Genomic DNA, 61188 nt, shown 5'->3' with positions numbered 1-61188 from the left:
ATAACAAACTATAACCTGCATTCAGTACATCTGAAGGTCCAGGGATCGAAAAAAAATTTGCTTTAATTAAATTTGCATGCCTTTATTTTTTTTTATCTTATTTATTAGTATTTGCGTGAAAAAGCATGATCTTTATATGATAGTCGGTTAAAGAGATCGATCATTAGATCTCATGTTTTCCCTGTTATTTTATGATGTAAAATTGCAAATGATATAACTATCCACAAGAGATCAATAGAAAGACTTTAGTTCATCGTACGGACTTCAACAATGAGAAAAAAAAACATCCTGCATACGTCAGCTAAAAAGTCCCCGAAATATATTTTGCCGGCTTTAGTTAGAATTGCTTGCTCGGCAGGCAGGATTTTTTTATTAGTTGTTAGTGGTTTTGTTTATTTGGATGTCAGTAACTGCTATTACTCTCAAACCTGTACTTGGTACCTTTTTGTTGTTGGGATATACAAGTTTCCGGTCACGTCCACTCTGTGTATAGTATTTCTATTTGCATTCATCTGAATGAGTTTCGCCTTTTTGAACAGCATTATTTTTATAGTTCGTTCTTATATTGTACTATGACATCACTGTCCTAGGTTAGGGGAGGGTTGGGATCCCACTAACATGTTTTACCCCGCCACATTCTGTATGTATGTGTCTGTCCCAAGCCGGTCAAGAGCCTGTAATTCAGTGGTTGTCGTTTGCATATGTAGTATAACGTAATCAGAGATCAATATTTTAATTAGATTGATAGAGTATTATAAAGTTATATATAACACAATATACAATTGTATTTAAATAATAATGAAAAAGCATATTAATTTGCACAATTGATGAAAAATGTGTAACATTTTGTTTTAAAAGATGCAAGTGTATTACTCATTTTTATTTCATTTGGTAAACTGTTCCATATTTGAAAACCTGAATATGTAAATGTTTTCTTTAAAAAATTCATACTCTCACTTTCCAACGACAGTATACATTTTCCCAATCTTCATCCCGGAAGGCCCTTTTAATGTGCATGCATGGTTTTTTATCATCCTTTCTAATCCATTCTCTATATAGAAAAAAGAAGATGTGGTATGATTGCCAAAGAGATAACCCTCAACCAGTGGCCAAGTGTTATAGAAGTGAAAAACCCTAAACGACCACCCTACGGCCTTCAACAATGAGCAAACCCATGCATACAGACGTCATGTTTGCATGTTACTGTAACGTTACACTATATAGTTATAATAAAATTGAGAATGGAAATGGGGAATGTGTCAAAGAGACAACATAACGCTGAATCTGCATAACAATTTTCAATTTACACGTTCTTTGCATGTTAAAAACCCTTTCAACAACTTTTTGAGGGGTCCGTAATTGACCTGTTGCAAGGGAAAATGTCTGCCCCTATCCGATATACTCTCACTTTCCAACCACAGTATACATGTTCCCAATCTTCATCCCGGAAGGCCCTTTTAACAGATTCTAGTTATTATTTTCATTGATAATCTGTTCTCGTCCTGAAAATGCTTGAAATACAATGTATGTATCATTGGACATTAAGAAATCAACAATCAATCAATCATTTTCATATTTTGCACATCAACACAATGTTAATCATTTCCATGCAACCGACGGTTTATTAGTTTACCGTTAACCAAACGCTAAATAAGGAACGAGGAACCTACACAGAAGACTGCGATGTGGGCTGTCAGTTTAAAAGTGTTATGTTTACTGTAAAATTTGATCGAGGTCATTGATCAGTAAATTACAGAACTTGAAAAAAACCAATGCAAGCTCCACCTATCAGTTTTTACGGTTTTATTTATACTTTACGTTAAAACAAAACATCAATGAAATACGGACTACTTTTCACTCTGATTTAGTTTCTGATTGTTTGATCTGGAATGATTGAAGTTATATTGACGACTAAAAAATGCTATAACTGTTATACAACTATATAAGTCCATTTATATATATATATAAAAAAAAATATAACTATTTTCAAACAAAAAAAATATTTTGACACTGGTCATTAACTTATGCGTATGTGCACATATCATAACACTCAATACATGTTTTCCGATAAATCTGTTGATGTATCAAAAAAATTAAATCATTAACCGAACTTAAATGCAGACGCCGACGCCGAAATCTAGGTTCGCTATATATCTTTTATCGCGATATAAATGTCGCAGGTTCGACAATAAAATCATGTAGTTTATTATTTATAACTTTATTTAGTCTTTGGTGTATGCATGTTTGTTTAATAAATTGTTATTGGCTTTGTCTATGTATGCAGATACTCGTATGTAAAGATTACATACAAGATTACATATACAAGGAGTTAAAATAGAGAATGGAAATGGGGAATGTGCCAAAGAGACAACAACCCGACCATAGAAAAAAACAACAGCAGAAGGTCACCAACAGGTCTTCAATGTAGCGAGAAATTCCCGCACCCGGAGGCGTCCTTCAACTGGCCCCTAAACAAATATATACTAGTTCAGTGATAATGAACGCCATACTAATTTCCAAATGTACACAAGAAACTAAAATTAAAATAATACAAGACTAACAAAGGCCAGAGGCTCCTGACTTGGGACAGGGGCAAAAATGCGGCGGGGTTAAACATGTTTGTGAGATCTCAACCCTCCCCCTATACCTCTAGCCAATGTAGAAAAGTAAACGCATAACAATACGCACATTAAAATTCAGTTCAAGAGAAGTCCGAGTCTGATGTCAGAAGATGTAACCAAAGAAAATAAACAAAATGACAATAATACATAAATAACAACAGACTACTAGCAGTTAACATGCCAGCTCCAGACTTCAATTAAACTGACTGAAAGATTATGATTTCATCATATTTGCAATCATTCAATCAATCAATCTAACATAGTTGCAATCAATCAATCAATCTAACATAGTTACAATCAATCAATCAATCAATCAATCAATCAATCAATCAATCAATCAATCAATCAATCAATCAATCAATCAATCAATCAATCAATCAATCAATCAATCAATCAATCAATCAATCAATCTAACATAGTTGCAATCAATAAATCAATCAATCAATCAATCTAACATATAGTTGCATTCACTCAATTAATCTAACATAGTTGCATTCACTCAATCAATCTAGCATAGTTGCAATCAATCAATCAATCTAACATAGTTGCATTCACTCAATCAATCTAACATTTGCAATCAATTAATTAATCAATCACTCATTCAGTGAAGCAAAAAATCAATCAAACAGTTGAAATCGATCAATCAATCAATCCAACAACTGCAATCAATTAATTAATCAATCAAAAACAGTTGCAATCAATTTATCCAACATCTGCAATCAATTAGCAATTAACAAAAAAAAAAAAAAAAGAAAGAAAGAAAGGAAGAATAAAAAGAGCAACGTCACAGAAGTATTATACACATTTTTAAAAAGGCATAACCCTGAAATAAAAACCAGAACACAAAAAAATAAAGAAATACAAATAAGAAAACAGAGAGACATTAAAAAAACATTAAACACAAAAGAAAAAAATTACTATTGAATAATAAAAGACATCTAGAGATCTGTACACATTTATAAATCTACTTTTTTTTAAAGTTCCTTTAAAAATCGAAAAAGCTAACTTTTTTATTTTTGTATTTTTTTTAAGTTCCTTTAAAAATCGAAAAAGCTAACTTGTGTTTTTTGTTTTTGTTTTTTTTTATTTTAACACTCAATGTCATTATAATCAGCTCTTAGTTTTCGCTATAATATTCTCCATCTCACAGAGGAGTGTAGTGTATAATAACAACATCTGACAGTGGCGTAGCCAGGGTTAAAATGATGTGGATGCGAAACTGTAAATATTTTTAGAACCTTTTATGCACTTTTTTTCCAGACGTTTTTCCTGTATACATGTGTACTCCCCCTACAATCCGACCATGGCTAGATTTTTGTTTAATTTCAAAATACCCATCAATATATAAGTTTCTAACAGAATTTTGTTGTTTTCTCGTAACTACCATCATTAGAAACAGTAATATGTGATGTTAAAGTTTCACATCCAATTGAAATACGAAATCTCAAAATGGACCCATTACAAATGCCTTTTTGTATATGGAATTTCGAAATATAGGCTCTGAAGTGATACCCCTTCGCCGGAATTTGAGCCTCCACATGGGATTTTTTTTTTACTTGTCTTAACGCGTTGCAGGGGACAGAAATGCCGGTCGTCCGTCATGTGTTGCCAGATTTTTGTGAAATTCATATCATCAGCAATGTCTTTGAACCTCGCGAAAATAAGTCCTGATCAAATAATTTAACCAACTATGTCCCCTTTCAGTTTGAAATATAAATCATAATTGATATACCATTGCATTTGGCCTGAAGCTTTTATATCTCTTTAGATATTAAATAAAAAAAAAATTTTTTTTTTAAATGCTTTTTTTAAGTAACTGCCCTTGTATATTAGAATAGATAAATATGTGCACTACGGGGACTTTTGAACTCTTTTTTTTTTGAAAATAAAATTAACATTGTATCAAGTTTGAAACGGGTATTTATTAGCCCAGAAATGATCACACTCCATAATAAATATTAGTCGTATTTAATGTCACAGGAAACGATGCGTTCGTTGTTAACTAGTAACGTTGCTTTGTCATCGCTCCGCTTGGTTCAATCTCAGACCAAACATGTTTTCAGGTCTACGTATTATCATCCTCTGCGCTTGCCGTTGCCGACGACGCGCTAAGACGTAGACTTTTTACGAAAAAGTTGACAGTACTTTTCTGCAATTTATCCATCTTGTTTACATAAACTATAAATGATCTTAAAGGAAAGACCACGTATACTGCTTTGGAAATGATTGGACGATGTTCACATATCCTCACCCTTACATTCAGACACAACATATGCAATTATATATATTTATCGGTCGTCCAACTGTCTATATCAATCTGCTCAGCTCTTAATAAAACTCCATATCACGGCTTTGTGACGTCAAATACGTTGACCTGGCCTTAATAACTTTGACCCGGACATATCAGCGACGTCATAATGTTTGAATCGACGTTGATAAGTTTTACCCGAACTTATCAAGTCAACTTCCAGGTTGCTAGTGAAACTAACACAATACTTCCAAAAGACGCAAATACAGCCCGATAAATCGATTATCAGGTTATCGGCATATTAATATTGTAAAATATCAGCTGCTCCACATAATATGAAGGCTTTTTGATCTCGTTCGCTGCGCTTACTCGACAAAAAGCTTCATATTATGTCTCGCAGCTGATATTTTACGATATCAACATGCAGACAACCTGATAATCGGTACATATTTTTATTTTTAAAATTTTTTTTTGTCAAAATGATGTGGATGCTTGAGCATCTGAGCATACATGCAAGCTACGCCACTGTTTGATTTTCATGATTTTCATGAGCGAATTGTTTAACATTGCTTTGCGCCATTAGTCCGAGATCACGCAGTGTCGACCTTGTCAGTGATGAGGATCTTATAGATTCGTGCCCTAGACTCGTCCCAATAATTAGAAATTGATAATTATTATTTGTTAAATGTTAATAATGACGCTTTTGGTTAAAATATCCTTGTAGTTCAGTGTGTATTTTAAAATATAATATGTGATGTATGAATAAAATAATATACTTCCTTTTATTCACCTTACAGCAAATATTAGTATAATTTAATTGTTCCAAGGTACGGAAAACTTGGTCCGAATTGTCCTCTTTCACGAGTATGCGCATTTCTAACATTCTAAAACTGCAGGAATGTGAGAGTTTAATGTTTTATGAGATATCATCGATGATGTAGCAGTTTAAAACATGTATATATATTTTAATGGGTTAAAATTACAAAAACATTTATACACATTAAATAATTCACTTAAATCCACACTGGAAGCTTCAGATTATGATCTGTCACGATCGGAACACTAAAAATGGCCGATGATGTCTTGGATTCATGTAAACAATGTCTTGACATATCCATTTATCTTTTCTGAAACAAGGTTGTTGACAAACATACACAACAGATCAGAATTAATGATATTTGGTATGGTTGTTTATAAGACTTATTTACATGTAAACACTGTAAACAACTGTTTGCCCATCATACTTTATATTAATCAGATAATCCCTTGTAAGTTGTATTGTAAATTGTGGCTTTCTGGGTTCGTGGTTAAGTGTTTAAGACCAATAACTACAGTTCCAGTTAGATTCTTACTTGGGACAGTGGAAATTTCAGTACGTCACTGTATTCACAGTAATTTCCCCCCTCCCAAACACTTCTCTCGTACCAGGCCAGTGTTAAAACTTCAATACCTGTGGAGTCCGGCGTACCTCAAGGATCTGTCCTGGGACCAAGTTTTTTCCTATTCTATATAAATGACATGCCTCAGGGGATCCAATCATCAACTGTACGACTGTTTGCTGATGACCAATTGCGTATGTCACAATTTCATTCGATGCAGATTCAGAAAACCTTCAAAAGGACCTTGACAAACCAGCTGAATGGGAAACAAAATGGCTCATGAAGTTTCATTATACTCACCATCTCTAAAAAGTGAACACCAGCTAAATACAGTAACACACTACATGGCCTTAACCTTGAACATGTCACAGCAGCAAATACCTGGGATGTACCATTGCCATGATTTCATCAGATCTAAAATGGGGAAAACACATTTGCAACATCTGCTCCAAAGCAAACAATATCATCAGTTTTCTTAAAAGTAACTTAAACATCTACAACAAGTCTTTAAAAGAAAAAGCATATGTGTCCTCGTCAGACCAACATTGGAATATGCTAGTTCAGTATGGGACCTGTACCAACAAAATGATATTTATAGATTGGAAATGGTACAAAGAAGGGCAGCAAGGTATGTTTCTAACAGATACCACAACACTTCATCTGTTAGTGACATGTTTGAATATCTAGAATGGACTACACTACAAGAACGAAGAAAACAGAGCAGACTGATAATGATGTATAAGCTTAATAACTACTATGTAAAGATTGATACATCAAATAAACTGATACCAAATGAAAGTCCTTCCAGGAATTACAACGAAAAAGCATTCAGAATTCCATCATACAAAACAACAGTTTGAAAGGAGTCGTTCTATCCTAGAGCAATAAGAGAGTGGAACACCTTGCAAAACTGTAAGGTCTCTGCACTGAGCCCTGAATCTTTCAAGGCTCAGCTCCATCAGTAAATTAAATTGACATGTTCTTATTTGCACTTGTATATATAAATTTCACCTAGTTTTTGTTTTTGTTAAATTTAAAAACAATTTATTCATGCAAGCACTCCATAAATGTGACAGAATAGTCAACCAGTTGACTGTGTCCGCTTACCATGCTTACTGGAAGAAGAAATGGATACTTTGGGGCCTTGGTTAGTCGGTATCAGGTCTGTTCGCGCCCAATACACTATCGTACCCATGATCCTTTCGCAACCTACACGTTTGCACCCAATTTTAAATCAAATTCCAAAAATCATGGTCACTTGATTAACTTGCTTTGATGTAAATACTGCATGTATTTAGCTTGGTATACATGGTATCGGTTAAACATTGAAGATTTTAAATGAAAAGCAAGAAAGTTATTTTTTTTCTAAACACTTTAACAGATTGGCAATTGATCTCACTTTATTTTGAAACAATGTACAAAATGAATAGCACTACACTACCCAAAACATGATTTAGATTTATTCTACCTTAAAAAAGAGATTAATGTTCAGCAAAATAAGATCTACAAATAAGTCAACAAGACCAAAATTGTCAATTGACCCCTTAAGGAGTTATTGCTCTTTATAGTCAATTGTTAACAATTTTCATAAATTTTTGTTAATTTTTGTAAATTTTTAGGAAATATTTCCCACTGTAATTACTGGGCCAAGTTCATTATAGATAGAGATAATTGTAGCAACAAGAATAGTCAGTAAAGAAAGATCTACAAACACAATAAAATCCAATTGATAGGCAATATTTTGTCTTATGAATAAAAATATGTGTGATAGTCTGAATTAGTAAAATAATTAAATACAACATTTATTCTCATGTTAATGAAACCTTTTATAAACACTGAAAATGTATAAAAACTTCATGAACATAGAAAACCCTTTGAAATACATTATTTATGAGGACATCTTTGAAAAAATTCATGACAAAAGTATTAAGGTGGTACCAAAAACCTTCACTAAAATGAATTTGGATTGTTTAATTTTCACATAAAATTTAACAAAGTATTTACTTTGACCCTTTGACAAATGTTTGACAAAATTATAAAAATTTCAAAACATTTGAACCAACCAATTTGTCAGAAAAATTACATAACAGTTTGACAAATACTAATTTTGATCATTGAGAAGCTTAATATTCCTTTAACAACGCAACGTAATCAAAAAGTGTAGCTTATTTTACAGAGTTATCTCCCTGTAGTGTTAGGTACCACCATAAGTCATGTAAGTGGATAACATATGTATATTTTTCTCTTTTAAATTTTCATCTTTTTGTTTTGCAGTAGATGATTTTATCTTAGAAGAAAAATATGTCATTATTTAAAGCTCGAGACTGGTGGTCAACAACTGTCGGGGAAGATGAAGAATTTGATCAAGGTTGTTTGTGTGTTGGCAACTTAGATAACGCTGAAGATGAATTAGGTATGGAATTTGACAATATAGATTTCATTATGAGGTTAATATCACCTTTAAAATTTTAGGTTTTACTGAAAATTAGGAAGACATTCTATGATTACATGTATAACAATATTGGCTGCAATTCAACAATTAGTAAAATTGAAAATGGAAATGGGGTGTGAGACAACAACCCCACCAAAGAGCATATTCAATTAGACAAGGAGAAAGAAGCAATATTTGAAATTTTGACTTTGTGCTTTTGAACTATGTTTATAGATATAAGAAAATGTATGTTTGTTTCCAACTTGATATAGGAAGATGTGGTGTGAGTGCCAATGAGACAACTCTCCATCCAAATAAAAATTTAAAAAAGTAAACCATTATAGGTCAATGTAAGGCCTTCAACACGGAGCCTTGGCTCACACCGAACAAGCTATAAAGGGCCCCAAAATTACTAGTGTAAAACCATTCAAACGGAAAAACCAACAGTCTAATCTATATAAAAAAAACGAGAAACACGTATAAATTACATAAATAAACGACAACTACTGTACATCAGTATGTTTTGAAAGTACTATTACATGTTCATAGGATTGTCAGTTTTCTTATCTAAGGGTAGTGGTTATCTCCTGGCACTCCGGCTTCGTCCACTTATTAGAAGCGCCTGCCACAAAACAGCCTTAAAACACCAACAATTAATCAAAGTCCAGGTATTTTTTTCTTTTTTAATAGTATCTCATGTATTTACTTTTTTTTAATTTTAGATAAAATAATAATTGGTAGTTACCATGGAATACTACGAGTATTCAACCCTCGCCCCACTAAAACAGACGATGGATGGTCAGGATACAGACCAGAGGATGTCATGCTGGAATACTCTTTACAACATCCCATCTTACAGATAGAAGCTGGAAAATTTGCTTCGTAAGTCTATTTTATTATCTCACTTGATAAAAATTGATTGAGGGTAAATGTACACAAGTGCCATTACATGTGTTAAAAAAAGAAACATTGTTCTGCTTCCTTGCATCTATTTTAGAAGTCTTGGAATTTTTTGTAAAATGTTGATTTGAAGAAATTTGAGAGTTTTTCTTGTTTTTTACCCTGCATTTCATGCATACATCTCACTATTGTACATGCATCACAAATATCAAGTTGTTAATAAGTTATAGACATCATGGACATAGACAACGAATTTAAAAAATGCTCCACTCAATAAGATTATAATAGAACACAGGGATGTATAGTAGTGTAGTCAGGGTTTTGTCTATGCAAATTGGTTTTTAAGGGGCACCTTCAGGGGACAGGCCAAAAGAAAGAAGTGAATTACCATAGAACCAGTTTCTAGGTTATAAGACTAACAATGCTTTTTATTTTCTATTTTCCAGGAGCACAGAAAATATACACATAGCTATTTTACATCCCAGAAAGTTAGCAGTATACAATGTTTATGGTAAGAGAGTTTGATACGTTACAGATATTCAGTTTACTGTGTTCTTCCCAAATTTTCAAATAGCACTATTAAAATTTACATAGGACTAATTTTCCAAAAAATATAGCACCATGGTTCCTATACCTGTTTTCTGCTCTTTGATTGAGTAATTGTCTCTTTGATTGAGTAATTGTCTCTTTGACACACTTCACATTTCCATTCTCAAATTTATTGTATTTTACAAATCATTCAATATAACACCAGCATACATACCACAGTGCTGTAAGGCCCAGGGGAGATTACTGGATGAAAAACATTTTCTTAAGTTAAGTTTTTTTTAAATTGATAATGTAAAGTAGATAAGAACTTAAAGACATTATAAAAAAAGAAGATGTGGTATGATTGCCAATGAGACAACTATCCACAAGAGACCAAAATGACACAGTCTATGTTGTCTTTAGATACAAATATTTAAAATCTTTAAATTCTTTTAAGAAACCAAACAAGTACAAGTCGGGGTTATGCATTGTGAGGGGAAAAAAGTCATTTGAAAATAATTATGAGAAATGTATTTGACATGTAATGGTACCTTTGAAAAATAATGATCAATATACTGGTTGATGTAATACAGAGCATATTTTTTTTTATATTAAATCAATTTGTGGTTCATCTGATTTTTAATTTATTTTACCAAAATTCACACAAGGTGTTCACTTATATTTGTTAGATTCCATAGGGTTTCAATCGAAACAATATTTCTCTAATCAACATAATGAAATTTTAAATTGTTAAGTCTTAAAATGTAAAATTTAAAACTTATCTGTCTCAATTATCCCATCTTATTGTACAAATGTAGGTAGAACATTTAGTAGAATTTATGTGTTTTCTAAGGTATTTTTGAATGTTTTTTTTTTTTGTACAGCTTCTGTAGGTTCAGTAGAACATGGTAAACATTACCAGCTAAAGTTGGCCTATGAACACAATTTACAGAGGACAGCATTTAACTTTTGTTTTGGACCTTTTGGTGCAGTAAAGGGTAAGTTGAATATACAGACGAAGACCAATAAATTGGTTTATGGATTCTTTTACATCACATGATTAATTACATATTACTAATTTGGGTCTTTTCCAGAATAAGTTGCCTTAGGGGGGGGGGGGGGATGTGGAGGTTTGGGAAGGCACTTTAGATCTAGATCTCTTGAGTTTTTGTTTTAATATGATAATTTCAGAATTACTCAAGTTTACCTGAAAATAATTGTAGGTATTTATATTCAATAAGTAATATGAAGATTTACAATTTATGATTTCATTTGGTTGGGAAATAATAGTTAAATCCTTTAAGATACTAAGTAAAATACAACAATAAAAAAATAATTATTTCAGTTTGTACAACACTTGTTTTTGAATAAATATTTCCCTTCATTAGAAATAGAAAGTGCTTTATTTCCCCTCCTTCATTAGATAAAAGTGTACAAATTGCAAGAAAGCTGGTAATTGTTATACGTTATCAATGTTAACATTATTTTTTTACAGGAAGAGATTTTATTTGTGTGCAATCTATGGATGGAACGTTGTCATTTTTTGAACAGGAAAGTTTTTCATTTAGTCGTTTCTTACCTGGAGCGTTGTTACCAGGACCAATAAAATACATTCCAAAACTAGATAGCTTTGTCACAGTCTCATCTTCCTGGCAAGTGGAATGTTACAAGTAAGAATTATTTACAGTTTGCAGGGGTGTTTTTGGAGTGGAAATTTTAACCCAATTTAGGAAACTTTTTATGCGAAAATCAATTTATTTGCAAAAATCAATTCTTATGTGAAAAAGTATTGAAGAGGCTAAGTAAATAACTCTGCATGTTTTGGATTTTAATCTCATTGTGAATTTGCTTTTAACCTGACCCTGAGAAATTCTTAGAAATTCATGATTAGTTCAATTTTCTGTTTCACAGTTTAATCATCAAAGTAAAGGAATATAATGGGATTCCAAATTTCTTGAATCCCATTTTAAGGTGGTACCCAACACTTTAAATAAAATTAATTTGGCTCGTTTAATTTTCTTAAAATTTTGACAAAGTATTTACTTTGACCCTTTGACAAAAATATAAAAAATTTAAAAAAATGAACCAAATATTTAATCAGAAAAATTACACTGGTTATATACAGCAGTTTGACAAACACTCATTTGATCATTGAGAAGCTTAATATTCCCTTAAGAACAACACGTCATTTAAACGTTCTGCTGATTTTACAGAGTTATCTCCCTGTAGTGTTAGGTACCACCTTAATTGCCAAAAATTGTATAACCTACCTATTGGACTTATTGTTCATTCTTATTTGTTGATTAATTCATGAAATTTATGGTACTGGATATTTAGCAATCAATTAATAAATGGGTGATTAAAATACACTGTAAAAATCATTATTTGAGGGGTACCAATTTAAGTGTATTTTGGTAATGTAAGTAATTTATGAATAGAAGTGTTTAACAAAGTACACATTTCCTTTAAATTTTAATAATCCTGAATATAATCTAATTGTGTTTTTCAGATATCAAGTACTGGCAACTGCAGTTGATGCAAAAACAAAAGAAGAATCTCAAAATATAAAGTCTGGGAAACGGGTGACAGTAAGTAGTTGATACTAATAGTAACTGAAAAAGGAACATTTGATTTGCTAATTTTTTGCCTATTGATGATAGAGGAAAGTATGGTAGAATTAAGGAAAAGTACAAAAAGCTTAATTATTTTGGAATCACCATGAACTATTGACTTAAACAGATACTTTCTTACTTTTTTTGTGAACCTCTTTGCTTCTAAGCTCGGTTGTTTGAAAAAATCAGATTAGTGGAGATATTTTGTTTAAGTCCCAGCTGATTTCTAGTTTAATGCATTTCTAACTCTTATGAGTCCAACTCTGCTGATTATCATACTCTAGTACTTATCATTTTGTTACATATTTCACAGGTTATGTGATTTTCATTGTTGCTACTATTGAAATATACTCTGGTAATTCAAATTTGTATAAATACTTACAGTTATACCATTAAATATGGCTCCATATTATTTTGCATTTATCATTAATAAATTGTGCAATGTTATATTCATGCTGACAAGTTTTTTGTTCCCTTTTCAGTTTGATTGGTCATGCAATATAGGAGAAGCTGCCTTAGATATAGCTGTGATTAGTTATCCTAATGTCCCACCATCTGTATTGGTACTGGGTGAGTTCTGAATTGATATATGCCGAGTGACTTTTTTTGTATCACAAAATGTAATAAAAAAAATAGATATATATAATGTATTCATCCATGAAACAAATTCTGTACACATAAAAACCCACACAAAATGCAAAGCAAGTGGACAATTATTGCTGTTTTTCATTTCAAAAGTCACAGTGCAGCCTCCAACAAGAAGGGGGGAAATGCACACCTCACTGCAAGGTTAAGACGGCTTCTAACACCGGCTTGAGTGGAATTCTTTGCAAAAATAATTCAGAAAGACTATGTAAGATATAACACCACCAAATGTTTGTTGAAAGTGTGACTTGCCCAAAAAGAGGTATAAAGAGTACTGTCAATTCAGAGGTAATAACATGCTGTTATGAATATATAGACATGGTCGCCTTTTTTCATGACGTCACAATAGGAAAATTCAGAAGAAACAAAGAAAATTTAACATCACAATGAAATTTCGACCAATCATTTGCTGAGAACAAATTTTTCACTAGAGATTAGAAATATTTTTCTCACACTGTTCAGGAAATGTGAAAATAGCATGAAAATTAGAGAAATAATTTTTAAACAACGGGATATCATCAATCAATGCAAATTCAAATTATGTCTTTGAATTACTTTAATGCTTATCATGTTGTATATTTCATAGATGCAAAAAGTATTACAAACCTGCTTATGCATAACGATGTAGAAACTATAAAATGGAATTGAAAAGGCAGTTATAACAATGTAAAAGTGCAGACATAACAGGTAGTCCAAAATTTTAATTAGATGATGATATAAACTTTTTTTTTTGCAGGTGAAAGAAATATATTTTGTGTAGCAGAGAATGGAAAGTTAAGATATATGAAGAAGTTTGATTATGATCCAAGTTGTTTCATTCCACATGGTTCAAGTAAGTCTTAAGAATAACTCACTGTTTCTGTAGTCCATTTGCAGCAAAATACCTTTAGTGTGTAGGTAAAGGTAATATCTTCTGTTAGTTTGCTTGTTAGCTGAACCGTGAAACAATTATTATGTTAACTATAATACTCTCCTTTCGTAGTAGTCTAGCCCTACAGACAGATAGATTGTCAATCTGTCAGAGGAGTCTACTCTGAAGAAGGGCAGAACACCTTACATAATAATGACTTCATGGTTCAGCTAGCTAGCAAACTAACTAAAGGTATTACCTTTACCTACACACTCGAGGGTTTTTCCTGTAAAATGACTTCAGAAAATGCACATTGTATTTCTTGACCTGTACATTTATGTATGTATTTAGCTTTTATGTTTTCGAAAATATTAATGTACATTCAAATTTTGATATATTCTATGAATAGTAAATGTTATGTAAGAAAAGGGTAAAGATTCACAACAAATCCATCACAAAGTGTTCACCAAGACAGGATTTTGAAGGCACCAAATGGCAAAAGGTAACACCTTAGGCATAGATAAAAACAGTCATAAGGTCAACTTCAGTAGTATTGCTAAACAGACCAATTACAAAGAGTCCGGGTTATTTAAAAAAAAAAAATTTTTACAACCATTTGTTTGTTTTTTTCCCCTGTAAAATGTATGGATGCAAATTAAAAAGATACAGTTTTGGATGTCATAATTATAGTAAATGATTTGTATTTCAGTGCAAGAAGGAACGATAAGTTACCTGGTGGGCACACATACCAAGTCTTTAATGGTGTTCCAAGATGTCATGTTAAAATGGTCAGCTAAGCTAGATCATGTGCCGGTACAGATATGTCTCGGATCTTTTTCGTAAGTATTTGTCAAAGAATATTGTCCTGCTCATGCTCATCGACTCCAAACTTAATTGACTAGGATTGTCAGTTTTCCAATCGTAGGTCTGTGATTTTCTCAGGCACTCCATCTACCTCCACCCATACAAAGTGACCACCACGAAATAGTCCAAAAGTGGCTCTTAAAAGTGGCTTTAAAACACCATGAATCAATCAATCAATCGAAGAAAATTGTCAACTTATACAACTGTAGTTATGACCAGGCCAAGAAGCTCTCTATGAAGCAGTGTTATCCATTTTTAGAACAAACTTTTGAGGTGTTTCAACACTCCATTGAAAAATATAAGTATAAATCATGACAAACATATACATAGAAAAATTAATCTTGATGATGATAAAAAGATTAAAAACTCAATCATTCAGTACATTACCTCAAAGTAATCTGTTTAGACAGGCAAAGTAAAAGTAGAAGTATTGATCAGTTTGTAAACGCTATACACTTTGTTTTCATACTTATATAAAGAATATGATTTATATTTTACCCGACCAATTAAAGTGAATATGTTCACATACAGTGTAAAATGTTTTAAAGAATATGATTTTTATTTTGCCCAACCAATTAAAGTGAATATGTTTACATACAGTGTAAAATGTTTTGTTCTATTTCAGTGGACTGAAAGGTGTAATAGTAACTTTAAGTGATAAGGGTCGGTTAGAATGTTCCTACCTGGGAACAGATCCTGCTTTGTTTATTCCGCCCACGACAGAAGCCAGAGAATTGAACTATGATGAATTAGACAGAGAAATGGCTTCACTGCAACAGAGAATTAAAAAATCTGCACACAAATCAGGTATTTTAGTAGATATTTTTATGGCCCCGCCATTAAGTGGTCAGGGACATATAGTTCTACCCTTGTCTGAAATTCCGTAATTCCGTCATTCTGTCATTCCACAATTATACGGAGTTTTTTTCAAAACCTCTTCAGATATTGGGCTGATCTTTGGAATGTAAATTCACAATGATGAGTTACAGATCAAGTTAAGTTTTGTTCCGCTCCACTAATTTTTGCCAAAATTACAGGCTTTGTTGAAAATCCCAGTTATACAGACTTTTTTTCTAAACGCTATCAGATATTGGGATGATTTTTGGCATGTGAGTTAACCAAGATGAGTTACATATCAAGTTTAAGTTTTGTTCTGCTTGGCTAATTTTTAGCTCACCTGGCCCGAAGGGCCAAGTGAGCTTTTCTCATCACTTGGCGTCTGTCGTCGGTCGTCTGTCGTCGTTGTTAACTTTTTACATTTTGAACTTTTTCTAGAGAACCACTGAATGGAATGAAACCAAACATGGCATGAATGTTCCTTATGAGGTGCTGACCAAGTGTTGTTACTTTGTAGCCGATCCATCATCCAAGATGGCCGCCAGCGGGGACTTAGTTTAACATAGGACCCTATGGGAAATGCATACAAATGACCTCTTTTAGAGAACCACTGAATGGAATGAAACAAAACATGGCATGAATGTTCCTTATGAGGTGCTGACCAAGTGTTGTTACTTTGTAGCTGATCCATCATCCAAGATGGCCGTCAGTGGGGGACTTAGTTAAACATACATTTGTAGGACCCTATGGGAAATGCATAAAAATGACTTCTTTTAGAGAACCACTGAATGGAATGAAACCAAACATGGCATGAATGTTCCTTATGAGGTGCTGACCAAGTGTTGTTACTTTGTAGCCGATCCATCATCCAAGATGGCCGCCAGCAGGGGACTTAGTTTAACATAGGACCCTATGGGAAATATATACAAATGTCTTATTTTAGAGAACCACTGAATGGAATGAAACCAAACATGGCATGAATGTTCCTTATGAGGTGCTGACCAAGTGTTGTTACTTGGTAGCCGATCCAACATCCAAGATGGCCGCCAGCAGGGGGACTTGGTTTAACATAGGACCCTATGGGAAATGCATACAAATGACTTCTTTTAGAGAACCACTGAATGGAATGAAATCAAACATAGCATGAATGTTCCTTATGAGGTGCTGACCAAGTGTTGTTACTTTGTTGTCATTGCAACATCCAAGATGGCCGCCAGTGGGGGGACTTAGTTTAACATAGGACCCTATGGGAAATGCATACAAAAGTCTTCTTCTAAAGAACCACTGAATTGAATGAAATCAAACATAGCATGAATGTTCCTTTCTTTATGAGGTACTGGCCAAGTGTTGTTACTTTTATCCAAATTTTATATTTTTTTATATGATTTCAAAAACCCAAGTAGAATCAGGTGAGCGATACAGGCTCTTGAGAGCCTCTAGTTTCTGAAATTACAGGCTTTGGACTTTGATAATTTGGTGAAAGTAACAGTTATACAGCCAACTTTGAAAATTGTTGAAAATGACAGTTATATGGAGATTTTTCTATACGCCTCCAGATTTTGAGCTGATATTTATATGTGAAACTACCATTATCCTTGTGTCAACATGTGTTATTGAAATTGCAGATTTTTCTACTTTTGGAGACCGGGCCATTCGTGTCGCTTTGACACATCTAGTTTACTTTGTTTCTGTGTTTTCACTTTCAGTTTTTTCAATATAATTGATTTTATTCATACATTTTTTTCACCAACTTGGAATTTTAGAATTTTAGCAGTGTATGATATATTTGTGGTGGTTTTTTTTCAAAAGTTAGCACTTGAAATATAGTCTTGAGTTTCTTTTTGTTTATTTATGCCACACACTGAACAAATATTGTAATCAAATTAAAAACTTAAGTAAAACAGAAAAATACACTACTATTACATTGTAGTAGGGTTTTTAACAACTACACATGGAAAAAACACTAAATTATTTAACTGAATATATTTATATACCGTGCTGATATTTCTGTACACTGCTCAGAATATTTAAAAAAATAATCAAATTCAATTATCTCTTTTCAGTGATAACACCTAATTTGAAACAAGAAGATGATTTGACGATATTTGTATCCCCTAACCCAGGATTTGATGAGGTTTCTGTAAGTATTTGGAGTTTACAGATAAAGATTTGATCAATAAAAAACTTAAATGCAAGGTTTTGAAGGGGAGATAAGGCATTGTAAAATCTAGAAAGTTACATTGACTGTGGCGACAAAATCTGCCTAGCATCTAGAGGCACAAACATTTTTGGGAAAATAAAATGGCATTTAAATTTTTCTTCTTATATTTTGATTATAATGTCTTGTTTTTACATCTCGGATAAATATTATTTACAGTGGAATTTTTCATTCTACATTGTAATTCTTCAAATTTATTTGTTTCCAGACTGCTAGTGGAGTAGAATTCCAGGACTCAGATCCTATTCCGTCCATTTCTGTCAGGGTAGGTATAGATAAAAGATTATATAAAATATAGCTTACAAAATCATACAGATTTGATTTACTTGTGATTCAATCTGGTATATTGATGGGTACCAATTATCATGGATTTATGAAAAATTGTATATGGCGATATTTGATTTCCTGGTTTTTACAAGCCTAAAGATAATTATACCCACGCTTTGAAAAAGGGGAGTATACTGTTTTACCTCTGTCTGTCCATCAGTTTGTCCGTCCATCAGTCCAGTCCGTCAGTCCGTCCGTCCCATGCATATTTTTCGTCACATTTTTCTCAGGAACTACAAAACAAGGATTTTTGAAACTTGGTTTCAGGGTTAATATAAGTCTGCTACACTGTGTGATGCGTTTTCAGATACATCACTTGACAACTTCCTGTTTACCGAACACTTGTATGATTTTACACATGATAGCCAAGTTGAAAATGTTCGTTACATTTTTCTCAGGAACTACAATACAAGGATTTCTGAAATTTGGTGTCAGGGTTTATATAAGTCTCCTATACTGTGTGATGTGTTTTCAGATTCATCACTCAACAACTTCCTGTTTAACGAACACATATATATTTTTACACTATTAATAGTATCCACTTGCGGCGGGGGTCTCATCAGTGAGCAGTAGCTTGCAGTTTCACTTGTTTGTATTTCGTTGAACATGTTAATTTGTGGTTACCCAGGAAATCCATGAAATCCAATGAATAAAAATGATTTCTGAATATGTAGATACTGTGCTCACTTTGATTTAGTGCATCCCCAGTAATAACTTCTTAAAAAACAATTGATATGAGTTCCTTTAACTTATAGTAACTTTGAACTTCATAAGCCGACTGTGCACAGTTGATTAACCTTTGTGCTGTAATATTTATTAGTGCTATAACACTCTGATAAAAAACTTCTTTTGTATTGTATACTTCTTTCAGCTTTATTGTGAATTCATTGTTTTTTTTTTTTTTAAATATTAAAAAAAAATATAACTTTTTCAGGTTCAACTGAAATCCAGGATGACATTAGAAAATGTCAAATTGTTAATACATGCAAGCTGGCCCCTGGCTTCTAACCAAACCTCAATAGAAATCCCTAGTGTTGGTAAGAATTAGAATATAAGGATTGAAATGATATCACAAATGTTAACTTTAGAAGATAATTGGACTACTTTAGATATACATTCAGGAATATAAATGGTTTGGGTTATATATGATTTTACTGTTAGCCCAAAATGAGGTCGAATATATATTCTGTTCATCAGTTAAATTTTTGGAACTAAACTAAAATGAAATCTTTTGAAAAATTCATAATGTTGTTTTATAAATAATTTCTTAGTCATTGCAAAATAAGGTGTCTATTTCCACCTACTTGTTTTTTCTTTATAAATGGCAACATTCATCAAACTTTTAATAAGACAATTGCTTTCTGAAATAAGCCAACAAATCTTTTCTTACAAATGTTGAAGGATATTGCAAAGTAGACATTTTAATTTTTGCACACATTTTTCATGAATAAAAGTATTTTCACTGTAGTTATTTATTTTTTCATTTCAGATCCAAGTAAACCATCAGAAAGCTTTGTTTCTTTCTTTATAAAAGGAAAAGCATTGCATCCAGATTTAGTAGCTTCTGTGACAGCTAATTATACTAGTGCTTCAGGTAAATATAGATATAAAAAGAAGATAGCAATACATCTTCTACAAAGTATGTTTACATTTTGAATGAGGGGATTATACAGAGTTCTCCCTAGTATTTTCAAATAGAAAAAGGAGATTTAAAGTAAACACAGTTTCTGTAAGAGTAAAGCATGATGCTTTGAAGGTCAATGAGACAACAATGCCCTACTATACAGCTGTGAAAAAGTATCACAGCAATACAAGTTAAAAATAAAAAATGGTAATACTTTGATTAGGGGGAATAAACAGCATTCTCCCAAATATTTCCAAATCAGACCATGAGATTTCTAATAGCTTTGTTTCTCCCCTAAAATTAAAGCACCATATTTGCAATTAATTTTATTATACAATCAATTCAAGAAGCACTATGGTACCTGAAGCATTCTACTATATAAAGCAGGTGCTGATGGAACTTGAACGTTCATATCTCCATCCTTTTTCTGTAGTATTCTTTTAACATAATCTAATTGTATTTTCCTTCTTAACAGGAGCACCACGGGTAGCTACAGCCACAGTGAAGTTACCACTGAAGTTGGTGGTCAAACCAGTATTACCAGTTAAAACAGCTGAATATAAGATCACCTTGGATACAAATAAACCTCCAACAAACCTCAATGATATATTTCCAGGTATGTAGTAGTCATGGTTGCTTCTATTTAATATTTCATTTGACTGTGGATTCATCAAGATTTTGTCAATCTCCGCATACTAAGCCTGTGGAAAATTTGTAATTTGTTGAACATTTGAATTCATGGTGAACCTATATTTACTAAACCCACGAAAATTGTTATCCAACGAATAATAATGAATCCACTGACAGTATCATAAAATTGAGAATGGAAATGGGGAATGTGCCAAAGAGACAACAACCCGACCATAGAAAAAAACAACAGCAGAAGGTCACCAACAGGTCTTCAATGTAGCGAGAAATTCCCGCACCCGGAGGCATCCTTCAGCTGGCCCCTAAACAAATATATACTAGTTCAGTGATAATGAACGCCATACTAATTTCCAAATTGTACACAAGAAACTAAAATTAAAATAATACAAGACTATCAGATTAGTTTTAAATATTGAAATGGAAACATTCTGAAATTTGAGATTTTATTTGTTTTATTTAGCATCTAAATCATTGTTTACCTATACCCATGAAAATTCATTAAAAGATATTGTAAAAAAAATCTTATGCAAGACTAGAAATTTTAGTGTTGTTCAAAAGAATTATCATGTGTTTGATAAGGTTGTTTAAGTAAGATGAATAGAGTTGAATGGATATTAGTTTACTTGAAAACATAACACATAAGTTAAACAATGAACCTTAATATTTATGTAACAATAAACATAAACCCAATTACAAGCTCTGAAAAATTACTGAAATCACTAGAAAACTTTTGAACTTGAATTATACAAATTGTCATATTTCCTGACTTGCCAGAGACACTTTCCAAGGAATGTTTTGTGGATGACTATTTTATAGCCTTTGAGACAACCAAGTATATTATTTGCTTCCAGTTACAAAAGGTCTTTGATACAAGCTTAAACTTTAAAGATTTATATTTCAGAGCTACTTGGTGAAAATGCTTCAGGCCCAGGGGCTGCATTAGGATTCCAGTATTATGGAGGACCCATTGTCACAGTCCTTGCCTCAAAAACTTCTCGTAAGTATACAAGTGGCTCAAGTTTCCATTGAAATTCAATTATTGAAGGTTAATTTTTGTTTTCTTTCAAGATTGTGGCTACTACTTTCAATGATACTACAGCAGATACTGTGGATTTATTTTTTACCAATTTGTGACTTTCTGTTGATTGAACTTGATTCATTATTCATAAGGTAACAATTTTTGTACGTTTTGCGGTTTAAGGTGAAGAACAAATTTAAATGTGCAAGTACAAATTTTCTCTGTGCTTGTATGTAGGCTAAACAATGAAATCAAATACCAGCAAAATTTTTTTTTTCTTTATTCCATGAAAATAGGTACTATTAAGATTAATGAATCCTCATTTAGATAGTATTATATCCTTTTGTTTTGGAAACATCTGTATTTTCATATCAGCCTTTATACTATCATTCAATATCAAAAAGAAGATGAGGCATGATTGCCTATGATACAACTACACAAAAGAGGGGCGAAAGATATCACAGGGACATTCAAAACACCATGGCTAAAAAAGAAAATGACAAACAAACAAATAATAGTACACAGAACACAACATAGAAAAATAAAATAAAGCAACACAAGCCCGATCAAAAATTGGGGTTGATCTCAAATGACACAGAAATTAGCAACTATAGGTCACTGTACGGCCTTCAACAAGCCCATAACGTATAGTCTGACAGCTATTAAAGGCCTCAAAATAACAAAGTAAAAATAATTCAAAAGAGAAAACTTGCGTTCTTTTTTATATACAAAATAATGAATGAAAACCAAACATATAACACAGCAATAAACAACAACCACTGAATTACAGGTTCTTAATTTGGGACAGACACATACAGAATGTGGCGGGGTTAAACACGTTAGATAGCAACAAAACATGTTTTTCAAATCTCAAAATTTATTTATTTTAGAACGATACAGATTGCAGTGTGATAGGTTTGAAGGCATGTGGCTGATAGTCAAGGAACTCTCTAGTCGTTTAAATAATTATTTTAACAAGGGAAAGGCAGGAAGTTTTGCTATATATTATTCAGGCCAGGTGCCGTTACAGGAATACTTTGATTTAATAGACATACATTTTGAGGTGAGTTTTGTATACCTCTAACAACACATGAGCTGTGTCAGATAAAAAGCTATTATAAATGCATCTGTTAACTTATTATGGGTTGAAAAAAATCGTTATGCATAGTCTATAGCTGTTTCAAAATTGACTTGCTATAAGAATCATATTCTAAGACCCAGATTTTTTTTATATCGTGTTTGAATGATCAAAAACCAATCAAAGTCGTATACATGTACATGTATATGTGTACTTGCATAAGGTAGATTTCTATCCGACGCAGCTCATATGATGACTTGAGCAAAAAAAGCAATTTAAGATAGTAGTAATTTAGACAGGAATATTTAAGAACTGAAATTGTGTGGTATAATTCTTTGATGATCAAATGGTTTATTTAATAATTAAAATATGGATGATAGTGGGAACTATTTCTACCTATTTTAAAATAAATCAAGGATACACACAAACAGTTTTTTTTAGATTGACCGTGACCCAATTTTATGAATTATTGATCAGTATGTAAGTGGAAGCATGACATTGATCTGAAAGATAATTTATTTTTATGCCCCTTTTATGGGCATTATGTTTTCTGGTCTGCGTCCATTAGTCTGACTGTTCGTTTGTTTGTTTGTTCATTCCTTTGCCCATTTGTCTGTCCCGCTTCAGGTTAAAGTTTTTGGTCAAGGTAGTTTTTGATGAAGTTGAAGTCCAATTAACATGAAACTTAGAACTCATGTTCCCTATGATTTGATCTTTCTAATTTAAATGCCAAATTAGGGTTTTTACCCCAAAATCACGGTCCACTGAACATAGAAAATGATAGTGGGGATGGGGCATCTGTGTACTATGGACACATTCTTGTTCATAATCCATTAAGCAGCAAGAAATTTCAAGGTGTCCACTCTTGTGTTGTATTGCTCTATACTGCTATTTCAAGAAATAACTATTTGCTGAAGGTTTTTAAATGATAAAAATCCTTTTAAATTTATTTACTGTTAAATAAAATTTAAAAAAGTGTAATTCTTCCATCAAGTTGAAATGGATTTTTGTTTAGATCACTCAAATTGTAAATCTTCAGACAGTAATAACTATAAACATTATGATAATATTTCTTAAATTTGTTTTTTCACAGTTTATAAAAGTATTTTCTTTTCCACAGTTCCGATTAAATGCAGATCGATGTAAGGAATTGCTGTCTCAGCGATCGGCACAGTTTAGATCAATACAAAGAAGACTTTTAACACGATTTAAGGACAAGACACCAGCTCCACTACAAAATTTGGATACATTATTAGAGGGAACATATAGACAGGTAATAATAATTCTAAAGAAAAAATAGACTAGGCAGCTTTCCTATATTGTCAGAATTGATTATTTCTAGAATACTTTACTGAACATTACAGAGTTGTCTTTCTTTGCTTATATTTTACCCATTTATCCCTATGGGGAAAATAGCTGCAGTTAAGAATTGGTTGATTAAATGTTTATTCATTTGAAACAATTATCAAGAAAACAGAAAACCATATGTATGATGATTTTTAAAGTTTTAAGCAACCAATTATCAATCAATTTAAAGTCATGTCCATTTGAAAAAGCATTTTTGCTTAAAATAAATATTTAAGATAAATAACTCATGTTCAATCTCAGATATTGAAAATGGCTTAACCAAAATAAAACTATTATAGATTTGCATTTTAATTTGTAAAATATTACCATGTATTTCAGATTTTACATTTAGCGGATGCTATAGAAGATAATAAGACTTCACAAGAGATAGCTGCATGTGGTTTAAGTAGTGGGACCCATTTATTTAACTATATAATCAAACTATGGACCAATATGTCTGATGAAGAATATAAAGTTTTGCTCAATACCATAACACCAGTAGTAACAGACAGCCTGGATAATGTAAGTTGTTATATTTCTTGCAGTCAAGTCTATGGAAATTGGGAATGTGTCAAAAAACACCATCCTAACTAATGAGCAGAAAACAGCTGAGGGCCGCCAATGGATCTTCAATACAGTGAGAAAATCCCGCACCCGGAGGCATGCTTCATCTGGCACCTAAACAAAAATGTGTACTAGATCACTGATAATGGACGTCATACTTAACTCTGAAATATATTAATGAACTAAAATTAAAATTCATACAAGACTTAAAAAGACCAGAGGCTCCTAACTTGGGACAGGTGCAAATAAGTGGCTGGTTTACCATGATTTTTGAGATCTCAACCTTCCCCATACCTCTAGCCAATGTAGAAAAAACAGAGACACATCAATATGCACAGTAAAACTCAGTATAAATGTTTTTGATTTAATTTCAAATGAACAGATCAATTGGTTGAAACCAAAGGCTCTAAAATTGTTACTGTAAATTAAGAAACTAATGCGAGGTTTTTATTATTGCGAAAAATGCGACTGAGTTGTAAATGCAATAATTTAAACTTGCATTTTGAAAATTTTTATATGAATTAAACAGGATTTTTCTCAAAATCGTAAAAATTAAAATCGCATATAAGTCTTAAATGATAAAACCGCAATGATAAATGCACGCAATAATTTCTAAATTTACAGTATTTGCTGTGTTTTAATTCAGCATTTAGTTTTAAAGAATAAGGGTATTAAAATGTTGGCTTGGAGTCAGAATAATGGAAGGTATCATATATAGATAAGAAGATGTGGTATGAGGGCCAATGAGACAACACTCCATTGTAAAACAATTCTAATGGTCTAATCTTATATAAATTACGAGAAAAGAGAAACACCTCTGAACCACACCAACAAAGGAAAACCAATGAACAACATGTTCCTGAACAGGTGCACAAAAATGCAGCAAGTTAAAACATTTAACAGGAGCCAACCTTCATCCTAACCTGAACTGAACACACACTAAATTATCAATTGAATGGCTAAACCTTATCAAAAATACATTTAAACAAAAAAAGTCTACCAGTAATATTCATGAGTTTTTAAGACTATTATGCCATTCTGTATTACATGAATATTATTTTAGGGGTGGGTAGAGTCAGTGGACGCTGCAGTGACCCATGTTTTACGGACCACATTGGCTAAGGCTGCTAAAGACCAGACTCTGAATCCACAGCCTCTACAGATGCCAGAGGATACGACTAAGGTGAAGAAACATGTAGCCCTGATGATTGATAAATTAGGGAAGGGTGCACGATTAGTGGAAGGACTACCAACTAATGCTGCTGGTAAGAATTAGATAAGATTCAATCACAAGATCCTGACACACTCTCTGCACACTTAGAAGCCCTTGCAACAACTCTTTGATGGGTCTGTAGGTGGCTTGTTACAATGTAAAATTTCCTCTTGCTATCCAATTTACTCTCATTTTCCAGTTGCTGTCTAAATTTCTCTAATTTTTGTGCTATTTTCACATTTCCTGACCGGTGTGAGAAAAATAATTCTCCTCACTAGTGAAAAATCTGTTCTCGGCAAATGATTAGTCGAAATTTGATTATGACGTCTAAATGTTTTGTTTTCTTCTGAATTTTCCTATTGTGACGTCATGAAAAAAGGCGACAATGCCTGATGACGTCGCATATAAAGAACACAAGTTTCTGAAAAAGAAGGATAAAAATCATTAGAGAAACAGATTCCTACACTAAAACTCGTGTATTACGATATTTCTCCACTCTCGACAGTTAAATTTTAGTTAATTAAAGAGCTCGGCAAGCCTCGCGCTTTAAATAATAAAATTTAACTGTCTCGAGTGGAGAAATATGGTAATACACTTGTTGCAGTGTAGGAATCTATATTTCTACAACTTTTTACCCAGATGGCCTCTATTACAGGATCTACCTTTTGTATTTATTGCTAAATTGTTCTCACCCTGAAAATGCATAAAATATTTGCCATCGGACATAAGCAACCAACAATCGACCAATCAATAATCTCTCATTTGTTTTGTAAATTCTCTCAAATGTTCTCTTGTTATTATTCGCCAAGTCTGTGCAAAACCTTTGCATATCTTTAACAAATACTATGAAAGATATGTCCTTAATCCACAAAACAACTTTAAAATAAATGCAGAACTACTACAATGTACTACTTTTAAAAATTTAATTATAGTTATCAAGGTTGTCTATGGCATAAATGAATATTTTTGTATTTTTGCAGTTAATATAGCGCCATCACCAAGAAAAGAAAAGAAAGTTTCAGCGACCAGTAAAACAGTGATGGAGAACGGACATATAGACAATAGTGATAATACGGAGACTTTGATTGGTAGTCAGTACGGCATGTCTAAACATAAACGGAAAGAACCAGAAATGTTGTCTATGAATGGCGCCTTAGATGATATGCCCATTCTAGGACTTCCTGCTCAAAATAGACCAGAAGTTGATGGTGAGTGTCTTTTTATCCTATCCTTTTATTTCCCATACACAAGAGAATATGAGATAATAGAATTCTGTCTTCTTTTAACAGGCTGTGGTTATAAAGCATGTAATTGGCCGTTTCAGAATCTAAAGAATCATGGGTAATTTGATTGTTCGTACCCCAAAATGAAAATAACGTCACGTCATTGGTTGAATTTCCATTGTTTATAACATTTTTAACCAATCACGACGTTTTGGTGTACACTTTTGAAAATATTACCCAGGATGCATTAGATTCTGACGGCGAATTGATAGTACTGTGGATTCATTTAATTTTGTTTGGTACCAATTTTCGTGGATTGAGAAAAACCTTGCGAAATTGTGGATATTTTATTTCTTGGTTTTGCCAAATTCTGCAACCCTATGGAACATTTGCAATTTGTTTGAAATTTAATATAGTGGTCCACCTGTAACTAGGATATCCTTGAAAATTGGTATCCAACGAATAATAATGAATCCATAGTACATACAGATAAAACAAAACACTTTCTTCTGACTACCTAACTGTTAAATAACAATGTCCTTTGTATTATGACACTGGCTTTTCATTACAGTATTGGGAACAATACAAGCATATGATATAAATGAATGATTCATTTTAAAATATGATATACCATTTCTTAGACTTCTCCTCATCTATATTTTTTCTGTATTGCACACAGTTAGAAACGGGTAAAAAAGAGGTTGTAACCAAGGTCTATTTTTTTTTCTAGAAATGAATGAAAGAAGAAAAAAGAAGCAGATAGAATCAATGGTACCAGATTTAGATGATATGGAGTCAGGGGAACCAGTCATGGATAACTGAGATTTATGTAAGTTGGTACATAGTTTATATGTCAGGGGAACCAGTCATGGATAGCTGATATTTAGGTAAGTTGATACATAGTTTATATGTCAGAGGAACCAGTCATGGATAACTGAGATTTATGTAAGTTGATACATAGTTTAAATGTCAAGGGAACTAGTTATAGACTACTGATGTTTTAAAGCAGTTTGTACATAACAAAATCAGAATCAAGCCCTGTTGGCATTATATTTCATTGATTGCAGAAGGTCCAATTTAGTAAAAAGAAGACTGGCCCCTTTTGATTTTTTTAAAAACTTTCTGGTCACTCCAGAGTTATGGGACCTTAATCATCAGAACATACCACAAGACATCTATCTCAAGATATTTACATGAAACTTGCTCTTTTGAATTATTGTCTTATGTTTCTTGAGATTTAAATGAATTAGTTTAAATAGAATTAAATTCAAAAACAGTAATATGACACTGAAATTTTTCGCTTACATTTATAATTTTAAAATAAGTAATTACTGAAAAAGCTGAAATTTTTTGGAGAATTTAAATTCATTTTTTGGGGAAAGAATATATCCACAAATTTAAAAACCCCATGAAAATTTACTGATATTATTAGTTACATAATGTGCTATTGATCTAATACGGTATATATAAGGTCAGTAAATTCAATATGGGGTGAGAGCGAATTTATGTTCATCTTAATCATCAATTTCTTCTTCTGTTGAAACCTTTCAGATTTTTTTCTCCGTATCGTTTTGTTTTTCTAAAGGGACTCAACACCACTACTAACCGTGTATGAAATAAGCCCTGCCTCCCTTCTTACGGTACCTAATATGGGATATAAAGGGACTTAACACCACTACTAACCGTGTATGAAATAAGCCCCGCCTCCCTTCTTATCTAATGTGGAATATAAAGGGACGTAACACCACTACTAACTGTGTAAGAAATAAGCCACGCCTCCCTACTAACCTAATTTGAAATATACACGGTCTCCACACGGATACTTTTAACCAATCATATTCCTAGAAATGTATAGGAGGTAAGATAGATGATATATAACATGTATGATATTAATTCTGTTTACTGGAAACAACGAAATTAATTACCTATGAAATCTTATAAAGAGACAAAACCATGAAATTTGAACCCCTTGAACATTAATGTTTTTACAATATGTTTTTATCTTTTCAGGTAAAAGTGTTCAAGTGCCAAGTGTAACCGACAAATGTCAAAAGTAGCTGTTGATTCCGTCCATTTAGACGTTTTGTCCCGTCCAAAAGATGTATTTTTGTCATGATGTCAGAATGTGTGATATTTATTATAAAACAGATCTTAGATGTGAAGAATTTTTAAATTATTGTTGAAGCATTTTTAAATGGTTGTGATATTTTGTGTTATAATGTATATTGTTAATTCAGAAACTATTGTGATGTGTTTATTATTACGAAAAATGCGACAGGGTTAGAATCGCAATAATTTAAACTTGCATTTTGAAATTTTTTATACATGTTATATGGATTATTAACAGGATTTTTCTCAATATCGCAAAAATTAACGTCACATTTTAGTGTAAATTGACAAAATCGCAATAATAAATGCCACAATAATTTCTGAATTTACAGTACTTCTTTTCTGTTTATTTTGGAACTGGTATATATTAGTTGTGAATGAATGTTTTGAGTACAATGTAGTATGTTAAACATTGATAGATGAAAGATTATTTCTTTTAAATTATTAGTGCATTTGTTAAGTAAGTTTCATTTCTGATTTAAATTTTCCAATTAATGCAGTACTTCTAGAGATTTCTAAGGAGTAATTTTCGAAAATTTATTGTAATTATAAAAAAAATGTATTTAGGTTGGAATTTTAATTCTTTTCAATTCTTTGTAATAGATATAAAGAAACGTATGACAATATATGTAAAAACTGTATGAAGAATGTTTACCATTGTTTTTTTTATATTGAAACAGTGCTATTAAGTTTGTTATTAAATTATTTATTTTCTAAGAGGTTGCTTTGTGTACAAAATTTGGTTTTGTAAGTGCAGTGGTGTGAATGGAAAAAAGAAGATTAAAAGCTACTGTATTTGAGTGGGAACTATTTTTAATTCAATTGGAAGTTGATAAACAAGATTTTTATGCTATGTTTATCAACAGATCTGATGATTTTGTTAAAATATATCAAATTGTTATACATTCCATTTTTATGTACTTTTACTGCATGCTTGAAAGACATCTTTGTCAATTAGAATTGTTTGAAATGCCTAAAGGACAATTATAGTGAAAAAAATTGTTTCATATATTACATGTTGGGGCAATTTGTAGTTGACTGTATAAAGGTATGGGGATTTTCTCATTGCTGAAGGGCGTACAGTTACAAATAAACAGTTACATTCACTTGACTTGGACTTTGATAGAAAGTATTCTCATTGGCAATCATACCACATCTCCTTCTTGTTATAGAGTATATAGAAACAGAAGATTCACTACAAAATATGTTTTTGAATTTCAATGAATTATTTTTAAAAGGAAAATAAAACTTTTTTTTGTTTTCAGAACAAAATGCTTTAATTATGGATTGATAACACATGTAGAAATAAATGAATGTAATTCATAACAAATACAACATAATGAAAGTTAGATAAACAATATGATAATAAACAAGCTCAGCTGAATATGTTTTTGAGATTCAATCATTTATTCACTTTTTGATCTGCAAAGCGAACTGTTTTTATCTTACTTTGTTAAAACCTCAACTCTGTATTACAGCTATAAAATCATTTATTTCACATTTTTTAATTTCTTTAAATCTCATTTATCATGTGTAGAATTGATTATCATTGTTAAAAGTCTATAAATTAAAAAAAGGAGAACTTTCATTTCTATTTATGTATATACATTATTTTCTTCCTTCACATATTTTTTCATTCTAAATATGTTGAACAGGGAATTTTCATTTCTTTGTGCCATTAGCTTTTCTTTGCACTTGCTTGCTATCTTATTTCTAAATAGCTTTAAAGACAGTTTGAAAAAAAATCAACAATTTGAAGGTAGGACACAAATTATCTCCCCTTAGGAAGTTCAATGAAAAGGGAGGTAATTGAATTGATTCATTTATTAGTGTTCATGTTCTTAAAATTTAGAATTCATGTTTTTGCAGTGGCGCAAATTGCATCCTAATCACTATTTGACATTCAATCACTGTAAGTTAATATTGAAGGTCTTTCGACTGACACGAATCATAAATTGTGGTCACAAAGTGTGTGCTGGAACAAGCAGCTAAGAAAAAATGCTTTATTATTTCAAGCAAATATGATTATTGGCGTAGTTTACCTAAGAAACATTATGAACATATAGCTTGCATATAAGTTTTATGAAATTTCAGATCATCTTTTACACGTTCCACAATGTTTCATGCCAATTGGTATGTATGTTGTTCAAACCAAGAGGATGTCATCTGATGATATTTTAAAGTCCTGTATATAGATATAGAACTGCTGATCACTTTTTAACTTTAGTGAGGGTGAGTCCTACAGGCTTGTGTTGATAGAATGTCTAGTCCTGGTTGTGAAGGCCAAAAATAATGACATTTATAGAGATGAATTATTAAACTTTGATACAATTTATGTATAGACATGCAATTTATAGATATTTAGAACAAAACTGAGAATGGAAATGGGGAATATGTCAACCACCTGACCATTTAGAGCAGAAAATAGCAGAAGGCCACCAATGGGTCTTCAATAAATTGAAAAAATTCCAAGCCCAGAGGCAGTCCTCAGCTAGCCTCTAAATAAAAAAGTGCATTAGTTCATAAAACTACTTGGTCTGACCTGGAATGAACTTTTAAAACAAATTTCATTTAAAATGTTTCCTCCTATTTGTTAGAGATGACATTTACATAACAATGATTCCTGGTTTCTCAGCAATCCAGAAAAGTTCAAATAAATATTTAATATTGAAAATTACAGAAAGGAAAGGAATAAGATGCAATGATTTTTTTGTTTGAAAAAAAAACATTGATATGTTTACTTTCTTAGAAATTGAGCATCTGCATAATAGAGTGGATTTGGATAAGATAATTTATTGCAAAGTGCATAAATGAGATCTTTTTGAATTGCTGTCTTGTTAACATTTACCATACATTTCCTTTGATTTTGTTTTTAATGATAGAGCAAAACAACAAGACTAATTTGATGTTTAGTAGTCACGTCATGTTATGGCTATACCACTTCACATGAAAATAGCCAACACATATGAAAGTCTCTTTTAGACTAACCAATATACGTAAAAAAAAAAAAATTTGGATAAAACTAAGGTAAAAATCAATTCACATCTAGTCTTCTTTGTTTTAAAAATCTACCTCTTTGTCCATCATTTTCTTTTTAACACTTACTTTCAGTAGTTAAATGAACAATTAGTCAATACAAAAATTAACCAAAATATACAATTGTTTGGTGATTTTCTAACAGCTTCAAGGAAAAAAATATCATTTTTGAGTGTCAATATAACATCTTCACAACTTCAAGACATATTATTTGGAAGAAATAGCCTTATACTTCAGAGATAGCTCATTACTGTTGGAAATGACTTGACCAATTTACTTTACATCAATGCATAAATCACTGGCTTTGTGGTAATATCATCAAAATAAAATTAATTCTTTGTAAAATATGGTGTTCTTGTAATTTTCTTTCTATCAACAAAACTTCTTCAAACAGGAGAACAGAATATCCACACCCAAATCTATATTTGCTTTTAGGGACAGGACGGGGAAAGATTAGAAGGGGAATAAATATTTACACTTTAGTGATTATAGTTCACTATAGTAGAAGACACCACGGTCTATTAACAATTAAGCAATATTCACTCCTCATGGATAATTTTACACCAATACACTTACCACAGCATTTTGGTAATATCTTAAGAAGATATCAGTTTTCTTTAATGAGAAAAAGATTCTGTTCAGGGGCCAGCCATTTCCAAAAAGGGGGTTCCCAACATAAGATAAAGCATGAAGGGGAGCTCCAACCATATGTCCCCTTTTAAATACACTGATAATCTTAAAAAGGGAGGTTTCCCTATCCTGTATCCACCACTGCTGCTTCTGATATATTTCTTAAATTTCCCCCTTTCAATCCAAAAGAAAGAAGCATTAACCTAGAGTACCCTAGCTTTTGTACAATTTATAATTTGATGTTGCTCTGATGACTGGACCAGCACATTTATGCATTATGCAACATGCATTACAACTTTTAATTTGATATCATGGTTCCTATAGTTTGAAACAATATAGTTGAGTCAAAATTTGTAAGTCTATACATATACAGACAGATCAACAACGGCAACATATCAGGGTTTCAATTAAAGGCAGATATATTTACAAGTTATCAAGTGAAACAAGTTTTGCAAGTCTTTATAGTTGTCTGCTGTTCCTAAGCACACTGAAATATCAATACGTGTCCAACTCCACCATATTTCTATGTACAGTTTGGTATAAATTTTGACCAAGACAAGTCAATAAGACTAATTCAGACAAGAAGTTTCCCATCTTGTGATGGACATTCTAAATTGGATGTTTTCGTAGTTGTCGCGTACATATGTTTTCTACCATACAATGCCATGTCTATTAATCCTTTGAAATCACAGTTTTAGAAAATAGCAGTTTCAAGAACACCATATCGAGTGGGTGTTTTATAAGCTGCCTCAGATATTCGTCTTATTTGCGTTCAGAGAAATCAAAATTTTACTTTACACATATAAATGATTTCAATATTACTTGTTACCCTTACCTGATATCATTACATTATGGATTATCTTTTCGGTATTTGGTCACATCTCGCTCAAACGCTTGGCTAATCAAGAATTCCAACCTTCAGATCAAGCGTGAGAACCCCTTTAGCATTATTTCTGACGAAATCCAAAGCAGTCACATTTTTTTTATTCGTCATTAACGTGTCTTTGACACAGCTTTTTAAAATTTTGTTTTTGTATGCGTGCTAGAATGACTGAAATTACTTCACCACACGTTGAGCGAAGACGAGGAAATTCTACTGCCAGCAGCCCAAAATCGTCAGTGGCAGGTGATGCTCGAGATAAAATGGCGGTTCCCAAAACCTCGATAAAGTCCAGTTCTCGTAGGTCCAAGAACAAGGATGAGGTCGAGGAAGTGATTAAGAAATTGGAAAGCCGTTTCTCACAGATAGAATCCAAGTTGGATATATTTTTTGATTTATCTAGTTAAAACGATGGTAATATAAACAAGAAGAATGTCACTTCGGGTGAGCAGAGACCTTGTAAGAATCAATCTGTCCAAGATATTGCCTTATAGGAGCGCACAAGCTTGTTGGGGATTCTAACCGTGAACTTTTTTCAACAGATGCAGTTCGTGAAAGGGAAAATGATGATGTTGTATCTTTGGCACCAGGCCATAGAGAAAGACATGACATAGGTTTACTATCAGAAGATAATTCTTCTTTAAAAAGTGAAACTGAAAATCCTCAAAAATCTTCATCAAGATTTACTAAATATGTGAGAGGTAATGAAAGTGATTCAGATGAGAACAATAATAATCACTTAAGAAAACTTAATTTGGGGATGATGTTTAGACAATTAAAAAAGAGACAAGCTCTGGAGGTCTTATTCTTGCCAAAAGTCAAATTGATATTTTATCTGTTTCTTAGAGGTGTAAAATACCAGAAAGGTTGACAGCCTATAATGATGAGTACTGACACAGTTTTCCTGTTCACGATAAAACTAGTGACATTTTAGAAGTACCGAAAAGCAATTAAAACAAATGTTTAAAATCCCTTTAAAAGTTGACGTAAAAAGGTCAGGTAGCTTAACGCATGGGCATAATCACTACAGCATACACCCAACAAGCTGTGGGCAATTTGTTAAATACTTTATCAGGAAATGAAGTAAATTTAGATAAATCTATTCAACTAGTAAGAGACATAATTGCATTGTCTACAAAGTCTTTATACCAAGTGGCACGGGCTTGTGCGTTTCACCACTTAATCCGTAGAAAATCCACTTTAGATAGAGGACACAGGTCTTAATGATATTAAAGAACTTAAACATCCACTGGTGTCGTTACCTTTGACAAAGTCCGGTGTAATTGATGACAACATGGGAGAAACTCTTAAAGACAGGGTTGACAAAAATAAACATTTAAAAGATTACTGTCTGAATTACATGTGAACACAACTTTTTCAGGGGAAAGGAAAGCTACACATGCTACAGGCAATCAATTTTTGATTGGTCTAAGAAACCAAATTTTGACAATGCACAACAAGGTTTTACATGTACAGGTGCAAAATCTGGTACACAGCGTACAGTGCAGAGAACTAGTACAGTACCAAGACCAGATAAGGATGACAAGAGTTCTTCTGGTACAACGAACAATTTTCGTCGCTTTAAGAACCAATTTTATGAAAAAAGGGCATCAGAAGAAATGACTATCTTCTTTTACTACATTCAAAACTGTTGATAGAGAGTCCATTTTGAAGTGTTGTTTTCTGAGATACCTTTTGAGGGTCTTTAGTTTTATTACGGGTCTCATGTCCACTGTTTTATTCGGAACTAGGAAAATGTGCTGTAGATACCGTTTTGAATGTCCGCTTGAGGAACATATTCTACAGCGCATTTTTCCATAAGTTCTACGACTGGAAGCATATGCAATAGACGCTCTGTTCATACCGACGGACAATGTAATCGGGTATGCATTTCCTCCGATCTGTCTAGTACCGAAAAAGCTTCAACACATGCATCGGTACAATTTTCAACTAATTCTAGTAGCTCCTCATTGGCCAAGGAGACACTGGTACCAATGCTAAAAATGATGTAGTGAAAGGGAAAGGGAAATTAATCCCTATTCTGCCTCTAAACAGAACCTGCATATTTTCGTACAAGTCTGTATACCAGTGGTCCTCAGTACAGTACGATAGGGGCTACAGATCTATGTTATCTATGTTATCAAGTGTTTTACCACCAGTCGAAAAAATACCAGTAGGTCAACACCCATACATTATTAGCTTAAAGAAGGGTGTTTTCAGTTAAAGGCCTCCAAGGGTCAAACTACTTTCTGAATGAATTTAAATAAAATACTAGAAATGTTACAGAAAAAGCCTTTTGAACCAATGAAAAAGGATGAACTTAAGTTTATCATGTTTATCACATGGAAAACTGTATTTTGAGTGCTATTATTACTTTCAGGCGTTGCAGTGATTTAAAGGCCTTACGTTTGGGAGATGGAGATATTTCTGTTCATAGCAGAGGAGCATATTTTATTAGAGAAGGATTGTCAAAACAAGACCGTCCTGGACATTTTGGTGCTATGATTTTTGTTCCTCTGAAAAGCTTCTTGACCATAAAAGGGCATTAACTTAATATTTAAAGAGCACTGTCACTTTTCGTGGGTGGTAAAAACACAAAATAGTAAATTGATTTTAACAATTAGCAATCCACATAATCCAATTTCAAGTCAAACAATTTCATCATGGATTCTGAATACCATTCAGATGGCATATAACGACAAAAAGAATCCGTTAAAGCTCATACGACAAGAGCTATTCGTCCTTCTTTAGAGCTCTTTATAAAGGTGCATCAATGAAGAACATCATGGAAGCTGCTGATTTGAGCAGGGAATCAACATTCACCAAATTTTACTTACGTCACATAGACACTTCATGTCTTATCAAAGTAAAAAAAAGAGGAAAAAAACATAAAATTCAAAACAAAACGAAATAAGTGTGTACAGTTTTTAACTTTATATTGTTTGTACCGTGTTGGAACTATTTATATCTGGCGATATGCGATGCAAATTTTTAAACCATTGTGTGTGAGATGAAAAAAGACATCTATTAATGTGTTTACAGTAAAACATTTTATATATAATGTACATTATTTGAACAAAATAGTTAAAGTCCATCTCTTGAGTTGGTATTGCTTTGGAATCTAATGATATCCACAATGTAACATATGTGAGGATATCAGGTAAGTAAAACAAGTAATATTAAAATTGTACAATCTTGTTCACAAATTGGAATTTGGTGACTTAGTAACACTTACCTGATATACTACCCACCTCCTCCCCATTAGTAATTATTTTGGCAATCTGTTTGGATTTCGCTGGATGATACTGAAGGGGTTCTCTTGCTTGATCTGATTCACCGGAAGGTTTGAATTCTTGGTCAGTCAAGCGTTTGAGCGAGATGTGACCAAATGTAGGAAAGATTATCCGTAATGTAAGGATATCAGGTAAGTTGACTACGTTTACAAAAGTCGCATTTGTGAACAAAATTGTACAATTTTATGAAACTACCTGTCAAAAGAATGAAATAAACTTTTCCTTTGATAATTTTTTCAAATCAACATAAAATCTTCAAATATGTTAGCAGAACATTCATACACAATTCATTATTGGCATTCAGGGATAAGGTTTCAATTTTTGAACAAACTATCATGTAAAATGAGTTTTGCAGGTTTTCAGAGTTACAGTTTCTAAGCACAATCAAATATCAATACATCTTTATTTACAGTTCCCAGTCCGTTTGCTATGTGCAATTTGGTGTAATTCTTGTTAAAGGCAACAGAATATGGATGCCGTAAGCCATCTTCTGCTTTCAGTAGGATGTCGAGAAGCTTTCCATCTGGTGATATACGATGTAATTTGTTTGATCTGCTAGTTGTTACATACAGATTATCTTTACCGTCCAATGCCATGTCTACTGGTCCATTGAAACCAGGAGATTTATATGAGAAGATGACAGTTCCTTTGATATCAATACAGTGGAGTGTATCATAATCTGTATCACAGCAATAGATCATTCCCATCTTATTTGCCTTCAGTGAATTCAAGTAACCACTACCGACATTGACTGTGTTCATAAGACGTCCTGTCATGCTGAGAAAATAAACTTGTCCACTCCCACCTAATACTATCATGTCCTTAATAACTGTTACTCCAAAGCATTGGTCGGGAACTTTCATTACTTTATCTGGTACCGTACTTGCTATGTTAACAAACTGAATTGAGTGTAGAGATGGTAATGTAACAACTGCTTCGTTTGTTTCGGGTATTATGACTAACCCCCACGCGTAATTAGCAAGGGCACAGTCCTGAATGTGGTCTCCTGTCTCTGACCATACCGACAATGCATTACTCTTGCCTCCCGAATAACATAACAGCAGCCTATTATCATTCGTCACCACCATGTTACTTATACTCCCCCTAGAATTAGTAACTTTGAATTTATTTTTGAATTTGAATTTTGTTGGCATTTTCTCAAATTCTTGTGGTATTTGAGCCTGATCGTGTTTAGAGGGTTTGTGTGTAATTGAACATGGAACCGATGTGATTTTTAACGATCCAAGAGAATTAAGTGCGGACTTTATCCCTGATGCCTTGAAATTAACATCAACACATTCGTATGACGGAACCAAATTTTTAAAGTCGTTCTCTTGTTTTGAAATATCAACTCTTATAGTATTCAAAAGCATCAATATTTGGCTCTCTGAGCCATGTTTTGTAAGACATTCCAACTGTTCTGATATACCTATGATGACATTGTGTCGAATTTCAATGTCTGAAAGTTCTGATTCGGCCTTTTTTGTAAGCTTTTTCTTGGTATCAGCAACGTCTGTCATTAATTTCTTTTCTAGTTCATCTAACTCTTGAATTAATTGACGTTTGAATTTGACTATGTTTTGAAGTGTAATCGCTGTAACTTTTTGGATGTTTTTCTTGTTTTTTGCTCTGTCCTCTACTAATTGCTCGGCAGTTTTCAATACATTCTTTAAATCTGTTGTTACGTCGTTCAGCATTACTGATGACTTTATTCCGCGTGCAGCAACCTCTATCGGTAAAATTTTACCACATGTGCGATGGGTATTCACGGAGCATGTACGACAGCATAGGCTTTCATGATTCGAGCAGTAAAACTCCAAACACATATCTGGATGGTCATTGCAGGTCTTGCGGATGATGAAAGCCTTTTCAGTTTGAACGTCTTCATCGATCAAATGGTGTGAAGAGAGAGCCTTGATTGCTTTGTGAGTGGCAACACAAACCGCGCATAAGGGATCTTCACAATCAGTGCAAACTTTTACGGCAGAAGCTGATTTGTCCATTCTTGTACATGGTCCACACATGTGACTGGATGCCATATTTTCTCTGAAATTGTTTTTAGATGCCATTTACTATAGTCTATTATCAGAAAATATGCATGTGGTCCACTTGTATTTGTAGTATTTGTATTGTTATCCATCTGATGAGTTCAGCCTTTTCTTAACCTTTTTTATAGTTCGTTCTTATATTGTACTGTTACACTACTGTCCCAGGTTAGGGGAGGGTTGGGGTTCCGCTAACATATTTAACCTCGCCCCATTCTATATGTTAGTACCTGTCCCAAGCCAGGAGCCTGTAATTCAGTGGTTGTCGTTTGTTTATGTGTTACATATTTGTTTTTCGTTGATTTTTTTACATAAATAAGGCCGTTAGTTGTCTCGTTTGAATTGTTTTACATTGTCTTATCGGGGCCTTATATAGCTGATTATGCGGTATTGGCTTTGCTCATTGTTGAAGGCCGTACGGTGACCTATAGTTGTCAATGTCTGTGTCATTTTGGTCTTTTGTGGATAGTTGTCTCATTGGCAATCATACCATATCTTCTTTTTTATATTGACCAGTCTCGGTCAGTCTCAACCTGTCTTAACCTTTTAATTTAGTCTTCAATAATCTAAATCTTTTCTTATTCCAGGAATATATTACCTTAGCCGTTTTTGGCACAACTTTTTGGAATTTTGGGTCCTCAATGCTCTTCAACTTTGTACTTGTTTGACTTTATACATGTTATAACCATTTTGATCTGAGCGTCACTCATGAGTATTATGTAGACGAAACGCGCGTCTGTCGTATTAAGTTTTATAATCCTGGTACCTTTGATAACTTTTTCAGCCCATCTATCTCAATCATATATTAAGCTTACAAAAAAAAAGTTTGGTTCATTTTTGTCAATTTTAAGGATTTAGTTAATGGGTGAAAAAGCTAATTTTCAGTTTGAACTAAATTCAGATAGTCACCTTTATATTTTTTTTTAAAACTTTTTCAATTCAATTTAAATTCTCATGTAGCTCCAAAGCTATCTCAATTATATATTGATCTAACAGAATGCCAGGATGTTTGGTAGTTTGGTGCATTGCTGTAAAATTTAAGGATTTAATTAGTAAGTAAAAAAAGCTAAAAAAAAAATAAGTTAGGGCTAATTACAGAAAGTCATCTTTTAAAATTGATCCTTTTCCAAATCTACTTGGATTTTCATCAAACTCTACAGCTATCTCATTTACATATTGATCATAAAGAATGCCAGGTTATTTGATAGTTTGGTAATGATTATATGTTTACTAGTCTAAGAGTTATTCTACCTTAATGTTAAAAAAAAATCCTTTATTCTAAATTAATACTGTATAATGTATTTTGAAAATGGTATACAATTTGGATATTAAGTTATTATTTTTTTTTTATTGTTAACAATGGTTGAATAAATCCTCATGTCCTATGGTCACAAAAGGGAACAAAAAGTTGCGACCCTATGCCTGAAGTTGACGACTAATGTGTTTGTACTACTATGGTTTGCACAGGTCGCATCTGCCTAATAAATATTGCACGGTCCCTAATAGATGATAACTAAAGACAAAAAATGGTAAGGGAAAGCGTTTCCAAGGTGTTGATATTTCATTTCAGATTTGGCGGTTTACCGTGTCCGTCTATTTATTTTCAAAATATACCAACACACGAATTACATGTAGAATAGTAAAAATTAGATATTGATGATTAAGATTTCATATGAAAAGTCAAATACTTGTTTCATTTAATAATTTAAGGTCCTGTATTGATGCTTTTTTGCCTTTTATCTTTCTTTTTCTTTTTAAAGATATAAGTATAATGAATACAAAAGCTAACAGTATATAAATAATGAAAGACAATTACTTCTAAAACAATTTGTTGACACATTCAGTAAAATAAAGATCTATATGTCCAGTATTTTTTGTATTGTTAATATGTTTTTCTGTTAACAGTTTCTCTCTGTATTATAACTTACGAGATATATATTAAAGAAACTTAAATCGGTAAGACATTATCATTTAAGGGTCACAACTAAAATAACTTGTTCCTTTTATATGTTTTTAGTGATAATTTTTCGTATCATGCTACTCGCTTGAGATTTACAATTATCACTAGTAGCAAATAGCGTATTTTTCTCAGTCTAGCGAGAGAGAATGTATGACTTGATTGACCTATGTCATTAGCGTTGCATAGCATGTGAAAACAGCAATAAAGAGATTCATGGGGTAATCGAAAACCTTTTGAGTTCGAGAACGTTTAAGTGCTACATGAGACTGTAGCAGAAATACATCCCCTCGCTTGAAATACCATCTATAATCTACAGTTACCTTCAGTTTATTAACAAAAGAAAAGATATATATCAGGAAGTAAAATCCCTTATTTGGGTGGCTTATTTATGATCATTCATTTAAAGAATAATAACCATTTAAACAAATTTGGATGGTTTAAATAACATACGCAAATTAAGTACAGCATTTGCCAAGTGCTCATAATTTCTCTTGTGAGTAATAACGTATGCGTGTATATTAAAAAGACTAAATAGAGATAGTATACATACTGTCGTTGTTGTCAATCGCAACACAGTTATCTTCCCTTTTATTTTTATCAAGAATGGTCATGCATGTAAATGGGCGGGGTTTAAATTCCTTTTATTAAGGTATAATAAGATATTTTTAGAAAAAACTACAAGTAATATAACAAACTCAAAAAAACTGAAACAAATTAAAACTTTAACGTTTATCAAGTAAATACAAACAGTGAAACTGTAAACAATAAAATAATACCAATAAAATTAAAACACAAAACAAATAAACAACACAAAAAGTATGGAATGAAAACATGTTACAAGTGGACAAAATTATTCGAAACACTAAGGTTTATGTTACTCAAGAATAGTTTGCCTTAACCTTACTTTACAACTTTTTTTTAATTTGTTAGTTTAAATATATAAATATATATATATATTGTTGTAATATTTACTCTAAATATCAGCAAAAAAAAAAATGTTAAATCTGCAAATTTGCGAAAGCAAGATTTGTTTGTCCCTCGCCGAGATCCGAACTCATGTTATTGGAATATTCAACCACCTCCGCTTGCACTGTGTCCAGTGCTCTTGATCACTCGGCAACATAGACTGAACAAAAATTCAGCTGTCGGTGGCCTAGTGTTACATTTTTCGTTAGTAGAATCTAGAGTTGTAACACAGTACATGATATATTTTGCTTGTAGATGGCACATTGTTAAAAATATATATGTTAGCGGCAATAAGTGAAATTGGGCATTAAGCGTAAATCCTGCACAGTAGGCGAACGCCTACCCAGTAAATCTATTGTCTTAATGCTGTAAGGCATCTTAAATCCTGAAAAAGGTGTGAAGGCATTAGGCTTAATGTCTAAAATAAAATTGCGAGTAAATAAATTTAAATTAAAAAAATACATTTTAAATACGCGTCTGGCGCAAATACAAAATTTCCATTCTGATATCTATGGTAAGTTTTTTGTTACACGATAACATTTAAACTGAAGTTTAAAATGTCATCCAACGGATATATAATCAATAATAAATAAATTATTTATATATATTAAAACTCATCAAATGATACATTAAAAATATGAAACTTGATATAGAAATTTGTGTTATAATAAAATCATTTGTCATCACAAGTTGTGGAACTGTGGCATCGGTTTTTACACTGTCTCCCGTTTTTTGTTTGCAGTTGCATTGGTTATTTAAACATTTGGATTTACATGCACATTCGAAAAATCCTTGACCTCCGTATACTGACTAGTATTGCTACGGCCGCATTTTGTCCAACTTCTCTTTTCTCTAGTTTGTTTTTGCTTCTGGTTATCATAGTTTTTGCCTGCTTCCATAGCTCCAGAACGATTGCAAACTCTGTTGGTATCAATAGTACAATTTGGACATTCCAACTTCGAACCGTGTCCCTCTTCACTAACAGTAGTCCCACATATAAGTAAAAAGAAAAGCAACCTCTGAGGCACATTTTTACGTAAGAGCTTAATGTTACAAAATTTTGTAAGGTGTTCTTGGAACACCATAAGTAATTGATAGTTTCCATCTTGATTTAATTTAAAATCCATCAAATCAACTTGTCCTCTACTGCTAAAGTCTTCAGATAAAATGGGCTTCACTACTTCTCCTTTCCCTATTTCTTTTTTATATTAGAATTTTCTCAATGAAAGAAATAGTTCAATGTCATCACGGGAAATATAAGCATATCCATTATTCAGTTATTAATCACATGGTCTCTGCCACCATGCCCTGTTTCTTTACGTACCTTTTCCAAAATACCATAGAGTTCCTTTAGGAAGACATACATTTTAAAATTTCTCTCATCATTCTCGTTGTCTTTAGTTATCAACACCTCAAAACCTTCAATGGTGAAAATGTTATACTTTTTGAATTGTAGTAATATTTGTTACTTTCTTTTCTGACAATTCAAAAATTTAATCCTAGCTAAAAGATCATGGCACTTTTCTATATGGCATATGTTCCTTGTTTTCCCTGATTCAAATTTAGACCGCAAAGACTCAAGAAATTAGTCCTCAATAGACATATTGTCACTTAATGCTAATAATACAGATAAAAAAGGGGGAAAAATGGATGGCCTGGGGGTATTTAACAAAAATATAAACAAAGAAAATTTACTTATCCAATAAAAAATATTAAAAAAATGGTCTGAGCAAACCAGCTCGCCTTGTAAAGTGTAAATATTTTCAAATAATTATTATTAATATTTTTATTATATAGAATTTCACCCCTCGTGTTTTTAAATCTTTTTTATTTTTTGTAATACCACGAAAAAGTATCAGTTAATTCTGTTTTGAATATGAAAAATACTACAATTTGAAGATCTGTCAAATGAATGTTAGGAATATAATTTAAAAACTACGAAATTGTGTACTTTCTCTGGTCGACTTGTTTTTGTATTATTACGAGGCAGAAGTTTCAATAATCATCTCAAAGAAAACAACAAAAATATCTCCCAAAGTTTCTTTTCTTTACTTTTCATGTATATCATGTATAATGACTTCTAAATGTATGTAATGTGGGAAAAAACCTTTAAGTTAGTAGTTTTCAACAACACAAACCATGATCAGACAAATCTAAAATTATAAAACAATGATGAGTCACTTATAACAGAATTTGATGAGACTGTCAACAAAGTGAGAGGTTTAGCGCTATAAAACCAGGTTTAAATCACTTGACTCAGGAAAAACATAAGAGTAATCTACTGTCGTTCATTAGTACAATATTGAGGATGTAACCATTCCGATAAGGAACATCATTTTTTTATTTCTTTTAATGGCATTTTGTCATATTCAGAGGGTGTATCTGGGCTTCTGCGTGTTTATGAGGTCCGTATACAATTAAACAAGGATCATATTTTCAGGATGTACTTAGTTGATCTCAGGTAAAATAAAAATAAATCAAGAATTCAAAATTGATAGTTTATTTTAAAAGTTGGAAGATTAATAGTTAAGGGTCAAAATAAGGTAAAAATATTGATAGGTCATGGAGCTTCTTTACGAGATATATGATTTATAAAAAAATGGCGGGAAACGGCTGACTTGGACTTTTACCTTATATTTGCATTTGTATTATTTGGGTCTCAAATCAAAAGAAAGAAAATCAAGAATCTGCTTACATTTTGTCAAATGACCTTTTATGAGTTATTAAGTCTTATGTTAAAAGATAAATTGGTGTAATGGGGCAAAATATTTTACCTTGTATCATATGGAAAAACACTAAGGAGTCCGAACATTTGACACTTATTGCAAAAGATACCAGAGGGACAGTCAAACTCATAAATCGTTTCTGAACTGACAACGCCATTACTAAAAAAAAGATAAACTAACAAATAATAGTTCACAAGACACAACATAGAAAACTAAAGACTAAGCAACAACAAAAACTGTGAATGATCTCATGTGCCCTGGAGGGGTAAACAGATTCTGCTCCACATGTGGAACCCGTCGTGTTGCTTATGGTATAACAAACCCAATAAATAGAATGGCAGAATTTCCAATTTTTCTGACATGTCGACGATTGCCTTTCGTCTTATTTTAATGACTGAAAGATCAGATTCGGCCTTGTTTGTAAACTTTTTCTCAGTCACATCAACTTCTTTCATTAACTACTTTTCTAGTTCATCTAACTCTTGAATTACTTCACGTTTTAATTTGGCTATCTTTTGTAAAATGGTCGCTTTAGCTTTTCTGATGTTTTCCCTGTCTTTTGCTATGTCCTCTATAAACTTTCTTCTAGGGATGAACGATGCGTTTTTCTCAAAATGTACAAAGAATTTACTCTTCTTATGTATTACATATTTGCATCAATGCAAAAATCGCAGGATTTGTGATATTATAATAAAATAAAATGAATTCTTGTAAAATATATGTTTTCTTTTATTACCTTTTAATCAACATTAATTCTATTATCTCAGGAAGAGAACATACATAGACAATTTTTCATTGGCTTTTAGGGGCAAGACAATGTTTCAATTTTTTGGGAAGCATTTTTACAAATATAAAGTGAAACTAGTTTTCCAAGTTGATATATATTCAGTTTCTAGGCACAATGAAATATCAACACTTTTTTTATTTTCAGTTCTCACTCCGTTTGCTATCAACAGTTTGGTATAATTCTTTTTGAATGCAATTCAAAAAGGTTCATCCAATCCATCTTCCTTCTTCAGTAGGACTTCAAAAAGCTTTAAATCCTTTGACAGGCGATGAAATTTGTTAGTTCTCCAGGTTGTCACATACAGATTATCTTTACCATCCGATGCCATGTCTAATATTCCAATGAAATCAAAAGATGTATATGAGAACATAAAAGTTCCTTTGGTATCAATACATTGGACTGTGTTCTTGTTTCTCTCAGAGCAATATATAATATCCGTCCTACCTAAAATCTGGTGCAAGAAAATTGGTACCGTTAATTTTATTACTACCACTGGGTCGATGCCTCTGCTGGTGGACTATTAGTCCCCGAGGGTATCACCAGCCCAGTAGCCAGTACTTCGGTACTGGCATGAAAATACGGATTTTTTGTGTTATTAAAATTTGCTGTTACAAAATATTAGAAATTATTATAAATTAAGGAATGTATCACCCTCATGCAAAGCTCTGATTCCTTTCACGGATTTGGCTATACTTTTTGGACCTTTTGGATTATAGCTCTTCATCTTTTATATAAGCTTTGGATTTCAAATATTTTGGCCACGAGCATCACCGAAGAGACATGTATTGTCGAAATGTGCATCTGGTGCAAGAAAATTGGTACCGTTAATTTTATTAAAGGAATTCAAGATAGCACTACCGACATTCAATGTTTTCTTGAGAATTTCAGTCATGCTGAGGAAATTAGCTTTTCCTTTCCCACCCAATACTATCATGTCCTTAATAATAGTTACTACATAGCATTCGTCAGGAACTTTCATTACTTTACCTGGTACCATACTTGCTATGTTAACAAACTGAATCGAGTCTATAGATGGTAATGTTGCAATTGCTTCATTCGTTCCTAGTATGATAGCTATACCCCACGCAGGAGCAGCCAGTTTACATTTCTGAATGTGGTCTCCCATCTCTGACCATATCGACAATGCTTTACTCTGGTCTCCCGAATAACATTACAGCAGCCTATTATTATTCGTTACAACAATGCTAGATATTCATCCGTCAGGATAAGGTACTTTAAATTCATTTTTTAGTTTTAATTTTGTTGGTCTTTTCTCATATTCTGATGGTATCTGAGCTTGTGTGTGTGTTTAGAGGGTTTGTGTGGAATTGAACATGGAACAGATGTTATTTCCACCGATCCAAGAGAATTAAATGCAGACTTTATTCCTGATGCCTTGAAATTTACGTCAATACATTCGTAAGACGGGATCAAATTTTGAAAGTCGTTCTCTTGCTTTGAAATATCCACTCTGGTAGTATTCAACAACATCAATATTTGGCTTTCTGATCCGTGTTTTGTAAGAAATCCCAATTGTTCATATATAAAAAGTAAAAATCTACAAATTATAAAAACAAAAAGACAGTGAAGCTTGTCGTAACTTCAATCTATTTTGAGTTACAATCTACTTTTTCAACATTAACAACACATGTTTATTGTTAACGACTACATGATGACCCCTGGTATCTTTGAATTTTCGTTCAGTTGTCATCTTAGTGATATATACAACAGATCATGTTTTGTAAGAAATCCCAATTGTTCAAATATACCTGCAATTACTTTGTATCGGATTTCAATGCCAGAGAGGTCAGACTTGGCGTTTTTGGCAAGCCTTTTCTCAGTAACATCAACTTCTGCCATTAATTTCTTTTCTAGATTATCTAGATCTTGCATTAATCCTCGTTTGAATTTGGATATATGTTTTAGAGTTGTCACTTTTGCCTTTCTGATGTTTTCCTTGTTCTTTGTTCTGTCCTCTTCTAATTGTTCCGCAGTTTTCAATAAAGCCTGTAAATCTGCTGTTACATCGTTCAGGATTACTGATGACTTTATTCCACGTGCAGCAACATTGATCGGTAGTATTTTGCCGCATTTGCGATGTGTATTCACGAAACATGAACGACAGCATAATGTTTCATGATTCGAGTTGTAAAACTCCAAACTCATATCTGAATGGTCACTAATGGTTTTTTTTTTATTACGCACGCCTTCCAGATTCGAACTTCTTCATCTATCAAATGGTGTGAAGCGAGAACTTTGACAGCTTTATGGTTGTTGACACAATCTACGCATAAGGGATCTTCACAATCAGTGCAATATTTAACAGCAGAAGCTGTTTTATCCATCCTTGTACAAGATCCACATATGTGACTGGAAGCCATAGCAACTTCAAAACTTAATTAAATTGTATTTATTGAAATTGGTAAAATGCTTACAATCGTGATCAGTAAAATTTATGAATTAAGTCGATATCTTTATATATGTTATATAGCAACATGGAAATTAATATAGTTGACAATACTTATGCGTGGTCGTTCTGAATAAATGTTGAATACACAGTTTTTATAATCTATTGACGACCTTTATTTTAATTAACGTCCAATATGTTTATCATGTTTATATATATTTTTAATGAATGGAGAGATGACAACCATCATAACTAAAGTAAACATCTACAAATTATGAAAACAAAAAGACAGTGAAGCTTGTCGTAACTTCATTCTAATTTGAGCTACAATCTACTTTTTCAACATGTACAACCCATGTTTATTGTTAACGACTACATGATGACCCCTGGTATCTTTGAATTTTCGTTCAGTTATCATCTAACTGATATATACAACAGATCATGTTGTTTGTGTAGAGTCTTATTAATTATTCACGAAAAGACGTTGAGCATCTTGGTAAGGTATTTAATAAGTGTTTTACAGATTAAATGAACACATACGCTCAACCTTTATTTGTGAAAATATCTCATATCGATATTTACACTAACACGAAATAATGAAATCAATCACCATCCCAATTTATCTCAACTATTCAACACTAACATACGTTGTTTACATCATTAATGTCTGCGTCAAGGATATAATTTGGCTTATAGGCAATATAATATACAAGGCCTCATTTTACATGTATACCTATGTTGATACCGGGTATGAACTTATCAAGAATTAAATCAATATCAAATATTCACAGTGTAGATACTATTCTGTACGCTATCCGGAAGTCGCGATTTTCGAAGCGATGATTTCTAACTGGCTAACAGGACGGTTTTGCCTACGGTAACTTTTCTCATCATTTGTTTACTCCTATATCTACAAAGTGCTTTGAACATCTTCGAGGTATATATAGCATCATAAATATGAGTAACTGTAACAAAAACATGCATTAGAATATAAAATATACGTGTGCATCACATCAGCTTGGTAGAAAAAAATTAAATCGATGGACAATTTTGCTCTCGTAGTACAAAGCAAATAATCTTTTATTGCAAATATGTGCATCAGTTTACAGTTAAATATATACTGTTTCAATATTCTTTTCGTATTTAAGTAGAATATTCGTATTTCCCATAAAAAATATGTTTTCCTTGAGGATCCTAAAATAAATTACTGTACGATCAGTCTAGAACTGACTGTATTCTAGAAGCGATTTCAGATTTTTTGACTGTATGACCAGTCGTGATTTTGAAGAAAAAACAACAACAATTTGAAGGTATATATGTGTATATGGGATATTATGAACTATCCAGGGAACTTTAACGTGTAATTACTTTCATCAGACAATTCAAATAAATTTCTGATGAATTTTTTAGACGGCAAAATAATTGCATTTTTGTGCCATCAGTCTTATTTAAAAATCAAATGCCTAAAAAGTAATACATGATTCGCTTGTGGACTTTGTAATAGTGTATCGTTACAGTTATCTGTTTAGTTATTACATTTTTAAAGATTATTTATACCGTCCGCCGTTGACCAATTGATGATAACATAAATCAAGCCTGTATCTTTTAATATAACACGAAATGGATAAAGACAGCTTTGCGTAGGGGGATAATTCATGTGATATAATTTTGGTAAGTTTACAGAAATAGAAGGTCCATATATAATGCATTAATCGAGTAAAAATGGAACAATTTCTGAACACTTTAATGATTGGTTTAGGAGGTGTTGGAAATACCTGATTGGTGCCCCCATATAATGCAATGTTCAAGTCCGTATCTTATATAAAGTAACCCCATAAAAGATTTTTACTAAAATTCGAAATGGACGGTGCACAATACAGTCGTTATCATTTATGATAAGGAAACCGAATAAGATTAATTAATAGTTATATCAGTGACGGATTTAAAAAATGGGGATGCGGCAGTTTGAAACATTTTTTAACTATCAATGCATTTGTATGGGAACATATATTTGGAATCTCCTTTTCTCCTGGATTGGACCCCCTCTCCATTTAAAAATGTCCGGAACCCCCAATGTATATTAAGTGGTTAATAAGGAGATGCGCTTACAAAACCGGCGAAACATATTGTACCGGTCCAACGGACGAACGGAAAGACGGACTTCTTTATCACTATAACCCCCGCTTGACAAAGTGGTGTACAATTGAGTGTCAAAGAGACAGCTCTAAATCTTAATCAAAGTGAAGGAACTGTGATCAATTATAGGCTACGGTACGGCTCGAATGTGTGTAAATACATGCATTTTTACATAACAACTAAATCTGTGTGTTTGTACAATTTTAAGTATAACGGAGGACATTTCTGAAACTTATATACTAGTATACATCAAACCTCCCTCTTATTTTAGCAACATTTAAACATCCTTATACTTAATGTAGTAAGTCGAGTACACCCTATCAAGCTAAAACATGTTTCATAAGTTTTCAGGATGTGAATGTATTGAAATATATTTGTGTTATTTAGAAAAATGCCACCTTCTAATGTATCGTAAATAACTTTGAAATCACCACTAGAATATAGTGACATAAAGACTGATCATACAGTTTTAAAATATACAAGCGAGACTGATCGTACAGTGAGAAATTCAAACAAGTGTAAAATTTTATTTCTAGCTTCAAAGATCTGGTTGAAACTTTTACCACCACTTGAAATATACTTCATTTAGTTAATTAAGTCAGGTTTTTACTTTAATTTGTACACTAAGAGGGTAACAAGATTGTTTTTAGGTTCGCCGACTGATTTTTCTTAGTGATGCACTTGAAAATCTCTTGATTAAGGCAAATATACGAATAATGAATGTGCGGGATTTAATTCTAAACCATTTGAGAATATCGATGTCGGCTGAATTAATCATTAAGCAATGTACAGATGATCAACTTACCGTTTAATTCAGTATACCCATCAAATTTAAAATGTGATCCGAAAAGTTCTCGCTTCGAAAATCGCGACTTCCGGATAGCGTACAGAATAGTATCTACACTGTGATATTAGTATAGTACTTCAAGCTTATTGTCAAAAAATAATTTTAAAATGTAAATATTAATAATTATTACCAGTATTAATTGTACTGTTATTCTTCAATGATGTCCAAGGTATAAAAGATAAATATAACAGTTCAGATAAAAGTCATATGGTTGAGTCACGTGCTGCAGTAATTTATAAAATAAACAATACATAGATATCATATCTGTTAATCAAATACTCGGCGATCATTTTTGTTTAGAATGTAGTGTTATATCTATATAATTAGTCTCAAATGTAGCCCAACAAGAATTGCGTTCGCAAAGTTTTGATATTTCTTTTTGGATTAGAATACAAGCTTCTGTGACATAGTGCCAACACTGCATGCACTGTCCAGCGTATTACGCATTGAATAAACTAGGCGATATTAAAATATAGCTTCCGTTGGTAAAAAAATACCGTTCCTCATCTGTTTTATCTAGTGTTATACAAGAGTCGATCAACTATACTATTCATCTAGCCATTCATATCGTCAGTCATGAAACATTTGTAAGAGATATGAATGTATTAACTTGACTTCATTTTATATAGCTTAGTAACCATATTGTAATGTACAAATCGAATGTGTACAAAGAACAGTTAGGCTTGTTTGTTCGAGCTTATCAAATCGCAAGTCATAACACATTTATAAAACCAATATGAATTTGTTATTGAACAAATAGTCATGAAAAATGTTTTATCTGTTCAAGGAAACAATTGAAGAATAATTTTTCGCTAGGTTCACTTCACAAAAAGTATAGAGTTATTACAATATTTAACAAAATACATATTTTAAAGTGCTTGTTTATATGCTTGATGAAATTTCTCTTTATTTTTCATATATTCGACAATTTTCTTTTTGAATAGATTTAGATATCATTAAATTGCTGTCTTATTAAAATTTCGAGATTAAAATATACACTACATTTTCGTTTATTTAACTGAACGGAACAGCAACATACCAGCAACACTAAATGGACTACGCAGCGACGTTAAGGTCGTTTAGAAAAAAATTCCATTTTATACACAAGAAAAACCATATTGAACTCAAAGTTAGTTTTCTTTGCCTAAAGGCAAAAAATGCACGTTAAAAGCGTACACAGAGGGAAAAGGTTCTATTCTGAATTGCATTCCAAACTTTTATTTATAGAAAAATATAAATACATTAGTGTCACGTGACTTCAAACTGAAAGTAAGGACATTTCCCAAATAAGTCAAAAGGGCAGGTGCAAGATGAAATCGGATCGCCCTGGTTTTGGGCTTTCTGTAATCGGGATAACTTACTTTACTGGAAAAGTGCAGTGCCTAGTTTAATAGCAGAGGTTTTGTAAATAAAAAACAATAAAACGTGGAGAATTTTTTCGATTTATTGACTTTTTGGCACTTTTGGTTTTGAAATTTCTTTTAAACGAACGCTATATAACTAGGCACAGCACTTTTTGGAAAATTTGAAATGTGGCCTTGTCGTGTCAATGCTAATTTACGTGATAATAGACAACATCTAGGAAAATTGATTAGAAAATACATATGAAAAAGATAAATTATATCTACCCTATGATGAGATTAATTTGTATGTCAGCGTCTTTTTCATTTATAATCTACCTTTATGTCCATAATTTTCATTTAAACTCTAACCCTTCATTAACATATCTTTCACTCATGCAAATATATAGCAAATTATGCAACTGTTTAATTGCTGTTAATTTTCTGACAGCTTAACTGAAAAATATATCATTGGGGTTTGTTTGGTGTCATTTAAAAAACCATGACGAAAGTATAGAACTCTAGTTTATATTATATCACAGGTGGTCAGTTTCAGTTTTTTCTTTCCAAATATTGTAAAGAAATGTAAAATAATTCTTTACAGAACTTTGATAAAAACTTACACCTGATAATTTCTTTTGCATTTTAACAACTTTTTTATGCAAGTTAGAATTATTTCAATACCTTTTGATAATTGAACTGACCACGGACAATCATTACCAAAAAAGGTAAAACCAACTTTACTTCTATGGACTACTAGGCAGTATTAAGAATAGGAATAAAAATAAATCATTGTTTTTCTTTTCTATCGGTTCATCAATCCAATTAATAGGAGAAACTGATGATGTGATTGATTACTGAAATGTGAAGCACTACTGGAATAGGTTTTTTGTATGTTATTTAACTAGTTAGTTCACAAATGTTTCATAACATATGTATACTGTATTTTGTAATTTGATTTTGCCTTGTGATTATTGACTTTGCGAATTGATTTTCCTCTAAGTTCAGTATTTTTGTGATTTTACTTTTTTTTATATCTACTGTGCTTAATTAAGTGACTACCAAGTGTGGACAAATTTGTTAATTCTAATAAACACCATTTATATTGTATTAATTTGTTTTCATGAAATTTTTATTTAAATTATATTTTTCAATAGATTGAGAGTTTGCTTACAATTTAATGAAATGAACATCATACAGAAAAATCTTCTATTACAAGTATGGTTTTATTGGTATATGTAACATAACATGGGCACGTCAAAAACTTAGGCTTTCTTTTTTTAAAGTTCATTAACTGACAGTTTATTGCTTTAATGAGTTACTTACTTACAAATGACATACAAGTGTTGATAAAGACATTTTTAATTTATAATTGGATTGTAATCTTTTATTTAACTACAAGGCAAGATAATATTACAAACAGGTATCTTTTACTATTTATCACCAAATTAAAAAAAAACCAACATGAAATGCGGATTATCTAATAACATATATTTCTATTGCTATTTTATGTTCATTTGGAGTTAAAAATCTGTTCAGCAATTATGGAATCTGGACAATTTGCATATTTTGCAAGTATTGGGCAAACATAGTTGGTTTAGAGTGTTTTCAATCATAATTATCAAATTAAACTTAATAGGTATTTTGATTACATTGTAGTATGTGAAATAACATATATATTCTGAATGAAAGGTTATTGCTTCAAATAGCCACAACTGAGGTTTACAGCTTTTACTTTCTCTTTAATGACATCTGTAGACAGTTCACCAACAAGAGATATATTTAATTCTATCTGACAATATTATTTGTAAATGATTAATGGCTGGTTATTCTCTTTTCTACTGTTGTTAATTCAAGTGCTTAAGACATTTTTAAACAAAAATGTGTCGATTTCTTGACTGATAATGATTTAAAACAACTCACTCAAATATTCTAATGATTTTGTATGGAACGCCGGAACTGTCTTATAGTGTAAATAGTTCATGTGTTCTGTCGCTTTGTCTTTACGTCCTCTCGTTTCTTCTTTATGTTATGTGCAAATGTCTGTATTTCATGACACGGCATCTCTGTGTTATGTCAAATTAGTTATTTGTTTGGTCAAATAGTAGTATGATATGTCATTGCTAAAGTTTATTGTGTGCATTAGGCATTACATCATGCTTTTACTACAACATATTCTGTGAATACTTCGAAACTTTATGATCAACCACCTTTACATTCTCTCATATTTTATCTATGTTCTGTCTATTCTTCTTTTACGTAAGTTAATTGCGTCCTGTCTCAAATGTGATTGTTATGCCAAATGTTCTAAAGGTTTTGTTTTGATACACCTTTGTTCTATGTAAACCTCATGATATTATAGTCGTTTGGCGTTATGTTGTGTTAATAAATATGTATCTCCAGTGAAAAACACAACACTTAATGGTATAGTTCCTATGCGTTTTGCCGAACAATTGGTACTCTAGCTGTGATAATTCATTACGTCATGTACAAAAGCCTTTTACGTTATGTGCAAACAACTTATACGTTTTGTGCAAACCTCGTTTACGTTATGCGCAAACATCGTTCCCCTTATGTGCAAACATCGTTTACCCTATGTGCAAACATAGTTTACCTTATGTGCAAACACCTATTGCGTTATGTCTAAATACCTATTGAGTTATGTATAACAACTACATCATTATGTGCAAACACTATTACTTTATGTGCAAACACCGCTTACATTATGTGCAAACACTGATAACGCTTTGTGCAAATGTCTATTACATTATGTCTAAACATCTTTTACGTTAGGTGCAAACACCTATTACGTTATGTCCAAACACAAATTACGTTATGTGCAAACACCTTTTACGTTCTGGAAAACGCTTTTTTGACACAGATTAAAACAAAACGCATCAGTGATATACACTTTGAAAATTAAGAAAATTATAAGGTTTAGCTTTCTAAAAAGATCTGAACTACTTCGCTGTATTCTTTTTCAAGGTAATATCCATTAGATGCTGAATGTGAACTGAAGGTAATATATGTGCATCGGGTTGTTGATTTAGTATTGGAAATGTAGTATTTTTATATATTGATTGATATAAAAATGTTATATAAATATTAAGTTTTTTGTTCTACTAAAAGAGTGTGCGTTATACATCCATTCTTTTTATATTTTGTTCACTTTACTTGTTGAAAATTAAAATATTTACAAATATATAGACACGATTTTCGAGATGTGTCTCTTTTGGGGTGTGCCTAGATTGACAAAAGTCATAAAATACATTTAATGCATTTTTGAAAACATTGTACAGGAACATTTTTTAGCAAACAAATCGTGCATATTGCAGATTAGCAATGCAAATAAAGACGCATTAATGGTTGATATTTCAATTTTCAGTATGTAATATATGCATAATAAAACGACCATGAATTAATAACATTTGATCTGAAATGTAATACGCATAGTTAATTTTCCGGCATTTGAAGACTTTATATGCTCAGAAGAGAACAGTCTGTAATTATTTATCTCATTTAAGCCAATAGTTGTTGCTGAATATGAGCCACATTATGAAGCAAACAAACAGAATTTATATGTGACAAGTAATTATTTCAAGATGGCGTGTATATCGACTGAAACTAAAAGCTCTGCCCTGTTATTCGAAGCAAAAAGAAAGCTACATGTAAAAAAACAAAATGCAACCTCATTTCTTTACGGAAAATGCGAATGGAAAATAAGTTGATATAAAAAAAGAGGACGTGGTATTATTGCCAATGAGACAACTCTCCACAAGAGATCAAAATGACACAGAAATTAACAACTTTAGGTCACCGTACGGCCTTCAACAATGAGCAAAGCCCATACTGCATCGTCAACAATAAAAGGCCTCGAAAAGACTATGTAAAACAATTCAAACGAGAGCACTAACGGTCTTATTTATGTAATGTTCTCTTTCATCTGCACCAAGCGGGTCATTTCATAGGTCGCCATATCTTGCATACATAATCATAACATATGATTTTGGAAGGCGCCGAATTACATTTATGAATTATAGACTTTGACAAGGTCGACACATTATATATGCGTCTATTCAGATTATATTGACCGAGGACGACGATAGTTTCCGGGCACCTCTTATCTTATGTTTTGTTTTTTGAATTAGCAGGGAGTTTTGGCAAAACTCGAAAATCAATACATCTTTATTTACAGTTTTCAGTCCGTTTGCTATGTATAGTTTGGTATAATTCTTGTTGAAGGCAACACCATACGGCTCATTCAATCCATCTTCCTTCGTCAGTAAGATGTCAATAAGCTTCCCATCTTTTGAAAGACGATGTAACTTGTGGTTATACCACGTTGCTACATACAGATTATCTTTACCATCAAATGCCATGTCTATTGGTCCATTGAAACAAGGAGATGTATATGAGAAGATAACAGTTCCTTTGATATCAATACAATGGAGTGTATCATTACCTGTCTCACAGCAATACATCATACCCATCTTATTTGCCTTCAGTGAATTCAAGTAACCGCCACCGACATTGAATGTTTTCTTGAGACTTCCAGTCATGCTGAGAAAATAAACTTTTCCCCTCCCACCTAATACTATCATGTCCTTAATAACTGTTACTCCAAAGCATTGGTCGGGAACTTTCATTACTTTGCCTGGTACCATACTTGCTATGTTAACAAACTGAATTGAGTGTAGAGATGGTAATGTAACAACTGCTTCGTTTGTTCCTGGTATCATAGCAATATCACACGCGGTACTAGCAAGGGCACAATCCTGAATGTGGTCCCCCGTCTCTGACCATACCGACAATGCTGTATTCTTGTCTCCCGTATGACATAACAGTAGCCTTTTGTCATTCGTTACAACCATGCTAGGTATTACTCCCTTAGAATAAGGTAATTTCAATTCAGTTTTGAGTTTGAATTTTGTTGGCATTTTCTCATATTCTTGTTGTATTTGAGCTTGTTCATATTTCGTGGATTTGTGTGTTATATAACATGGAGCAGATTTTATTTCCACCGATCCAAGAGAATTTAGTGCAGACTTTATTCCTGATGCTTTGAAGTTAAGATCCAAACACTCGTATGAAGGGATCAAATTTTGAAAGTCGTTCTCTTGCTTTGAAATATCCACTTTTATTGTATTCAAAAGCATCAATATTTGGCTTTCTGATCCGTGTTTTGTAAGACATTCCAATTGTGTTGATATTTCTACGATAGCCTTTTGTCGGATTTCAATGTCTAAAAGATCTGATTCGGCCGTTCTGGTTATTTTTTTTACAGAATCATCAATTTCTGTCATTAATTTCTTTTCTAGTTCATTTAACTCGTTAATTAATTGCCGTTTAAATACAACTATCTTTTGTAGAGTTGTCGCTTTAGATTTTTCGATGTTTTCTTTGTTTTTCGCTCTGTCCTCAACTAATTTCTCGGTAGTTTTCAATAAAGCCTGTAAATCTGCTATCACATCGTTTAACATAACCGAGGTTTTTATTCCACGTGCAGCAACATCAATTGGTAGAATTTTGCCACATGTGCGATGGGTATTCACGGAGCATGTACGGCAGCATAAGCTTTCATGATTCGAGCAGTAAAACTCTAAACACATACCTGGATGGTCACTGCAGGTTCGTTTGATGCTAAATGTTTTGTCAGTTCGAACGTCTTCATTGATCAAATGGTGTACAGCGAGAACCTTGATTGCTTTGTGGGTTGACACACAATCTGCGCATAAAGGATCTTCACAATCAGTGCAAAATTTTACTGCAGGAGCTGATTTGGCCATCCTTGTACATGGTCCACACATCTGACTAGAAGCCATATTAATTCTGTAAAAGAAATATAGGATCAATTTCATTGTAAGGTTTCGAAAATTATATATGCAATCTATAATAATAATAAGATTTCATGCAGTTAGTCAATTTCTATATATACTTGAAAATGTATGGATGAATACAAATTTTAAATACATTAGTTTTATGTTGCTTGCTTAATGCTTAATTGCGAAGGATGTTACAGGTTAAGTGCTTATATATAGATATAAGGAGTTGTTGTAGGAGTAACAATGAGACAACTCTCCATCCAAGTCACAACTTGTTAAAGTAAATCATTTTAGGTCAAAGTACAGCCTTAATTGCGGGGCCTTGGCTTACAGCGAGTAACACGCTATAAATTGTCAATTCGGGGCGTTTTGTAGCTGACTATGCGGTATGGGCTTTGCTCATAGTTCAAGGACTTACGGTGTTGTGCCTATAGTTATGAACTTCTGTATCATTTGGTCTCTTGTGGAGAGTTGTCTCATTGGCAATCATACCACATTTGTTTTTATATTGCCTAAACAGTTCTTGAAATCATCTTCTGCGGTTATGGTACTGTATTAATACGATACCCCAACACATCTTAACACGCTCTTTAACAAAACGGTTTGAAAAAGGTTTTCTGCAATTAAAGAGCTTTATATAGCTTCACGCATGTATTTGACTGTCATAATTTCCTTTCTTTAAACAACAAACCTACATCAAACGAATTTGAAGGGCAAGAATAAATACCTATAGATTCTTACATTTTTTCCAGTGGATTATCGGATTTATAATAATCACATAATTATTTCTATTTTGACAAACGAAAATCCCCTTTGAGGGCTTTCTACAGTCCATAAAGTTGTCATATCACTTATAGGTATCAAAGGTACCAGGATTAAAATTTAATACGCTAGACCAAGTTGAAGAGCATTGAGTACTCAAAATTCCAAAAAAGTTGTGCCAAATACGGCTGATGTAATCAATGATTTGTAAGCAGGAAATTTATGAAAATGACCATATAATTGATATTCATGTCAACACCGAAGTGATGACTTATGGGCTGGTGATACCATCGTGGACGAAACGTCCACCAGCAGTGGCATCGATCCAGTGATGTGAATAGTTATGTAAAGTTCCTGGATTATAATTTGATACTCTAGACGAGCGTTTCGTCTACATAAGACTCATCAGTGACGCTGAGATGAAAACAGTTAAAAAGCCAAGCAAGTACAAAGTTGAAGAGCATATGTGATCCCATGTTGGTTTATCCAGTAAGATGTTAAAGGTTATGACCTTTAAATGCATACAATACCTTCAGAGATCACGGGCATGGGTCAGGAAAGGGTTGAATGGCAATAACCATAGAGAAATGATTATACCAACCATACGGAATTGTCTATGATTAACTATGTTTCAAAGAAAACAAATATACACCTTTTCGAGTAGCCCTGTTAGGATTGAAATTTTGAACTATCTCTCTTGAAAATGTAGGCATAATGGGCATTACATTTGCCTCTGAACAGTTCACATACGAACAACAAATGATGATTCATTTTTTTTCAAGTACAATCAGTTAGGTACTCTGTCTTTTCGCCTCCATTCTAAAATGATGTGGTCCGGTTTTAATACATAACGTACAGCGCAAAAAGACGATGAACTTTCGTTTTGATTTTACGGAAACGTCCATGAATTGTTGTTTTAATATACCAACAAAACCCTTTGGTCAAATATAGGTGTCGTCTCAAAGCACTATAACATGAAGAATTACCAATAAATTCACATTAAATGTGCTTTCCGGTCGATTAAGATTTCAAAGTGAAATTGGTGTACATCCGAGTTCCACACAAATACAACAAGTTAAAAGATTAAAAGTAGACTAACACCGGGCTTAGCACAAATAAAGCAATGATATAGACTTATTTCAAGATGAAATCCTCTGATTCCGCTCTTGATATGATTGAACATTTCTTTCATATATTAAATTAATATGTAAATGAAATAAAAACTGGCACTTGGTGTGTGAAATGAAAACCTTAATAAGGATAATAAACAAAAGACCGGGGTAAAATAGCACTACCATCTATGTACAACTAATGACTGATTTTGATATGCGGTTTATTATTATCTATTTGTATTTTTATTAGATAGAAATCATTTATCAAAGAGTTATATTGTTAGTGGTCTTTCGACTAAATGATTGCAACATTTTTGTTGAAAATATTAGTCGGGTCATGATAAATTGATTTTATTTTACGTGGAATCGAATGCAAAATAATTGCAATTTTAATACCATTTCATCTTCACACATTTTCTCAGATAGAATATTTAGTGTTTCAAATCTAAGAAAACTCTTTTTAATCATGTTAATTCTATTGAATTTGCATTTTCATTCATTTTATATATTATAAAGCAAAACATATTGATCAGGAAGTATAATCACACACAGTAACAGATGTATATCAAATGTTTCAACGTTAGAAATCATATTTACCATACATAATGTTACACCCATTATCCATGTTATCATGATTGTGTATAATGTTTGTCTATTGTATTCACTATTTCGATGTTTATGATCTTAAAAAATATAAATATGGTTGTATGTCATAATTAAAAGGATGTTATACATACTTTAGCCGTAGTCTATTGCACCGGAGTTATCTTTCCTTTTATCTATTTTTATCAACAGTTTTCTTATGTATAGGGGCGGGGTTTAAATTCCTTATATCAGGTAAGCATACATATTATAACATAGAAATGTCGCACGCTACTGGTATTATTTTGGTGAAATCAAGGACAAGACACAAAATGCTGAATAATTAACAAAAATCACAGGTGCGAAAGTGCATAAAATACAGAATACATTCCACATTTTTAATTGATTACACAAATCTCAAGATGTATGCGGGTTATTCAGTCATTTGTCAGTGTGTACCACATTTTTTATGTTATTTATAGACAGACAAAATGATACAGTAATTCCTAAAAAAAAAATAGAATTATTTTCTGAAGATTCAAATAAGTTTATGTTAGTGTAAAATCAAATAAA

General features: G+C 32.4%; 1 protein-coding gene across 1 annotated transcript; it reads left to right on the top strand.

The window, feature by feature from the left end:
• Positions 1-5730: 5730 nt before the first annotated feature.
• On the top strand, positions 5731-29449 carry LOC143059185 (protein PTHB1-like). The gene is made up of 24 exons (XM_076232677.1): positions 5731-5823; positions 8523-8661; positions 9402-9561; positions 10026-10090; positions 10992-11105; positions 11603-11777; positions 12617-12695; positions 13202-13289; positions 14101-14196; positions 14924-15053; positions 15704-15885; positions 17979-18055; positions 18342-18398; positions 19395-19497; positions 19950-20054; positions 20560-20700; positions 21634-21729; positions 22641-22813; positions 23949-24101; positions 24515-24697; positions 25803-26004; positions 26933-27160; positions 27906-28004; positions 29186-29449. Exons 2-23 carry the CDS (start codon positions 8550-8552, stop codon positions 27995-27997), a joined length of 2811 nt encoding a protein of 936 aa, XP_076088792.1. The 5' UTR covers positions 5731-5823; positions 8523-8549; the 3' UTR covers positions 27998-28004; positions 29186-29449.
• The last annotated feature ends 31739 nt before the right edge of the window (positions 29450-61188 follow it).

The sequence above is a fragment of the Mytilus galloprovincialis genome, chromosome 14 (assembly GCF_965363235.1).
Source record: "Mytilus galloprovincialis chromosome 14, xbMytGall1.hap1.1, whole genome shotgun sequence".
In the NCBI taxonomy this organism is placed as follows: Eukaryota; Metazoa; Mollusca; class Bivalvia; order Mytilida; family Mytilidae; genus Mytilus; species Mytilus galloprovincialis.
The sequence above is the reverse complement of the archived record's forward strand: the minus strand, read 5'-3'. Positions and strand labels throughout refer to the sequence as shown.

What these genes read in the sequence shown, in the direction of transcription:
- LOC143059185 (XM_076232677.1), top strand. Translation starts at nt 8,550, where the DNA reads ATGTCATTATTTAAAGCTCGAGACTGGTGGTCAACAACTGTCGGGGAA. An exon ending in ACCTTTTGGTGCAGTAAAGG is followed by an intron (nt 11,106 to 11,602) that starts GTAAGTTGAATA and finishes ATTTTTTTACAG; the next exon opens with GAAGAGATTTTATTTGTGTG. An exon ending in CAGGATTTGATGAGGTTTCT is followed by an intron (nt 18,056 to 18,341) that starts GTAAGTATTTGG and finishes ATTTGTTTCCAG; the next exon opens with ACTGCTAGTGGAGTAGAATT.